Below are 70,453 nucleotides of genomic sequence, written 5' to 3'. Positions count from 1 at the left end.
TTTTTTAGAAGACTGAATATTATTGAGTAAATATTATTTTTCCTGTCCTAAGGACAAATGGTGAAACCAGAGATTCGACACAGAGAAAAGGAGCCTCTGTCACAGGTTCGTCTCTTGGCTTCTCTTCTACTTGTTCAGTGTCAGGAATGTGTTTGATTTATTTTGTTTGTTTAGAGTTCTTTGTAAAATTTGTTTGGGTTTTGGGCTTTTTCTTTTCTATTTTTCTTGATATTACACAGTTGATTTTCAACAAGAGCCAAGATAGCCCCAGACCTCTGTAAAAGGGCTCTGGGGTTTCTGGAAGCTACTGCAGACCACAGGGAGGACCATGATGAAGCTGTTATTTGCAGGGATGAGAAGGGGGATCTAAAACAGACCAAAAAGACATGAAGGGAAACCAAACAAGAAACATTTAATTCAGATACATCTTAGTAATGGGGAGAGAAGTAAAAAGTGTCAGCAAGAAAATGCCCACAGACCTTTGCTCCCTGCAACTGTGGAGCTCACCTTGGTCTGCTCAGAGGAGGGATGGTTCTACCACAGCTCTTTTTCATGAGAAATCCTGTGCTGTTTGGTCCATTCTGCTCCAAATATAATGATGCTTTTCCATGAGTCTGCTTTTTGTGCAAAACAAAGGGGTTTTTAGCAATTTTTGTTTTATTTGCTCCTTCTCAATTAGCTACAGCAACACAAAGCAGAACAACTGAGATTTAAGTTTCTCTGACTTGGTTTCTCTCTTTTATTATTTTTTTTCCTCCACCTAGGTGATGTGATATTACTTCAAGCCAAGAAATTTTAGGGACAGCATTGCGGAAAATTTATATTCAGTTTGAGATAATTAATAACCTTGTGAGGTGGAGAGTATAAACCATTTTAGGCAGAGAGTAACAATTTGACCTAGCTTTAGGGACATGAAAGACCAAAGAAATAAACATGTGTTTATTGCATTTTAGAAAGAAAAAAATATGATCTCCATTATAAAAACAACTCTGTCAAATATAACATTTCCCAAGTTCTTTAAAGTTATCCATTACAGTAAATACAGTATAATACCTTATGATAAGAGGATGAAACAGAATTATCTTTAAGGTAAATTAATATTGTTCAAGTCTATAATAAATAGGGTATTTTATTAATTAATTGATAGTCAGAGCAGGATTGTATTCTACTATTTTATATCCTGTTTGTCAGAGTAGGCAGACATAAAAACTGCCTACTACTATGTTCCGGAACGATTGAGCAGAATTCTACTCAAGGAGTCAGGAAAATAAACCAGCTTGTGAGTTTAAGGCCTCTCCCATGTGGGTCTCTTTCAGAGATATTAAATATAAAGATTAAAAAAAAACCCCAAACAAACAAAAAAAACACCTCAGCATTTCAGTGTGAGAACACTTTGGATTACATTTACAACCCCTTAGATTAAATTTCACAACCTCAGAGAAAGTGAATTGCAGTTAGAAAATAAATGCTGGCCTATTAAGTCAAGATTGACATTGGTGGGTTTTATTGTTGTTGTTGATAGTTTGTTTGTTTTTAATAAGTTGTAGAAAAGACTCCCAAGCAGATAATAAAATTACTTGGAGAAACTGACAGCTTTGAGCATACTGACTGTTACTGCCCCTGTTTAAAATCCTGACTCTGTACACAAAGAGAACCCCGTTTCTCTCCTCTGTGCTCTTTCCTCATCCAAAGGAAGGCAAAGGAAAATTTTGCCTGATAGAGGGTCATGGGCTTAGGTCTTTCCTGAAGCACCAAAGTGTGTCAGTATTTTGCTGGGTCTACCAGTCATTTCACAGTGATTCTCCAGAAAACATCTTGTGTGGACACGCTGGAGTCTTCCATGTGTAAGGACATATGGTTAGAAAAAGCAAGTTTGAGAAGGGCAAAACATTCTCCCTTGCGACAACAGAAATATGTTTAAGACTCTTTATTCCCCTCCTTCCAAAATCCAAAGCCTGGCAACAGCCAGAGCCACTTTTGCAGAGGAGAGACAGCCCAGCTCTGAGTGGTGAGGAGTGAACTGGCTGCCAGTGTCATTTTTGTTTGTGATGTTGAGAAATGGGCTTTGCTGAGAAAGCAGGTGGAGGGTGTTGTTTCAATACTTACCAGAACTGTTAATCCTCTTCCCCTGCTCACCACTGTGCTAGATCTGTGCTCACAGTTGATAAAGAACACGCAGTCTGTGGTCAGACTTAATTCCTCTCAGCTGGTTCTCCTCCACAGAAGAGCTTTCTGCAGTAAGAGAAGCCATCTCCATTTCCTATCTGAGCAAGTCTGACACATTATGCTTTTGGCAAAAGCAAAATCTCCCAGTGCAGAAGTTTCTGTTCTATCCCTCCCCTCATGATCACTGATTTTTTTTTTTTCTACCTGAAAACAGTTTTCTTATTCAAGTCTGACAGGATTTTGGAAACTATTTGGGGGGATTAGTTATTTGATTAAGTCACTTTTTTTCCCCATTCCAGTTTCTAGAGCTTTTTGCCACACATCCCCTTTTTGAGGGGATCTTCAGCATCCATTTCAGCTCCCAGACTGAAGCAGGAGGATAAGGCAAGCACAGCTTCCTCTCACCCGTGGCAGCTTTGAGTTCTGGTCAGCTTAGAGGAAGTTTCCTCAAATAAATTATGAAGTGAAGGTCTCTCTTTTATCAGTCTCTTTCTGTGAAAGTGCGGACTTGAGGATTATTTTTATTATCTCACAAACATGTAACTAAAAAATACAAGCAGTTTCTGTTCAAACTGTTGAATGCAGCATCTGACAGACATGAGGCTGCTGCAGCACCCTGTCTCCACGTCCAACTAGCAGTGAGGCTGAAGATGTACCCCCAAAAATTTATTTTAATTTGTATATATTCAAAATAATTTCTTGACTAATTCAAAACGTGATGATGGTATGTAATTACTTGAGTCCTCTGTGAATTACAAAAAGAAGAATAATACAAAGCCAGTGTAAATTGACAATGAGAGCAGGAGAAAGAATGAGGCACAATGAGGCTTGAGACAAAAGGTGAATGTGTAGAATGTGTAGTAACAAGCATTTCTGTGGTTTCTGGGGATGTTTGCTCTGATGAAGAATTTAAAAATATGTTCATTAACTAATGGGCTATTTCTACAGCCTGGCTGGCCCCAGTTTTCAGTCTGTTCCAACTCTCCTTTCCTGCACAAGGTGTTTCTGAAGGTTGCTTACAGCAGTGGGAAATGCAGTACCTGCAGGGTTATCCTCCATGCTTCTGCAGCATATTCATTTATGCATATCTAAGCCAGTTTTTTTAGCTACCTGATTAGGTTCTCATTAAGAACAAAGTCTGTGTTTTTATATCCAAAATGTTATGTGTTTCTATATTCAAAAGGTCATGTGTTTCTCGTATCAATTCTAGCCTATTACCCTGATGCCTTAAGTTTTAGCTTTCATGTTTTTCAGATTCTGTGCTGCCTAGGGGTGTAGTTCTGAGCCTCATCTTAAGTGCCAGTAAGCTCTCTTCACAGAGCAGGTAGACAAAACAAATCCTTTTCCTGCTGAGGATCAAGGACAGCTTTCAGCCCAACAGCATAAACAACAGTGGACTGAAGAGAGAAAATTAGAAGGATGAGACCTCACAATCTGAAGCTCTAGCTGGACAATTAAACCCCAATATGCAAATGGACCAAAATGTATAAAAATGTAAGATCTCGTGACCTGGGGGCCATTTGTGACTATTCTTAATTCACCTGGATGCAGCCTTGGTCAGGCTCCTGTCCTGCCCAAAGTGGATCCTGGAGGCCTTTCAATAAATACTTACTTTATTCTCTAGCTCTGTCCAGTCTCTGTTTCAGGTTAGCCTTCCAAGGCATCAAGCCAGGCAGCATTTCTTTCATGGGTATTTGCAGTCACTCAGCCCAGATCAGTATTTCTTTTTACTTCCTCAGAGAAGCTCCAACAATTTGGCACTTCAGATCAAGCCCTGTAATCCATGAAAATGCCAGGAGACAGATTGCAGTTTTCTCTTCCCAAGAGCAATCTGCTTTGACACAGATAAAAATTTTGTTAAGGAGCTACAGGAAATGTGTGGTTTTCAGAAGTCGGCATTAAAAATTGTGCTTGTCATTTCATGCTTGTCATACCTTGTTCACTGTACAGAGGCAGGGCTCATCAAAAGAAGAGTTTCTGAAATGGTAAATAGTGACCTTTGTTTTTTTCCCCCAAAGAACATAACGAAAAAACCAACCTTCAGTGTGTAAAGTTTCCCATGATCAGCTGTGGTTGTGCACCTGAGAAAGCAAAGCAGTAAATCAATCCTTGAGCCATTCACTTGCTAGAAATAGGCAAATTAAAAAAGAAAAAACATTGTGGTGAACTAAATTACTTGTTTATGGAGGAATAAAAGTCAAGTATTTCTTAAGAGACATTTGGTTATTTTTTTATTTACATAAGGTTTTCTGATGAGGTCACTCTGCGGTATTCACAGAATCAGAGCCGGACTCGCAATATACTTTTGAAGCAGAGGGCTGAAATGGCAATTTCAAAAGAGAGTCATATTTGTAAGAAATATGGCTAGGAGACCTTCTGCTCCAATTAAAGTGCCTTTACTGGATCAGCTCTTTCGAGGGATGGGGGCTCGAGGGGCTGCGCACACCGCCGTTGCTCCCATGGAGAGCACCGCCGAAGAGGAGGAGATGGTCAGTCCTACTGCTGATGCTGCAGAGCCAGGGCCTCCGTCCTCACAGGAGTTCTCCAGAACGCCTGGTGTGGCTCTTCGTGTCTAGGGGTGTCACCTCCCTAGAGTGCTGTCGCGGTGAGGGCGAGGAAGTCCGAGGCTCCGGCTGTTAGCTGGATGGTTGCTTAGTCTAACAGTGTCTCTTGTAGGCTCCAGTTTAGCACTGGTCAGCAGTTTAAAAGGGCTATTCGCCCTAGCTGGACTTCCGGGTTTTGAGGTGCATTCTGGGAGCCTTAGAGTCTTTTACATCGGAGGCGGAGTCTGCAACAACCAGACAGAGGCGGAGCCCGGTGAAGCAGCAGGGGCAGTGTTGAGGGCGGTGCTTGCTTGACTGGCAGGTGGGGAGCAGCGGAGGCAGTACACAGCAGGGGTGGAAGGGGCGGAGAAACTGGGAATACATGGAACAGGAGTTACAAAATAGAACTTATAACTCTGAGCAAAATAACTACAGTCGGGTAAGTATAACTGTTAACAGATTGTGACATTTCTTTTTTTAACATTAACTTCAAACCCATTTCTCTCAATATTTGTGTTGTGAGACACTCTGCCTTTTAATTTGCTCTGCTCACATGTAATATTAAAAAGTATTTTTAGTCTGCAAATAACTCCATAAGTTTAAAAAAATTAGGGCTTGTAAGGGAAGATTTCATTTTACACTTAGAGGACAACTACACCACATTATAGGGCAAATAAATGTATTAGACAACCTAAAAGATCAAGGAAATGGTGCCATGATGATTGGATCTTTATTTTTCCTTTATGCATTTCCAGATGCTGTATGAAAGGAAAATAACATACAGGGAGGAAAAAAAATGCACGCCTGTGTTTAAAATAAACGAGTTGGAAGAGAAAAATCCTAATTGAAATTGCATCTGTGTACCAAAAGGAAGATCTCTACATACTGTGACACCTGTGGGTAAAAATACCTTACGCTGAAAATGTATGAGCTTGATCCTGAGTGAGACAGCTGAAGTCAGCAAGACTAGAAAGAAATAAATGGGTGAGAACAAACACTATCCTCTGAAGTTGTGAAGTTCCTCTAAAAGTGATCAGGGGAATGTTGCGGTGTGGATTTTCTGCTTTAAGTTTTCAAGCTAGCTTTCTATTTCATTTGTGTGTTATGATTTAAATTATACATGCCGTTATGTGTCATTTCTCTGTGTCTCTGCCTCTGTTTCTAGAACCTTCCTTGCCAATCTTCCCTAACTCAATATATCATTTGCTGTTTTGTATCATTACACTGCTTCTGCTATTCCCATTGGATTTAGTTCTGTATTACCTGCCCTAGACTCCTCCCTGAGTGCATTCTCATTGGTTGTTTGCTTTGTATCGCCCTGTCTATAAAACCCACGGCGGGACATGTGCTCCCTGTCTTTGGAGTCCAGCTTTTAGTTGTTATGCTTCAGTTATACCTGTAATAAATCTCCTTAGTTTACCCCAAGACCCGTCTCGCCTCTGATACATCTCTGCACCCCAAAAGCAACCGCTGAGACCATCGAAGTCCAGAGCGGGGAGGAAAAGTCTCCCCGGGGGGGAATGTGTCGCACCCCAATGCTGCCTTGTGCGTCCTGGGAAACGCACACCGCAACAGGGGAACATCATCTTAAGTATAAGAAACAAACAATTTTAGTCTTGGCCAATGTAATTAATATGTGCTGCATGAAATGCTTTTTGTATTCATGAAGATCTCGTATTGTGTTTAGCTCATTTGAGTTTTAATTTTCACTCTTCTTGGGGTGAGGGTAGTAGCTGTGTCCAGAGGAGTACACTGAATAGGAGGTGAAATCTGTCCCTGTCAATTCTAGTTATTGATGAGAAAAAAATAAATTACAGTTTTCTGCTTCAGAAAATGAGATTGAAAAAACTGAGTGTCCCAAATCAGCACCTGAGAAAGGTGCTGTTGAAAAGAACAGGGCATATGCCTTTATTAATATTCAGCTCTTTATTAAAGTGATCAGCTCATTATTAAAATCATCAGCAGGATTGCAAAGTCTGATCGGAGTTTTCCACACTACTGCCGCCATCTGAAGGAGCAGGTGCTGTCCCAGTGGATGCTGAGTCCTTGGTCCCATAGAAACAGCTGGCAGTTCTCTCTGGTCAACCATCAGAAGGCAGAGCAGTGGCAGTCAGCTCTTTGCCCTCAGGGAAAAGTTTCAAGAGTTTCCCATTCTCTGCCTCAGTCAGCTCAGCTGGCCGATTCCCATTCCATTCAGGCTCCTCACAGGTCATGGCCAATCTTCAAACCAGGCCAGGAGGTGCACCCACTCCCCGCTCAGCCAGGGCACTATCCAATTCTCTTCTGACAAATCCAGCTTCCTGTCCTGGGGTGCAGTTTCCCCAAAAAAACCTCCCAGGATCCATGGGGGCGGCCCTGCCCTATCTGCATATCCAAATGCATATGCATTTGTCCTGGTCATAGCCGAAGTTACTCTTGCTAAATGAGGTAGTTACAAAGGACAATAGGGCTATCTAGGTGTGGGCAGCTTCTTTTCACATTTCAATTAGGTAGGGAAAAGTTGCCAGGCAACTTTCCTTCAGGGCAGCTCTCCCTACTCAGATTGTCTGGGGTGTGGGGGGTGTTACTCTAGCCAGGAGAGGGTCAGTTGTGGGGTGGTTGTTTTGTTGTTGGGTTTTTTTTTGTTTTGTTTTGTTTTTTGTTTTTTTTTCTTTCGTTCCTAACACTGTCAGTGGGAGGAGTTTCTTAATTAAATCATGATTATGAATCCCTCAAGAAAATACACAGAGCAAGATATATAAAGAGGAACCAAACAAATGCAATGCTTTGTTTCCACATGAAACAATATTCTTAGTGTAAGTCAATTCTCTGAAGTGTTCTTTGAGACTGTGGTAGCAATGAGGATCAAGTTATCAGACCAGGTCGATGCTCAGAGCTGTCTAAAAACAATTCAGAAGTCACCTGGCTATGGTGTCACCCTAAACCCTTGCCTGTTCCACTTCCTCAATGAGATACTTCAGTAACCCAGTTCTGCTGGCAAAAAGAGCTGGCAGAAGACAAAATCCAAAGTCATCAGTTCAGGCTGTTGTGGAAAATCATGCTTTAAATTTTTATGCACAATTATTGTTGAGGGAGGTTTATATGAATCCAGTCAGAGCAGAGGAAAAGTGTTATGTGGATGATCTGGCTGTCACAGGGTGTTGGTGGAGAAGGCTGAACATGTTCAGTGAATCCAGAGGGGAGAAACAACCACTCACTGTTCAGGAAAGGGTTGTGATGGCAGTGGGTGGACTGCCAGCTCTTCATGCAGACGACACTGTGACCAGCTCCAGTGTAACCTCATTCTTCTGCTGGTGTCACAGTGACCTTGTAGCACAACTGATGCCAACTTCAGAGCCTTCTCCACCTACACCTAAATTCACAAAACAAAACAAAAATTCTCTCTAACAAAGCTTTTTCTTCCTTTCCTTCCCTTCCCTGTAATTTCATTTTCAGCCATTCACAATCTGGTCTTAAAGGACTTTCTTTTACAGATTTATTTGATTTCAGTATAACTCAGTGGCAAATTAATGCCTGCAACACAGTATTAAATGCCAGACAACATTGATTTTGAGGAGAAGGATAAATCTCCCACATTTTCAGAGCTACGTAGTCACAACTTATCCTTCTGAAAGCTGCTGTAATCAAGGATTTAAACTGAGACTCTGCCTCTGATGAGACCGTAGGAGAGCATCCTCCTTGTCATCTCTATCTTCAGAGACAGTTCCCAGCACTCCTGGAATTACTTTTTATAACGTCTCCAGTCCCAGACTAACAGAACTGCCTGGTCCCATCACTATGGGACACTCCTGAGGTTTGGTGTCATTGTCAGGGAAGCCAAATTTCCGTGTCCAGAGACCACTTGGTGACACTAGTGGAGATGATCCAAAGATTTTGCACAGAAACATTTTTCCAACAGTAACAACATTATTGCAAAAACAACATATAGAATCTGGAAACAAAGGAGCCCATTTTAGGAAGTAAGAGGAGCAAAGATTAGGGAGGTGAGTCTGCAACAGGAGCTCATCCATCACAAATTCACCAGAGTGCCAGTGGCCTTTCAGTTTTTATGCATTTTGCACTCATTCCTTCCAAAAGTAGCTGCATTTTTCTCATCTACCAGACGTATCCCATTCTGTTCTGAGTGTTCTGATTTTGCTTTATTCTGCTCTCCTACATTTCTGGCCATACAGACACAGCATACACCGCTGCAGTGACCACGCACGCTTGGGGTCCCTGCATGCCTGCCAGAGGGTCACTGCTCTGCCTCATGACACATTTTCATCAATGATCTTGCTCCTCCCCATGAGGACTGTAATGCCATTGAGACAAACTGATCAAAAATATTCCCATTCTTCCCAAACAGACTTCTGAAACTAATCTTCTTCTAGAGCTGACTTTTCACATCTTACCCCAAAACTAAAGTCAGGACTTGAGAAGATTTTTTAGGAGACACCCGAGTCAATGTTTTCAACTTGACCAAGCATTTGGTATCCTCTTTGTGTGATGTCATTTGGAATAGCTAGCTTAAAATGATACATTTCCTTTAATTTTTAATCGTGTTTTCTCCTATAATCTCTTGTTTCTTTTTTTTTTTTCTATCATGTTGACTTACTTTGTCACATGGCACAGTGTTACCTTATTTGAAAAAAGTATTTTTTTGCACATTATGCTCTTGAGAAAATCTCAAAGGAGATGGCAGATATTTGTTAAATAGTACTCACTCCTAATGTTAACCTGTAGAAATAAGGTCTGCTCCTGAACACTCCCATTAGAGAATACTAAACTGAAAATTGAATTTTTTTTTACTTTGTGCTTCACCTGTATTGTTTTATTGTCTCTTTCCTTCTAAACATGGAATATATCTCACATATCTGGAGCTCCTGTGAGGATGGAAAACTCTGGTTTTCATCTCTCCATCTCTCTCTTGCACATCTTTAGCTACTATGACTAGATTCAATCTTTATGTGAGAGGTTTTTTTTCTTCTGAATTTTATGAAAAATGCTTCCCAAATTATTTAAAGAGCCTTGTTTGACAAGGTTTGACAATCTTTATTTGCTTCCTAAACTCTTTGCTAACACCTGCAGTACTACGTATGTATCTATATATATCCATGCATAGAGCACAGGTCTTCAATAAACACAGCTGTTTAAAATATTCCCATTGCAAAGCTTTCAGAAAATCTTTTTTAAAAAAGCTTTAAAATCTGATCACACAAGATTTGCCTCCTGGGACTTTAAAGGAAGGCAATCCTGATAGCGTAAAGTCTTTCCCCTGCACACACACAGACACACACATTGCCCTGCATATTTCATGGTATGAACTTCCATTTTCTCAGATACCTGGGTATGCTGGCTCCTGATTGTTTCTCTGGAAAGGGTTTGCTGTCAAATAACCTGGCAGTGCTCATTTGGACATTGATGGGCAGGATCTCCAGCATTCAGTCATGAACCAAATGTTGTGGGGAAAACAAAAAAAAGTGAGAGATTGCAATACTGTGAGATAGATGTAGAATTTCACTGAAACAGGCAGAAAAGTTTCCATAAAACTGGAAACTTTCCATATTCTGGATGTATGCAACTGTACCCTACAAATAAGCAGGAGCTTTTACACAGGGCTCAGTAAAATTTTTTCTTTCAGCCTTTTTTTCTCCCCTCCCGCCTCCCCTTTTTCATTTGTTTGTTTGTTTGGGGTTTGGGGGGGGTTGGTTGGTTAGTGTGGTTTTGTTGGTTTGTTTGGTGCAGGTTTGTTTGATTAGTCAAGGTTTTTTTCTTTTTCCCCTTCTTTCCTTGCAACATCTGTGGCAAATTAATTCAGTGATATATGCTATTAATTTCCGGCTTTTGACCTTGCACTTCTATTTTACAATTTTTATTGGTGTATATTCAGTCTAAATTTCCCTCTGAGCTTCTGGAATCTCAGGGATAAAGTTGTGCCCCTTGGTAGTGTATAGGCATATGATGGTTAAAAGAGGTACAAAGCAAAAGTTGACACTTCCCCATCCTGCATGTACACAAAGGACATGAATTGTATCTGCTAAGGGAGTCATTACAGGGGGGTTTCAGACATTTATAGGTTTCAGCTATGAATTACCACACACAATTTGCATAGGTTTCTCAGCTAAACATTTTCAGAAGTATTGATTTTTGGCCTGCTGACCTTTAAACACATTTTTTCAAAGGCAGGGGAAATGCTGATATGGTTATTTTTCCCCTCTGCATACACCAAATTTCTCAGTTGCTATGACTGCACATACTGATGGGGTCTTTGAGCTCCCGGTATGTTCATCCAGCCAAACAGACACTGGGAGTACATTAATTAGTGCACCCTTTCCCACAAAAATTGTGGGTGTTTGCTTGAAAGCTCAACACAAAATTTGAATATCATTTTTGCGGAAGCAAACCCAGCATGCCACGTCTCCTGTGTAAGTGTTGCCCAGCCTGGGTTGGTCTCTGTGGCACCCCGAGGTATCCCACACTTATCTCACACCTGTGAGGAGGAATCTGCTGCTTCCTCAGCCCGTGTCAGGGAGGGAGACTGGGACACCTCAGGTGTCCCAGTGCAGATCATGCTGCATGATGGAGATGTTTAGAGGCAAACCTGGATCTTTTGTAGGGCATCAACAAAAGTAAATCCCCATCTTTTGGGCTTGATTTCATGCATTTCACACATTGTCACCACTGCACAGTCAGCTAGTTACACATATTTGAGGACTTTCCCATAGCGAGAAAACTGCCCTAATGTAATTTCTGTCATGAAAGGCAAAGGATTTCTTTCATTCTGGAAAAGAGGCACAATAATTTAATGTTTTATTTTATGGCAGTAATTGCATGCCACTGTTTTTTACAGCTTCTCTCTTCTGGGGGGTTCTCTGTGCTTTTTACTTGAAGTGGTGAATTTGTTAGTAGCTTGTGTTTGCACACTTTGTTGGTTGTTAATAATCATCGTATCAGGAGAAAACAGAGTTCTCCTCTATCTGTTTGTTCAGAAAGCAAGAGAGATGACAGTGACACCAGCAATAACACAAGATAGAGCTGTTCAGAAGATATGGCATGCTTTTCACATGTCGGGCTGCCTACAAATATCCACTTGACCTGTGTTCTTGGAGAACTCATAGTTTATATTTTTGGAAGAGAAAATAACAAGACATTATCTAGTGTTGCTTAACATCCATTCAGGAGAAGGGGCTGCACCTGCAAGGACAGGTAAATTTGAGATAATACAGCATGGGAGACTTGCTCTGTCTTTAAATCCAATGGGTTCTTGCACACTACAGGCACCAGACACATTCTAAGCAAACTTTAAGAAAAAAGCTGGGATAACATCTGCTAGGAAAGTAAAGGCCATGTTCAGTTCCAAGTTTTGCATGAGATATTTCCCACATTTTGAATTAAATGTTATTCACCTGCTTGTGTTTTATGAAAATATTTGTATTTTGCTATAGGTGTTGGGGGTTATTTCCAGTAATTGAGTAGGAAAGGTTATCTATGTGCCCTGTGCTATTCCTGGCAGACCAAATGTGCTCAATTTAACACAACAAAATTAAACTTCAGAAGTACCTTCACTGTGCAATGTTTTTCCTCCCATCATAGAGATCTCCAATTTCTGCCTCCCCTGGTGCTTTCTCCTCCTGGCTCCCAGCAGAGCTTTCCCACCTGCCCTCAGACCCTAGACAAACCTAGCTCAGGTGTCTCCATGGTTGTGGATGATTGTCTTGCAGTTTTGAAATCCTGTGTTCTGAGTAGTGGATTTAGGTCAGGGTTTTTTTGTTTGGAAAGTGCTGGAAAGCAGCACTTCAATCAATAAAAAAAAAAAAAATCCCAAACTGAAGTTCACTGCAGTTTTAATTTCAAAGCAGTTAAATTCCTGGAAACTTTTACTGCAAGTTATTACTTGCAATGTATGCTTGATCAGTTAAAGACAGATTGCCCTGTTTTGCTCCCGAATTGGAAATTTTGCCTCTCTTGGAACTGTTGTGTAATAAATAAAGTATTACATGGGTCAATAATGGAAAAAAACTCCCATGTTTCTGCCTAAATATTTTCTTAGTAGATTTTTTTTTATTGAGACCACTTATTTTTACACATTTTTATGGAAAAAAATAAACAACAAACACTAAAAAAATATTATCTCCTATATGAGTAAAATCCACCACACATGGCTGGAAAGGCTCTAGGATCTGAATGGAAAACATTGCTTGTTCAGTAGCCCTTTTTGGTATTCTAAGAAGAGCATATGAAATCTGCTGTTTATTTATTATTCCAGATACAATGCAGAAAACAGCAGAGCAATACACTTATTAGATGGCTTTCAATAAATTATGTAATTATTTGGTCTCTTTAATTCTGAAAAGTATAAAGTGCCTGCTTTCCTAGAACACTCATTACACGTAGGAGGGGGTGCATCAGGCTTAAGAGTCAAGGACCTTAAGCTTACTAAATATAATAACGAATGACAAGTCTTGAAAATATAATTTTTATTCAGTTTCTCCAAGAGTTTCAACATCTCCATTCATAACAACTGTGTAGGCCAGTCCTTCTTCATACTAAATTTTGCAAACTTTTCAATGTTTCTTGTGAATGGATGCTTCAGATACCCGAGGAATAAAGAAAACATTGGGGACCTTGGCTGGTGGCAGATGCAGTTATACCAGGAAAAGGTGGGGACAGCTCAGTCTTGCTGAAGACTGATTTTGATTTCTGCAGTACAGGCAATATTTGCATAGCAAACTGTTTTAGCAGGGAGAAGGATTCAATACAGATAAAATTTTCAATATTTCTCTTCAATGATGAGGGATGAGAGCAATAAAAATATTGACACCAATTTTAGGAGAATTGCACAGCAAAATATGAAAAATGTCATGGCCAACTATATTCATGAGGTTCCTTATAAAAATTATTTGAAGTGGCTTTTCCACTGCGGAGCTAAGACACCTATTTCCAGATATTTTTCAACCATTTTCATCACTCTGATTTATATGTTCAAATTATTTATGTCCTGCATGAAAAGAAGGCTTCAATTGCATCCTCAGTGCTCATATCCTTTTCAGCCTCCTGACCTCCAGGGCTTGGGATAAAACTTGCCCCTCACAGGTTTTCTTGCCCCATGGCCAGTCTGTGAGATTTGCGTCTCTTTCACTGAGGCTGTTACATGAATTATTCCCCCAGATTGTCAGGGAAACAGTGAGCTTGTGGATGCAATGAAAGTCTGGTCTGTAACAAGTAGATATCAAGAAGACCTGGTGTGTGAAAGTACAGGCTGCATGACCTGAACCTTGGTGCACAAGCTACCCCAGATGCTCACAGGGCCACAGAGCTCAGCCTGCACTGCTTCCTGTTCTCACAGAAAATAACCCCATAAACCCAGCTCTAAAATGGGAAGTTTAGAGATCCCAGTTGCTTAATCTTATGCATAAAGTTCTTCTATATTTCTTTCCTTTTCCTTTATGCTCAATACAAATCACTGACATACAACCTGTATCACAAAGACTATACAGGATCACAGCTGCTCCTTTCAGCATAGGCCAGCTCTGAGTGAAAGATTAGCAGATTCTGTGCTCATGTTTTAGTTAAAGCAGTGCTGTCAGGCAGCTTTGAAAGGTTTGTTGCTGGATTTGCCCTGGCTCAGGATTTTACCAGCTGCCTGAGGGTGACGGTCTGGTGGTTCTCCAAGATTCTTGGTCCAAGTCACGACAAAAATTGCAGCTATTTCAGAGAAAGAGAAAAATAGTTGGCACACAGAGGAGAAAGACAATGGTTTGACTTTCGTGATGTATGTGTTGAAAAAAAAAAAAAGGTCATTTCCCTCTGCAGGGTCAAAAAAGCAGCTTCAAGAAATATGTGGTTTGCTTCTCTGGAGAGATTGGATATTCATCAGCCTGTCCAGACATGGCCACAGACTCAAACCCAGTCATTCTGAGCCATAGGAGCTGTGCCCATATCTCTAGCTTGGGGCAAATTGAGGTGATTTGGCTTAGGTTGCTCCTCTTTTGATCACTTCTCTATGACATGTGCCATCCTGTGCAAAATTCCAGACACTAATCCAGCCCACTTTCTCACCACACCTCAACAATTCCTAGCCCCTTTCCCCCTTCCATTTCTACTGTTAACAAGTCTACACCACCTGCAATAGGAGTGAGCCATTGGCATCTGCTCTGCATCACAGTGTCTGGGCTGGAGTTTGGTATCATTCCAACAGGTGTGTGCCATAAAAATCAGAGCCATTGAAGCACACATGGTATTTCAGAGTGCATGAATGTGTGAGAAAAATTTCTTTTGTCCTGCACCAGGGACACTGCTCTTCTGCTAATACCAGGCAGGTGTTCCTGGGCATGGAGTGAGAAGAGAGAGGCCAGAGCAGCCCTTTCATCTCTACCTAGCTTGTGCCTTGGTTTTCTCCCTGAAGCACCTGATTTAGCCCTCAGAAGGGGCTTAAGTTTTATATGTTGGAATGATTCTTTCATTGGAAAAACATTTGCGTATTCTAATGAGGTGTAGTGGACTCTTGCTTGAACTGCCCCATTGCCATGATTTTGTTTGTTGCTTAATTCTTCGTGTGTAAAGAATAAAACCTACATCAGCTGATGGCTGGTGTTGCATACATTTTCCTCTATCAGTGTGTGTTTGCTGCTGTGGTTTGTTGGACCACATGGCTTCACTGAGGAGTTCTGTGGCTTTTCTTTTGTTGGCTTGTCTTCTTTTCCCCATTGCCTGAAGCGGGACTCCTTGTTTCACTCCTCAAAAGAAAGGCAGTTTTTTCCTTAACAGAATTAATGCTGAATTATTTTTAGCAGGCCAGGAAGGCATTAAGCACTAAGCAGGCCCCTGAATCATTTCTGCAGGGACTTAAAGGACAGTGATTCATTTTCTGCATTTGCTGAGGCTGTCAGCAGCAGGGTCACCTGTGGTTTTGCATTGACTTGTCCTTTCATGGCACTTCTAATCTCATTAGGTGTGATAAAATATGAATATAATTTGCCATGTGGATTTGCCATGAATATCACTCTTTCTGGATTAAAAAAAAAAAAAAAAAAAGAGGGCAAGCATTTTCTTGACCCTTCTGAGAAGATTTTATGTTTATGTTTTCATCAGTTCTGTTCTTTCTGGGAGAATGAAGCGCTTTTTTTTTTTTTTTTTTTTTAATAAATTTCCCTCTGTCATACTAAGACCTTTCTTAAGAATTATCAGATATGAAGGAAGACTTATATGTTCACAAGCTCATTTATTTCCTTACACAGACATCAGAGTCATAATGTTACTGGGGCAGAGAAAATGGCTGAGAGACCATAACACAAAGTTTGTTACTTGAAAGCTTCTGCAGAAGTATTATGATTCATATGACATAATAATCTCTGTTGGTTTTAATTAAATCTACTGAGCAGGGTTGCTCTGCCAAAAGGGTACCTTTTAACTGTGTATATTCTTCTTTCAGAACAGCTGTGCAGGGCCGTGGTGTCTGTCATCAACCAATTCTTTAATTATACCCAGTTTTAATTATATTGGCTTTACAACTATATGGCTTTGTATTTCTGTTGTAACAGGTGTGTGAATCACACTCTGCGTCAGGCAGACAGAGAGATCCTTATTTCCTTGGTCTTGAAGAAGCAATAAAACATGTAGACTGGCATAGAACACAATTCCTCCTCCCACTTCCCTTTGATTCCTGACAAATGGGTGAAGCATAGTTCAGTGCTTGAGAAATACTTGTAAACAAGCAAATAAAAAATTATCTGTACACATTTATTTAGCTAAACTATGGGAGGAGAGAGAGACAGGTGAGGTTATTGCTGCAAGATCCTATTCCAACAATCCCAAATTGAAGGTTTATCTCCACACGTTTTGGATTTGGGACTGAATCAAGTCCTATATAAGTTGCTATGGATCCAGGACTACCAAAATTACTCCAAGGGTGGTTCAGAAATGATTAGTAGGAAAATAAGTTTGTATTGTTTTCTTCCATTGATGATTCATAACTCCTGCCCTCTGAGGAAAAAGGGGAAGTGCAGAAGAGACACTGCTGTGCCTGGCAAAGGAAGATATTTACAAATTATTGGTGATTATTACCTTTTTCCCCAGGCCCTTCCAGAGGGATACAGCCTGTGATATCTCTAAAAACCTGTTTGCTGCAGCCAAAACACAACAAAGCAAAGAAATTGGGCATTTAAACCAGCCCCAGCCCCTGTGGCCTTGGTGACAGCAGAGTCACAAGGTGCTGCTGTGCACAAAACACACCGAGGGGTTTCCATGACAGAACATCACAACGTTGATTTAGAAGATGCAGGGGACATCTTCCTTGCAGTGAAAGACAAGCTTAAAATGTGTGTCTTGTTCTTGTTTTGAAAGATATTACCACTTCTCTTGCCCCTCCTTTCCTCACTGCATTTAGGGCTGGAGAAGCTGAAGCTCATCTTCAGAGACCTGAGACAAGCTCTCCTGGTGCTTTCCTCTTATGTTCCAGCAGTTCTCCACGTTTTTCCACCTCTGTATTCTCTATCTCATTTCCATCCTCCTCCACACAATTCATCAGTGGAAAAGGATTCTTTTGGGCTTGTTTTGGTTCTTTTTAATGAAGAGGTGTATCTCCCTCCTTGCACAGCACATGAGCACACCAGCTCCACTCCTGCTTCAGCAGAGGCAGTCATTGAACTCTTTCTGCACTGACTGCATTGCCTGCAATTGGTGCTGGATTTGTAATTCCTCGCTCTGCTGTCTGAGGACATTATTGAACAACTTCAACAAAGAACCTGAAAGTGCTGCCCAAAACTGTGTGAGACTTTGTAAAACACAATAGGATTATAACTTCAGCCTTACTCACTGCCTTGGTGGCTCTCTGCCATGCCAGGGCTGGAGGCAGAGGCAGAAGAAGAAGGTTTGCTGGCAGAGAGCAGGGAGGATGCAGTTGTGGAAAGCAGGTGTTTGTGGCAAGTGATCTGTTTATTCACACAGAACACACTTGCATCACAGTTTCACTGGAGTAAAAACTTCTGTTTCTGGGTCAGCTAGCATAAAAGCCTGCTCTCACTTCTTGTAGTTATTTGCCATATTAGGACTGGGCAAGGCACCATTGTCAGAATATTATGTCAGCTCTGACAGAGCTGAGCCTTAGCAGTGCCAGTCATATATGGGCAGTACCATCATTTCCTCCTTTTTCCATGGCCTTGTATTTTTCCATCCAGCTCAGATACATTTTTACATCTGCTTATCTTTCCAAGAGCTGGATAAATATTATGAACAATGTCATGTAACCTTCTAAACTGCATCCACTTTCATAGATAGGAATTTTACAAAGACATATCTAAACATGTAGATTTATTTTGCAGTAAGAAAATGTCTTAGACATTTTTATTGTGGAATTTGTAGGCAGAAAATTACTCCAGAGGTCCTAGACCCAGTCTCTGAGACAGGAGTTAAGTTTACTCCTGGGCCCTTTAAATTCCAAAAGAGAAATCATCTGCTTAGTTTACATAAAAAGTTCTCCACTGAGGGGAAAAGAAATTCTCTGTGGTTGAGAAGTAACCTTCGTTGGTTTTGCTTGTGGAATTACTCTGAAAGAAGAGCACTTATCTTGTGCCGTGGCACAGGGGCACAAACTGGAAGTACCCTGCTTCTCCTGGGACTCTCCCCCAGCACAGGGAGAGTGTGTGGAACCATGAAATACAAAAGATCATTGAAAATCCTAGAGCAAAAGACAGGCCTGTGACTCATTGGGAGTCCAAAAATCAGGGTAGAATGTGTAGCTTCCCATCTTTGGAAGTGTCCAAGGCCAGGCTGGACAGGGCTTGGAGACCCGGGTAATGAAAAATGTCCCTGTCCATGGCAGGGGTGGGATTGGATGGGCTTTAAGGTCCCTTCCAGCCCAAACCATTTCATGACTCTGTGATTCTATGTGCCATCTCCTGCGTGCTCTCCTGGCTGTCATCACCAGTCCCTGGCTGATGGATCTATGGATAGATCTGCTGACAAATACAGAGAGAGAAGGTGATACTAATTTGCAGCAACTTATTACAATTTTTTTTTCTAAATTAAGTTTTTCTGACAAATAGGAGGACAAAAAGGTTGATGACATTATAGGTCCTCTGTGGAAAAAAAAGTGAGATTAACACCTTTTGCTTTATATTTCTGTGCTTTATTATCAAAGCTGTACTACTTTTCCACAAGATTTTCAGTGGAAGCTGAAGGTTACATTTTTAATTTACTCAACATTTGAATGATTGGGCTGCAACTAAGGAGTAAATTAAACTGTAGTCTTGTAGCCAAAGCTAGTGCATGATCTTAACTATAGGAATTAAAATGTCGGTTCTTGCAGGCAAGAGAAAAGAAAATAAAACCAACAAAACGAAGAGAGGTTGGTTTGTTTTAATTTAAGCCATTTCCTCAGACTGCTGATTGTGAGGCAGAAACTAACTGCATTTTGTCTTTGACGTAAAAAAAATCTGGCTGTGCTTGTGAGCTAGAGAGCTTTTTCTCCTGGAACACTACTGCAGGATATTTGGCTTCAACAGGTGACAAAACACCACATGGAGTGTGCATGGTCTGCCTGGTCTTATTTTAAGGGAAACTTCCCTTTTTTAAAACTTTAAATAAGGATTTTAGTTTATTCTCCTAGTGCTTTTAAAGCAACAGCTTTTATTCTCCACGAGACTTCGGCATCTTTTATGACTGTATTATAAAAATAATAATAAAAATAATTAATTATCAAATAAGGACGATTGAAGAGCTAATGTCAACCCCTGTGTGTCAGTGAAGTTTTTCTCCATTAAAACACAAATAAAAGTTAAATGCGTTTGTCTCCAAGGAAAAGACAAAATATTGATCAACCTTTGATTTATTGCAATTGATCTTTTACAACAGAACAACCTAAAAAGGCTTCTGAGACATCCTCCATAATCTAGGTGTTCCAGGGCTCAGAAACCACCATAAATAGGTGACTGAAAATCCTGTATAAGTTGAAAAAAAAAAACAAATGAAAGAAAAAGAAAAAGAAAAAGAAAAAGAAAAAGAAAAAGAAAAAGAAAAAGAAAAAGAAAAAGAAAAAGAAAAAGAAAAAGAAAAAGAAAAAGAAAAAGAAAAAGAAAAAGAAAAAGAAAAAGAAAAAGAAAAAGAAGAAGAAAAAAAAGAAAAATAAAGAAAAAACCACTAGCATGTTTCCAGAATAAAAATGCCTTTCACATGTGGAGATCATGGTGAAGGTGACAAGAATCCTCATTTCAAAATGGGACTATGTTCATTCTTTACTCAGAAGGCAATTAAAAACCCTTTTAAAGTTGTTATATCATACAAAAATCAAATAAAAAATACAACTGCAATAATAATGGTTGAATATTGAGTGAATGTGGGAATATTTGAGTAATATAATATTTGAAATGTGCCAGCTGAGTTTTGTCTCCCAGTGCTCCCAGGGCTTCCAGTGCCCAGCAGAGCTGCTGGCCCCTCACCTTAAACTTCTCCCCCATCTTAGGGGACCCCAAAACCCCTAGAAACATCTGAGGTACACCAACCCTCCATTCCCAAACCCCTCTCCCAGCCCTTCCCATCCCCAAGACTTTCCACCCTAGGTCACACCAAAAGAACTCAAACTCCTCCCACCACCTTGGGGCACCCCACTCCCCCAGACAAGCCCCAATCCCCCTACATCCTCTTTGAAAATTACCTGCACACCAACTTTTCCCACTTTTTTCCCAAAAAAATGCATCCACTATCCAAAAAATGCCAGATTTTGAAGGGAAAAAATGGGGAAAATGGTTAAAAACCTTTATGCTTATTTTTGGAGCTTTTATTTCAGAAGAATTCCAAGGGCTTTTTGATGGTCCCAAGTTGTTGCGAAAATACCTGGGAATTCTGCCAGGTCCTCCCATATTTCTGGGAATTTTGTATCCCACTGCCAAGATTTTGTTATTATTTTTGAGGCAAGAACTCAGAGATTTTGGGGACTTCCCGAGGCAAGGTGGGAGACACCATATGTCCTGCTCTCATGGAGGTAAATGAGAAGGAATTGAAAGTCCTGACACCACAGTCTCTGTGGTCGAGAATCGAAGTGGGAATGGGGTAGAAACAGGGAAAAAAGAGGTGGGAAGGGAGACAGACAACTCTGCATGGAGGGGGGAGACTGGGGAGGAAGGGTCTCAGTGTGGGGCACAGTGCCCCAAACACTGGGGGCACAATGCCATGAAGTTTGGAGTTACAACACCTCAACATTGGAGGTCATATTGTCCCACACTATTGGGTCTCATTGTCCCAAACACTGGGGCCACGTTGCCCCCCATTTTGGCAGCAAAATGTCCCAAAATTGGGGGCCAAAATGCACCACACTTAGGGGTCATGACATCCTACCCTTTGGGGTTAAAGTACCACCCACGTGGGGGTCACAGTGTCCCACATTTATGGGTAAGAACACCCCACATTTGCTGTTGCATCGTCCCACATTTTGGAGTAACAGTGCCTCACACTTTGGACTCAAAATGCCCTACACTTGGGGGTCACATTGCCACACTCTTTGCAGTTGCTATGTCCCTCACTTGGAGGTCACAATGCCACACTCTAAAAGGGTACAATGTCTCACACTTTAGGGGCAAAATACCATATATTTGGGGGTCAGAATGCCCTATACTTTAGGGTCACAGTGCCCTACGCTTGGGTTAGCAGTGGCCCACTCTTAGGGGTTGCAGTGCTGCACACTCTTGGGTCACATTGTCCCACACTCTGCTGTCAAGACACCTCACACTTGGGGGAGTCACAGTGTGCCACACTTTGGGGTCATAGTGACTCATGTATGGGGGTCTCAATATCTCAAACCTGAGGGTCACAGGGCCCCACATTTTGGGGCCACAATGCCCGCATTTTTGAGTAAAAACTCTTCCCACTTGGGGATCCCATTGCCCTACACTTCGGTGTCACAGTGTTTTACTCTTTGGGGTCACAATGATCCACGCATAGGCATCACTTTGCCCCGGACTTGTGGGTTACGGTACTCCCCATTTTGGACATACCACACTTCCCCACATAGTGCCCCACACTTTGGAGTAACAATGCACCACAATTTGGGGTCATACATACCACTCTTAGGGGTCACAGTGACTCTTAGGTCACATGGCACCACAACTTGCAGTCAAAAAGCCCCATGCTTGGGGTTGTGTTGGGGGCCATGGTGCTACAAATTTAGGAGTCACAGTGTCATGGACTTTGGGGTCAGAATGTCACCTCTGGGGCTGCAGTGTCCCACATAAGGGTCCCAGTCCCCCACACTTGGGGGTCACATTGATCCATATTTAGAGGTAAAATATAACTACCCATTCGAGTGATGACCCCTCAGTTATCCAGCTTAGCAAATAAACCTCAAATTCATACCCCCAAAAAGCCTTTAGAAGCATTTATTGACTGTTGTATCAAACCAGCCCTTGGCAATGTCATTTTTATATGGGAAAAAACACTGGGATTTGGATCTTTTCAACCTGATTTTGATATATTTCTGAGTTCCAGAGAGTGGATGAAACATCAGGGCATTAGGATCCACACAGAGTTAATCTATTTGAGAAAAATCCAGGAAAATTCCATGGATTTGAGGCAAAATCTGGAATTTTCCGAAATCTGGGGGATTTGAGGTGATCCACCTATGGAATGGGATAGATAGGAGCATCAACTTCCTGACGGGTCTGGTGGGAGACGAGGCTGGAAGAGAAAGAAATACATCATTTTGGGCAGAAATGGGTCTGTTTTGGCAAAAATGGGGAGGTATTATGCAAAATGGATTATTAATATCCAAATGATGGGTCTTTTTATGTGAAAGTGTATTAGCATTATGTGTAATGGCCTGATTTGGGGAAAAATGGCTAATTTTGGGGGAAAATAATATTTACTATGCAAAATGGCTCATTGGGGAAAATATCTCGTTATTGGGCAAAAAATGCCCCTTATAATGCAAGCTGTCTCTTTTCTTGGCAAAGCAGTTGCTTACCCGGATCGTTCCCACAGGATCCTTCCTCAGTCACTGCGGATGAAACCAAAGAAACTGGAAAATTCCTTCCAGGATCTGCCCAGCCCCTCTCCCACTAATATTATTGCCAAATTTCTGAGTGGGAAAACAATATTTTCTTGGATTTTGGGGTAAATAAATTAGGAATTACTCACCACCCAGCAAAATCCCGGGATTTCCACATGTCCACCACTTCTCCAACACTTCGGGCATTACGTCCATCTGGAAGCTTCAAGTCATCTCTGGGGTTTCCATTGAAATTCCCACAGGGGGCACAGAGACGGGAGGCCAGGCCTGAGGTCACGGTGATGGTCGCCTCCCCATCCTGGGTGATGGTGAGGGACATCCCAGAGCTGTGGGTGATGGTGACATTCTCAGGGGACGATGCCACAAAGATGGAGTCAGGGATGGTGGTGGGGGGCCGGGTGAAGAGGCCATTGACCTGGGAAAATATCAGACAGTTATGAAAAACATGATAGAAAAACAGTTTGTTCTTGGGCAAAGGGCTCTAGCTCAGCTAGAGCCAAAATCACTCCTCTTTTTGCAAAAATGGCTCATTATTGGGCAAAATCACTCCACATCAGATAAAGTAGTTCACTGCCAGGCAAAATCTAGAGAGATTTTTGCCCAAATCTCTCTAGATTGACCCAAACCACCCAAAACCCCCTCACCTGCTCCACTCACCCACACCTCCATGTTGCCATTGATGCTGACAACACCCTCACGGACAAAGACGATGGCAGCGGTGGCTGCGGGGACATTGATGTCACGACAGTCACTGACCTCCATCACCACCTTGAACCAATCTGGTGCCTCTTCATCACAAAGGGCGGATACCTTGTACGTGCCACTGGCCAACAGGGGCCCAGTGACACCATCAAAGGTGGTCAAGGTGGCTCCAGGCGTGACACGGCAGTGGCCTTCCCTCCTGGCACACACCTGTGCCCCGTCACGGGTGATGCACACCTGGTCCTGGGGACATTGTGTGTCCCGGCACACCAGTCCCCGTGATGGGTGACAGTGACATTCCTTGGAGCAGTTGTTGAAAGTGACAGTCTCACCTGCCTGGAACAGGAAATCTCACAGGTTAAGCACAAGTTCCCAAATTTGGGGGGAATTTCCTGTACTCCAAGAGGAGAAATTCTAAAGAATGAGAAATTCAACTGGATTTGGAGGACTTTGGACAGCTCAACCAGTTAATGGTAACTTTTTCCCTGCTAATCACAGGGGGTTTTTGTCCTTTTTTCACCATTAATTGATCCTTTTTTCTCATTAATTATTAATTCATTTTTCCTGCCTAGTCCCTCACAAATTGTCCTTTATTTTTCCCCACCCAATTGTCCTTTTGCTGTTAATTGTCCTTTTTTTTTCCCCCCAAACCGTCTAGAGCGTTCTAGATGGGGCAGCTTAACCCCCAACCTGATTGCCAGAAAACCAGCCCCACCACTCCCCAGCCTTGGGTGTCACCTGCCCTGTCCCCTGACCTTGAGGTAGCGTCCCCTGTGGAGGCAGCCACAGCGCTCAGGTGACACACAGGTGTCTCCATCGAAGACAAACCCCTCATCACACTGACACCCCTCAAAGCACTCCCAGGTGCAGAGAGCAGGGCCCACGAGGGCAGCACAGGTGAGGTCACAGGTGCGGGTGCAGAGCTCATAGTGACTGTTTGGGGGACACGACAGGGCTGGAGAAAAAAAGGAAAAAACACCAGTGTTGGGACAATTCCAAAATTGTGCAGGGTATTGGTCAAAATTTGAAGGTTTTCAGAAAAAAATGAGATGTTTTTTACTTTGACAGAGTCTTTTTCAAAATGGGAGGCGTTTTTTCCTATTTTGAGCATTTCCATCAAAACGGAGAGGTTTTTTCATCAATTTTTTTTTAAATTTGAGAGTATAATTCCAAATTGGAATTCTTCCTCAATACTGGAGTGTTTTCAGCAAAATGTTATTAATTTTACCTAAATGGGCACTTTCTTCAAAAACTCAGGAAATTTGAGCTTTTGTCCAAAACTGGAAGGATTTTAGCAAAATTGGCAGGTTTTCTGCAAAATATTTCTTGCTAAATCGAAAGGGTTTTTTTCCAAAATTAGAGGAAAGAAGTTCAAAACTGGAGGAAATTTTTCAAAATTTGATTATTTTTTTAAATGGTAAGCACTTTTTTCAGATTTTGAGAACTTTTTCAGTTTTAAAGGAATTTTTGCATAATGGGAAGATTTTTTTTCAAAAAAGAAGGGAACTTTTCTAAAATCTCAGTGAATTCTTTTACAAATAGAAGGCTTTCTTGAAATTTGAAATTTTTTTTTACTTTTTTAGGCTTTTAAAATACTGGAGGATATTTTCTAAAACCTGAAGGAATTTTTGCAAAATGTGAAGATGTTTTTGAAATGCAGGGGAACTTTTTCAAAATTTGAGGCAACCTCTTTTTTCCAAAAAGAAGAAAATCTTCCCCAGCTGGGAGAAACTCTTTCCATAACTATTTTTCCAAAACTTGAGGGATTTTTTTTCCTAAAATTATAGTTGGGGCTTTTTTTCAGGATAAAATGTAGCTTTTGAGGGCAAGAGGACCTGGAGTGGCAAAATTCTTCCTGACTTACGGCAGAACTCCTTTGTCCTCCATGATCTGATGGTAGCGCCAGCGGCTTGGCAAGCGGTGGCATATGCCTGCAGTGCGTGGCACAAGGCGGCACGGTCCCCATGGGCAGCACAGACGTCATGGACACAGTGGGTGAAATACTCCACAGGACTGATGCGTGCGTGGCACCCCCGGAATGGCCCTTCTGCATCACGGATGATCCCGCAGGATCCATTCCTGCCGTACATTACCTCACTGGCGACATCACACCTGCTGCACACACCGTCATTGCAGCCATCACTGCACCCTCTGTCTTTCTCCAGAACCTTCCAGGATGTGACAAATTCCTGAGTGGTTCCCGCCAGTGCCCCACTGGGCAGCCGGAAGTCATTACTGGGATCACCGTCATAGTCACCCCCCAAGCCACACAGCCGGCCGCGGTAGACATCAGGGACAGTGATGAGGAGGAAGGTGGCTGTGTTGTAGAGGATGCGGACTCCCGCAGCAGTGTGGAGGACGATGTTGCTCCCCTCTTGGCCAATGCGGAGGTTCTTGTCCTCTGTCACCAGTGGGAGGGTGTAGCGCTCTGAGTCGACCTGGAATGTGAATAGGGTGACATGTGAGACTTGGAACAGAGTCACTACATCCCACTCCACAGTGACAGTATAGCTGTAAGAGGGAAACACCCTTCTTATAATCATGCATCACCATGGGAATCAGTGGATCCTCTCCACATTTGACACTGTACCCACGGATGGACACCATCACCCTCTTCATCATCACCACATCATTATGGGGGTTTCCACACTTACCAACACTTCCCATCTCCGTCCCCGCTCCATGGTGACGGTGTACCCATGGATGGATACCACCACTCTCTTCATCAGCACCGGGTCACCGTGACTGCCTGCCTCATGCTCCACCAACACTGTGAAGTTGACCAACCGCTGTGCAGGCTCGCACACCCGTGCCAGCATGTAGGTGCAGGATCCCGGGATATTGAAGGTGCGTCCGTCAAAGGTGACATAGTGGGGGTCTCCTGACACAACCAACCGGCCGTAACCCGTGGGGTGACATCCCAACACTCCATCTTCCACCCGGCACTCCTCGTGGGCACCACAGAATGCCTCCTGGCAGGTCACTGTGCCATTGGTGCTGCAGCGACAGCGTTCCCGGCATGAGGGGTAAAACTCAGTGTCCTTCTGGTAGTAGTGACCAAGGTACTCACAGCCACACTCAGAGTGGGGGACACAGTCAGAGCCGCTGAGGACATAACCGGTGTCGCAGAAACAGCCCTCGGAGCAAGGAGTTACGGGACAGGAGTTGGGGACGGAGGGGGTGTGGCAGGTAGGCTGACAGGGGCTCCCACAGAGCTCATAGTGCGAGTGAGGGGGGCAGGAAAGAGCTGAGGGAAAAAAAGAAGGAAATAGGGAGTGAGGGGAATATCCAGAGGGAAGAGGAATCCCTCAAGGAAGATAGGAAGGAGGGGAGGGGAGGGGAGGGGAGGGGAGGGGAGGGGAGGGGAGGGGAGGGGAGGGGAGGGGAGGGGAGGGGAGGGGAGGGGAGGGGAGGGGAGGGGAGGGGAGGGGAGGGGAGGGGAGGGGAGGGGAGGGGAGGGGAGGGGAGGGGAGGGGAGGGGAGGGGAGGGGAGGGGAGGGGAGGGGAGGGGAGGGGAGGGGAGGGGAGGGGAGGGGAGGGGAGGGGAGGGGAGGGGAGGGGAGGGGAGGCTCCCATCCCACCCACACTCACCGCAGAACTCCGCCATCCTCCACATCTCCACAACCACCCCGTGACTCTGGCACGCGGTGACATAGGCAGAGACACCCTGACACACTGTGTCACGGTGTCCCTTGTAGTGACAGGCATCAAAAGCACAGTCCTGCAGGAATGGCTCCGGGTTGATGACATGGTGACACTCTTTGAAGGGTCCCCCTGCTCGGGCGATCACCCCACAGTAGCTGTCTCCACGGTACGGCTGCACCTTCACCGCATCACATACTGGGCACTCTGAGCCACAACTAGCTGAGCACCCCGGAACATCCCCCACTTTCCAGCTGTCACCCAGCTGGGTCTCATCGGAGGCTCGATGACCACCGGGGGTGACAAAGTCATCATCAGGGTCACCATTGGCATTGCCACAGAGGCCACAGACGGCACCAGAGTAGGTGGTGGGGAGGATGACACGGGCATAGCTGTACCAGTCAAAGGTGACAGTGACACCGAAGTCAGTGGTGACAAAGCCGTGGACACCACGGTAGAACACGGAAAAGTGGGGGTGGGTGAAGGGAAGCGACACAAAGGCACCGTCCACCTGTGGAAAGTAGAGGGAGACAAAAGGTGGAGACAGGAGGGAATAGGTTTGAAATCACAGTTTGGAAGTTTTATTTTGTTATTGTATTTTTATTTATATTATAATTTTATTTTTCTTTATGTTGTATTTTTAATTATTTTTTCTTTTCATATTTATTCTTAATGGCTTTTTATAGCTTTCATTTTTATCTCTTTTTCTTTTTTGTATTTTTCTTTGAATTATTTTTATATTTTAATTCAATTTTAATATAGTATGTACTTAATATAATTTGGGGAAAAATAGGAATTTGGCAGAGGAAGGGAATTTGCAACAAAAAGTTGAATTTAGGGGAAAAGAGAATTTGTTCAGAAAAAGGGAAAGCATGGGAGAGAAAACGGAATTTCAGGGATAATAGGTTATTCAGAGGAACTAGGAGGATGAGGAAAACAGTATTTTTAGGGGAAAGAAGTGATTTGTGGGACAAAAGTATTATTTGAGAGGTAAAAGGAGGGTTTGAGTGAAAAGAATGGTACTTGGGCAGAAAAAGAGGAGAGTTTGCAGACAAAGAAGCATTTTAGGGGTGAAAGTGAAACTTTTTGGTGAAAAGGGGATTTTGCAGGAAAAAAGAACAATTTTGAGGATAAATGGGGGATTTTTTGGGGAAAAGGGGAATGTAGGGGAAATGAAGAACAATTTGAGAGAAAAGGGGGGAGTCCAGAGGTAGAAAGGGATACTTAGCAAAAAAAAAAAAAAACAGTATTTGGGGAGATAAAGGGGATTTGAGGGATAAAATGGGGGATTTGCTGAAAAAAGGGGGGAATCTGGGGGAAAATTGAGAATTTGGCATTAAAAAGGGTGCTTTGGGGAAAAAAGGAAGACTTTGGGGGGACAATGTTAATTAGAATGGAAAAAAGGGGAATATGAGGGAATTTGGTAATGTAAAGAATTTTTTGAGGTAATTAGGGAGTGAAAGGGATTCCTTGAGGGGTTGCCCACCTTGACCTTGCGTGGGTGCTCCTGGCTCATGCTGATGACACTCCCATAAACCTCCAGGTTGACAGTCTTGGTGAAGGACACAGCACGGCTGCCACGGTGGTTGTTTTCCACGGTGACATTGAAGGGGACTAGAGTGGGCTTAGGGGTACAGAGGGCAGCAAACTGGTAGATGCAGGAACCTTGGAAATCAAACCTCACTCCATCAAAGGTGGTGTAGTGCGGGTCACCAGTCCCGATGCAGGTGTAGTGCTTGTTGGGTGTACACTTGGCGATGCCATTAACCATGACACACTTCTCGTGGGATCTACATCCACCTGGCTTACAAGTCACTGCCCCTGAACCCTCACACCGGCACCGCTTCCGGCAGCTCCCATCTTCCCAAAATTCCTCATTAAGCTTATAGGAGCTATTGTTGTGGAAACAAGCAGAGGCGGTGGTTCTGGGATTGTTGGTCGCCTTGATGCCTGCAAGGGATTTAAGAGTCTGTGAGACATCATACAGGGATGGTCCTCAGGAAAGCCCCAGTGGAATTCCATGTGTTGTAGACATCTGAAGTCAAATCAGAAGGGCTTAGGAGTATTTTAAGGAGAACCAACCAGTGTAAACTTGCCCTGTAATGGAGGTGTTGGTTACATTGACACCTAAGCCAAGCCTGTGTACAAGATACACCCCACAGGAACAACCCTCAGGAAAAATCTCAGCACAGTTCCTTGGGGTTTGGGCAGCTGCAGTGAGATCAGGTAGATTTTGGGGTCATTCCTTCCCCACTGGTTTTGTTTATGCCTACAAGGGTTGTGGAGTCCATGGGACATCAAGTAAGGTTGGCCTTCAGGAAAATGCTGGTGTAATTCCATGTGTTATGGACACCTGGGATCAGATTAGGTGGATAGGTGGATTTTGGGATGTTTTGGAGTGAAAAGACACATTGATTGTGTTGATGCCTACAACCATTGCTCTAGGCTAATACTCACAGCTAAGTTCTCACATGCATCCTCTTCTCCCTTCCCCAAGATCTTCACAGACCCCACATGAACTCACCACACCCCTCTGTGCCCTGTGCAATCTCCTGGTCTCCACAATCTTCCTGGCATGAGGGATCTTTCCAGCTTTCTGCCCAGTCCTCACCACCTTCACCAGGAATACCATTGGGAACCATGGCTTCATCATCTGTATCCTCATTGAAGTTGCCACAGAGGCCACAGCTGGCCCCAAAATAGCTGCTGGGAACTGCCACCATGATAACCTGGTCTTCATCATAGGTCACCTGCAGCCCAAAATCCGTCTGGAGGATAGTCCGACCCTCATTTTGGAAAATCTGGACTTTTCCCTCTTCTAGGGTGGCTGGAAAGTTGGTGGGTCTGTTGTTAACCTTGTGGGGCGGGAAGATGAGGAGGAGGGTTAAACCTCAGCAGGTAGTCTCCAGTCCCACAGAAAGCACGTAAGTACAAACAGAGGGAGAAATGATTTTATGAATAATCAATTTTCATTATAAATCAGAATTTTTGCCCTACTTCCTGGAGATTCACACCAAGAAAAGCTCAAAGCCAAAATCTGAACCATTTTCTACATCTTCTGAGCTAATTTTTTTTTGGTATGGAGACCAGGATGGGAAAAAACCACATTCCACCTGGAAAATTAGGATTAGGAATGGAAAAAATTCCCCAAGTTCTACAGATGTGGTGGTTCTACTTATTATTTAAGGTCAACATCAATATTGCAATGATTTATTCTCTCACAATTTTTTTGATGTTTTCCCTTGTTTTCTGAAGGTCAAACTCACCCAGAAATTTTAATCCACTTGGAACAAATGGTTTTATTGGGAAGGATGGATCTGACACCTGGAGAAACTAACCTGGATGGTCTTGTCCTCACCGGCACGGATGGAGATATTGTAGGTGTAGACGTAGACATTGGCCAATGGCTTCTCAGAGCTGCTCCGCTGCTCTTCCACCGTGAAGGGCTCCAGGGTGGGATCAGCCCCACAGTACCTGGCCAGGGTGTACCTGCAGCCGCCACGGAAGGACACGGAGGCCCCATCAAAGGTGTGGTACTGCAGGGATGGGGAGCCTGTGCAGGTGCCCAGGTAGTCGTGGCGGCAGGTGGGCATGCCCTTGTCCAGGTGACAGCTCTCCTTAGGACGGCACTGCAGCTGCCGGCAGGGGTCTGTGGGTTTATCAGTGACAGAGGATTAAATTCTATAATTCATTATATCATTGATATGTCTAAGTATATATTTATTTATATATTTTGCATGGTTTTATATCCGATTTGTAATTACATGTAGGTTTTTCTATATTATTTATAAATATCTATATATTATCTCTATGTTTGTTTAGATATTATTTATCCACATATTGCTTGTGTATTTCCATCATACAGAATTACTAGAAATATAATAAATGTATATGATTCTAAATAATATATAAATATAAATTTATCACAGACACATTATTTCATAGATATATTATATTTGTCTCTAATATTTAGATATTTACCATTTATTATATGTTTATATTTATAGATAGTGATTTTTATGTATTATTTATGTATTTCTTCATTGATTCTTATTCATTTATTTAGTATATTACATTTAGGGTTTTTTTATATTATTCCTATATGTTTGTATATAAGTATTTTTTAAAATGTTTCTATTATAATAATATATTATTGTGTAATGTTATATATTATAATACAGTAATATTATTATGTAATGATATTAGTTTTATCTAATTTATTTTTTCATTTGCATGATTACATATAATTAAATATAATTAGTATAAATATCTGTAATTGGTATCTATATAATTCTAGATCATTTATTGATGTCAAGTCCACCTCCACTCACCACTGTTGCAAGCTCCTTCTGCTCCATAGCGCTTCCCCTGTCCCATCCCGACGTTCCACACCCCAAATGCTGCAGTCTCATGCTCCACATTGTGAATTCCAAATCTGTTTCCCAAATTTATCCCAACCCATGAATATTCTGTCCCAGGGATTGGCTCCCACACTACACTCCCTAATGGCCTCTGGTTCAGCAGTATTCCAGAAGTTTCTGCCGTCTTGGCCACCAGCAGGATGCGGTTGTCATATCCCTCGAGCGCAACAACATTGTAGGAGTTGCAGTAATCAGTTATGTCCGAGATGCTGACAAAAAATGGCTCAAAGGTCACTGCACCGCTGTTCTCACCACTGCCCAATAGAAAAACCTGGACACCAGCTTCAGAAGTGAGGAACAAGCCCTGTAGGGATTGGGTGCCATAGAGCAGTGAGTGATTGGGTTGTATCTCTCGCGTGGTCTTAGTGACTTCACCATGACCCGTGACACGCGTTGGTTGGGCAGCGGTGATGTAGATGAGGTTGGATTGTCCCTGGAAGGGCACTGGTGGCACAAGGAAGGATTTTCCCCACTGGGCAATAGGGTGGAGCTGTTCCACCACATGATCGCAGCGGCTCAACCTGCCCACACAGGTGTGACCGCTGAAGACGGCCACCGGTCTCTGTGCCACCACTTGTGTTCCAGAAAGATCAGCCATGCTCTGGATCTGTGCTGCTTGGAACGGCTCCAGTGGGATGGTAAGGGTGGAACCACGTCGGTACAGCCGTCCGCGGAAGGTGACATCAGCATTGAGGTGAATGTTGACTGTGGTGGGTTGATCCCAAGCAGCCACCACAAATTGGGCATTGTGGGTGGGGCCAGGATTGGGGGTGACTACATGGTATTCCTTCCCCCACCTGTGGACTGGAATAATGACAGCAGAGTCAGCTGCTGTGGGTTTCTCGTTGACCATCACTGCGGTGACGGCGGCAGTGGTCTTCACCACCACAGTGTTTTCAAAAATTTGGCTTCCCACCATCTCAGCTTGGGGTGGGATCTTCACCAGGACTGGTTGGTTGGCAGCTGCCTGCACTGTCATCCTTAATCCAGGTCTCTTCATGGAGATGGTGGCAGTAGTGGATGGGGAGGGACCAGTGAGGAGGAGGAGGCGGAAGTCGCTGCGAAGAGTGCGCTGGTCACCATTCTGCAGAAAGGCCACCAGGAACTCGTCACCCAGGTGAGGTGGTGACACCTCAGAGGTGATGCTGGGGGCATGGAGGAGACCTGGGGGAGGAAGAAGAGGTATGGGTAATTTGATAGATTATTGATTTGATGGATTATTAATTTGATGGATTATTGGTTTAATTGGTTTGATGGATAATTGGTTTTATGAATAGTTGATTTCATAGAACACTGCTGGATTATCGATTTGGTGGACTACTGATTTGATAACTTGATCTATTTGATGCATTCTTGATTAATTGATTATTAGTTTAATGGGTTAATGATTAGATAAATTATTGGCTTGATGGACTTTCGATGTGACAGACCTTTGATTTAATTTGCTAGACCATTCCTCTGATGCAATGTTGATTTAATGGGTTATTGATTCAATAGATTATTGAGCCAATGGACTTTTGAGTCAATGGAATTATAAATTGATGGACTTTTTATTGGGCAGACTGTTGACTTGATGAAGTGTTAATTTCATGAGTTATTGATTTTGATTTGACAGTTTAATGAGTTTATGGACTATGGATTTGATGGGATATTATTTTTAAATTAACACTGATGTCATAGATTATTGCTTGAATGGATTACAGATTTGATGGACTCAATTGATTTTTTAAACTATTAATTTGTTAGATCACTGATTTGATGGAGTATTAATTTGATCATTTATTTGATTAATTTTTTCATACACTCATTCTCCAGCTGGGAGAGTAAACTCTGAACAAATATTTAATGAATTAGATTAAGCTGTTGGATCATCATTCACAAGAACAAACCATTTGAACAATCGTGAATTTGATGAAATCTCAATTAATTCCCCAGGCAAAAGATGGAGTTTTTGGACTGGGAAATCCTTCTTCTGGGCTGGAAAACCCTTACTTTGAGGAAATTCATGATTTCAGGGGAATTTTACAGCTTCTGGGGCATTTCTCCACCCTGTTTCAACTTACCCCAGAACATAACAATCCAGAACCATCTCAGCACATCTGCTTTTCCCAAGCTGCCATCCATGATGTTCTGGTTACAAAATTTTAAAAAACAGTCAAATTTTCATATTTTTTGAAATCTCACTAGAATTTTCCCAAAATTCACCCTTTCTTGATATAAAACTCACACAAATCCCCAAAATCTGTGTGTTTCAGCCTTGTACTCATCCCAAAAATCAGTGTTGTATGGAATTTCCCAAAATCTGTTTTTCTCATTCAAGCTATCCTCAAATTCCCTATTTTAATTGCATTTACTCAAAAATTTTATTACACCTGGTACCAAAATTAGCTTTAGGAATGGCATTTCCACATGCCTTCCCCCACCATCCCAGGTAACTTTGAATGTCCTTTCTCTTTTCCCTCTTTTCCTCTTTTTTTCTTTTCTCTTTTCTTCCCTTTTCCTTTCTCCTGTTGTTTTTTTTTTTTTTTTTGTTGTTGTTGTTGTTTGTTTGTTTGTTTGTTTTTTGTGATTTCCTCTTTTTCCCTTATTTTCCCCATACTTTCTTTTGCTTCATTTTTCTCTTTTCTCCTCTTTTCTCCAAATCCCATTTTTCCATCCACATCCCCTTTTGGCTTTTCCATTTCTTCAACTTTTTTCCCTTTTCTATCCTTTTTCCTCCTTTCCTCAATTTTTTTCATTTCCTTACCCTTTTATTCTTTCTTTACCCTTTTATCCTTTCGTTCCCCTTTCCCCTCTTTTCCCTCAATTTCCTTCATTTTTCTTTCCTTCTTCCTCCCTGGTTTCTTTTTTCTACTCCTTTACCTCATTTTTTTCTCTTTTTTCCTGCTTTTTTCCCCTTTCCCACATTTTCTCCTACTTTTCACCCTTCTTTCCCTAGTTTTCCTTTCCTTTCCCTTTTTCTTTTTTATCCCTTTTTCTCTTCTCCCCATATCCCACTCTTTCCCTTTTTTTTCTTTTCTTCTCTTCTTTCCCAATTTCCCTTTCCTTCCCCTTTTTCCTTTCCTCTTTTTTCCTCTTTTTTCCTGTTTTTGCTCTCTCTTCCTTTTTTTCTTTTTCCCCCTCTCTTGTTTCCTTCCATCCCCCTATCCTACCCTTTTCCCCCCCAAATCACAATGTTCCAATCCCACTGCTCCCAGGATCAGACCCAGGGTTGGGGTGGCAAGGGGAGGGCAGGGGAAGGGGGGAGCTTGAGGAATTTTCAGGTGGATTTCCCACTTTAGGGTCTTTCCTGCAAAAAAAATCAGTTATTAGATCTGTATTTGCCCTTACCTGCCTTTGGCTCCGTTTGATCCCCAGCTTAACTCCGTATCCCCAAAGAGCTCATTTTTATCCCCAAACCTGTGAAGAAAACACTATCCCAGAACAGCAAATCTGGCTCCTCCCTCAATTATTTTTAATTTTGGCAGAAAAAGGGGAAAGAAAATGACTAATCCAGGCAACCCCAGGAGACCACCCCACCCAATGACGTGAGATAATTTTTGGCCAGAAAAGGTGAAAACAATGAGAAAAACAAGGGTTTTTTTCTTAAAACTGATGTCAAAAATTGGCATTGATACCAGATATCAAGGGGGTTTTGCCCAATGTGGTTTAAATTATTCCATAATGACAAGGAAGTGAGGGAGCAAAAATAGTGTATTTTTTTTTTTTTTTTTTGAGAAATTGAGTGTGTGATTGGGGTAAAAAAGGAGGAAAAAGGGAAAAACAGGAAGGGGAGGGAGGGAATTTTTTTTAAAAAATGCATTTCGTGGGAATTGATGAATTGATGGGATCAATAGTCCCAGGCCAATGCCATGAGGTGCACCAAGGGGAAGTTCCAGATCCTGCCCTTGGGTCACAACAACCTCTGCAGCTCCCAGCTGGGCACAGTGGTTGGAAAGCTGCTCATTATAAAAGGCCCTGGGGGTGCTCATGACAGCAGCAAAACCTGAGCCAGGTGCTCCAGATGGCCAAGAAGGCCAATGGCCCCTTGGCTGTCACAGCCATGGTGTGACAGCGGGAGCAGGGCAATGACCATCCCTGTGTTGGCATTGCTGAGGCCACACTGCAAATCCTGGGGGTAGTTTTGGGTCCCTCATGGCAAGAAAGACATTGAGAGGCTGGAATGTGTCCAGAGAAGGGAACAGAGCTGGCCAAGGGTCTGGAGAACCAGGACCAGCTGAGGGAGCTTGGTGGGGGAGGGGTCAGCCTGTGGAAAAGGAGGATCAGAGGTGACTTTATCCCTTTCTACAATTACCTGGAGAAGAAGTTGTTGTCAGCTAGGAGTGAGTCTAGGTTCAGGCTGGACATCAGGAAGAATTTCTTCACAGAAAGGGTAATTTGGCATTGAAATGGTCTGCTCAGGGAGGTGGTGAAATCACCCTCCCTGGAGTGTTCAAGGAACACCTGGACATGGCACTCAGTGCTGTGGTCTGCTTGACATGGGGTGTTCAGTCAAAGGTTGGATTTGAGGACCTTGGAGTTCTCTTCCAGCCTTAATGATCCTGTGATTCTGTGAGTAGGAGTCAAGCGGAGGGAGGGGTAGAGTTGTGTCTTATATGTTTTGTGTGTCTTGTGATGTCCAAGTGTGCTGTAGGTGCAGCCTTTTTGGAGGTATGTGCCAAGATGTCTGTTGTGGGTTGTGTCTCTCCTGCATACAGCTGCCATGTGACTTCAAATTGTGCAAGACCCCAGAAATTAACACAGAAATTAACACCCAAAAAAGCAAAATTGGATGAATTCTGTCACATTTCACACCCAAACCCCTCAGATCCCCTGCAGCTGTGGAGACAGTGAGGACGATGGTGACGTAAGTGTGATAACATCACCATTGGCGCAATGACAATGACAAGGACATGGACAATGCAACGTCTTGGCTGCAATTTTATTACTCTGACAGAGGTTGGCATGATCTTCACCTGCATAGTGACTTCATCTGTGATCACAGTGGCAGTGGTGATGTCCCTCCAGCCCACTCCCCTCAGTTCACCTAGAAGAGATATCAAAGGCCCAAGAGCAAGAGCCACTTTCTAACAAAATCCCCAACATCCCCCAAAAATCTGAATATTTCCCTCAGAAATCCAAGTTCTTGCAAATTATCGCACAAAATCCCCAACTTCTTCCAAAAGCCCATTTTTCTCCAGTTCCTACTTTGCCCCTAAATTTTCAATATTCCAACCAAGATTCCCGCCGTACCCCCCAGATTCCAAATTTCCCCCAACAAATCCTGTCTTCCCCTAAATTCACAGTGGTCTTCCCACAGTCATGAATTATTGCCCCAAATTCCCACTTTTCCTCAAAATTCCCAATTTTCTTTTCCAACTTACAACCAGCAGTCATTGTTCAGCTGGGGAGGATCCACACCTGTCACCTGGAAGTCATCCACCCGAAAGACCCAGCGTCCCGGGACCTTGACATTGGAGGTGGTGGTGATGTTGATGATGGCATCAGTTTGGGATCCGGGAATGTTGTAGAAGTTGGTGTCATCACCGCTATTGAATCCTGCCTGGAAAATTGGGGCAAGGGGAATCTAGAAGAGCTGACCCCACCCAAAGGGGTAGTGGGCCTCCAAAAGATTTTAAGATGCAAACATATTTGGTATCATCCAGAAATTATATGGACCAATCCATGACCATCACTGTCATGATCAGAAGAAGAGTGGACAACCTCCTGTCTTCATCATCATCATCTCCAATAGTTGGGATGGGCCAACCTGTGAACTTCATCATTATCATCTCCAGAAGCTGGGACAACTTGACCTCCCCAAAAGTGTTATGTCTCAATCCCGAACCTTCATCATGACCATGATGATCATCATTCCCAGGAAATGGGATGGGCCAAACCCTGACCATCATCATCATCCTCAGAACATGGAGTAGGACAACCTCCCCCTCCTCCTCCACCCTCCCCACCTACATGTGCTGGGATCCCCCCGAGTCCTGTTTCAGCGTCCCCGTCACTCGCTGCCCCTGTGGTCCACTGGATGTCCCAATAGTTGAAGGTGACGTAGAACATCTTGGAGTCAGTGGTCAGCACAGCCTGGAAAGTGTTGCCCTATGGAAAAAGGTCACAGAGGTCAAGAATGAGTCATGAAGGTCATGGATGGGTTCTGGAGGTCAAAGATAGGTTGGTCAACAAGGTGACCAAATGGTTCAACAAGAGCCAGTGAATGACCTTCATGCCCCATGGACCATGGACCTCACCTTTTCAGAGATGGAGCCATAGTAGGCCACATGGTCCCAGGTGACCACCAAAGCCCAGGTGGCCGTGAAGGGGTTTTTGGGGAAGTACTGGGTGATGTCCTGGCTGATGACCTCCAGTAGTGCCGGGTTGGTGGTCTGGCGGTAGAAGATGTCCCCACCCAGCACGTTGTCCACATCCGCCCAGTACGGAGCCACAAAAGGGTGCCCGTCCACCAAAGGGAAGGGGTCAGGGGTGTATTGTCTGACAGGCTCGTTGAAGGAGATCACCCCATTATTGTTCACCTGGACGTGACACCAGGAGCAGGTGTGTGCAACACCATGACTTGGGTTGTGGGTCCTCAAAATGGACCCTACAAGCATGCTAAGAACCACCCATAGGGACCCCCCAAACACCTATCAACACCCAAAGATCCACTGCCCACAGGACTCCCCCAAAAACAACCAACCACAAGAACCCTCACCCACAGGACCCCCCAACACCCAAAGAAGCCCTCAAGATCCATCAGCCTCCCAAAACACACCATCCACAGGACTCCCCAAACATCAGATCCATAGAACTCCCTAACAGCAATCACCTCCAGGACCCTCCTGAGACCCACCACCCATAGGACCCCACAACACCCACCAATCCCCCTTAGACCCATCGCTCAAGGACCCTTAGAAAATCTACCACCCATATGATTCCACAATGCCCACCAATACACCACAAGATCCACCCCACATGGGACCACCAAAAATTAACCAACTGCCCCAAGACCCACCAGCCATACAACCACAAAAGACCACACCACCACCCACCATCCTCAGAACACCCCAAGCCTCTCTAACCCTCCCAATGCCACTAGCCCCCTCAAGATCCCCCACCCATCTGAAGATGTTTCAGTGTCCAAGGATAAAACCCACTATGAACTCAAGAAGAGTTGATTTTGGGGACACACAGACACACACAGAGACATACACAGACACACACACAGACACTCGCCCACACACACCAGTGAAAAATTAGGTAGAAATGGAGGGAAGATTTGGAAAAATGGATGAAATTCTCAAAAATATGGAGTTTGGGGTGACCTACGAACACCGTTTGGTAGGTTTTGCTGTAGAAGGTGAAGGGAACGGAGAGGGTGATTGCCTCGGATGTCCCATCATCGTGTTTGGGGTTGGTTTCATCCCCCTGTTGTGGTCCATAGGGATAGAGCAGGGATCCTGAGGGAAAATCAGGATTTGGGAACTGCCTCCAAATTCCCACCCAACTACACAGATTTGGGGGTGTAAACCACCAGATTTGGGGTTCCCGTGGTGTTGGTTACCTAAAAACAGATGTGTCTTCTCCTGGGTTTTCATGGAGAAACTGGGGTTAACAGGAATGACCCCAGTGGAATTACATGGCCATTACACATGGATTTGGGGAGGATAGTGGTACAATAGTATGATGTGGGTAGGAGAAAGTTTTATTTAAGTGGAAATAAGGGGTTTTTAGGGTAAAGCCTCCAAAATTCACCTTTTTCAGATGAGGTTTTGGTGTCAACCATGGAGCCTGGAGAAGAAATAGGAGGGAAAATGAGTTGATCAGTCATTTTTCCAACAGGGGTGAAAATGACACTTTTTCAGAAACATACATTTACCTAAAATCAGGAGGAAGAAAAAGGGTGACATCCCTCTCCCTAAAATAACTGTAAGAAAAAGGAAAATTTGAAAAAAAACCTATGAATACATCCAAACAAGCAAACCAAAAATGCTCCCCAAAAGAAATGATGCAGTAAAATGAAGTTCCAGAGGCAAATAAAATTCACATTAAAACACCAAGCACACATTTTTTCCAGGATTTTTTTTGTGGAGGACTGTGTGTATGTGTGGTGTTTAAACCATTTTTTTAAAGACCTGAAGTATTTGAAAAGTTGGCTGTTTAATTTAATTATGGCACATTTTAAAGTATTAATATAATTTAATTCAGGAGATTTTAAAATTTAATTTTTTAATTTTTAATTTGATTGGATTTTAATCAAAAAATTTATTAAAGGGAACATTATTTAATTTCATTTCCATTTTTAATTCTAAATGCATTGCCTTTTTATTTAATGGAGTTTTTAGATTAATGCTATTTTTATTTCTTTTCCAAACCTATTTTGATTTTTATTTATTTTTTATTTAATTAAATCTTCAGATTTTGCCACTTGTGTGAATGTATTGAAGAAATTTTTCCCCTTCTGTGCCCAAATTCAGGATTTTTTTGAATAAAATTAGGATTATTTACATTTTTCATGCATTTTAAAGGCATAAATATTCTTTAAATGCATGAAAAAACAGGATTTTAAAGTGACAGTATTCCAAGGAATGACCAAAATCCCACCAGAATAAAAATTCTCTCACCTGGATTTTCATGAAGTTAAGAGCTGCAGCCTGAAAATGAGCTCAAACACCCTCAAATGCTGGCTTTTGCCTAGTGCTGCTCTTTTTTATCAAAACAAAAAATACGGAAACATATAATTTGCCAATTTTCCACCCATCCAATCTCTCTGAGCTATCTCAGGATTCTTTAGAAAGGGAAATTTAGTCATGTGTTGGGGATTTTGGGCTCCTCCAAATGTATTTTTTTAAGCAGAGTGAAGACTTTTTTTGAACAATTTTGGGGTTCTGGAGACACCTCTGGATCCCTCCTCACCCTATGTGGGGTTTTTTCCCCTTTCCAGACTTTCAACTTTCATAGCCTGATTTAATTTTTTTAAAGAAAAAGTCCTTTTAAAAATATTTTTAATTCTAGATCCCCTTTTTCGGTTTTTTGTTTTTTTTGTTTTTTTGTTTTTTTTTTAATCAGGAAGAAAATAGATTATCCATGTTTATTGGGGATTTTGAGGACATGTTTTTGATATTCTGAGGCTAAGAAAATTCTTTATCATATACTTTGGCCTTTTTTTCAGGCAGAAAAATAAGTACACTGGAATTCTACTTTTTGGAGAAAAAAAATAACCCTTTAAACCACCATCATTTTAATGTGGTTTCTTTTTTTCTTCTAAAAAGAAGTTAATTTCTATGGTTTTAGGAATTTTTTTAAAGGGAAAAATGCTTTTATTATGTTTATTTTAAGGAAAAATTCTTGTTCTTTATTTACCTGGCATTTTAAAAGTATTTTTTTGCGGCAAAATACTTTATTATGTCTCTCTTTTTTTTCTTCTTCTTATTTTTTTAAAGGAAAACCACTTCATTTGCTTGCATTTTGAGAAACCTCATTTTTCCCAGTTTCCGATGGGTTTTTAAAGCTCTTTAAAGTTGTTGTTGGTTTTTTGGTTTTTTTTCTTTTGTCCAGGAGCTGGGCTTGGACTTTTTCAGTATCCTCAGCTGGGACTTCACTCATTAATTCTGGGAAAAGAAGCCAGACAGATTTGGCTCTGTCTCCCTGGAGACAGTGGATGGGCGTTGAGGGGGGACAAGGATTCTGAGGAATTCACTGGATTTTTAGAGGGGATCCCTGGAAGACAGTCAGCTGGGATGTATCCCTGTGCATTCCCCTCACCCATGTGTGTCTTACATCTCTTTTGGGACCCCATCAGTGGCAATATCCACCCGTCCACCCTAAAATTCTCCAGAATTCTGGGGTCAGTTTTTCCATCCACCCCCTCCAGCCAAGTGTGATGAATGGCCAGAGTTTAATGCTTGCCCAAAGTCCCCAGCCTCACTTAGTGCTTGCCCTGTAAATGCCTCCAGGACACTCCTACAAGGAATAAAATTCTATGTGATTTTGTTGGAGAGAGCCAACATTGGTAAAACTCTGCCAGGGTCTTGCAGAGAGACAGAATTTCCAGAAAAGGTTAATGCTGGCAGTCACTTGGTGTCACTGCTTTCAGTCTCTGTCACTACTTTCAGACAGCATGAAATTTCTTGCTCTTTGAAACTTAATGCATCATGGAGAGGTTTGTTTTGTTTGGAGCTGGTTTGTTCAGTTTTCCTCTCTGAAATTTAAGACTTTATCACAATGCATGGCTTTTATCAGCGCTGCTAATGCTGGGATGACTGATAAATTGTGCTTGCTAGAAATCTTGCTAAATGATGGTTTTAAAGCTTATTTGCATTAGTATCTTCTCTGGGGATACGAATACTGAATGGATAACACCCATTCTGATTAGTGTTAAATACTGGTTTTCCTTTTCTCTAGATTGGACCGACCTTTCAGTTCAGGTAAGGGATTTACATGTGTAGTTTGAATTAAAATAACTGTTTTCTTCTTCAATTCATTTGCTTCTTTCTATCCACTGTGAGAAACCACCTTGCTGGCCTCCTAGCCACAGGTGCCTGGGAAAGGCACAATCTGAAGAGTCATCTTTCAAAGCTACCCAAAATTCTGGATGGATCCCTTTCTGAGTATCCAACTTTTATCTCCTGAAGAAGGCTCAGTCAAATGGCACAAATTCTGTCTTCTTGGAAAATTGACTGTTTAAACATCAGAAAGCAGGAGTTTGGATTCCCATTAGTTTTAAGCCTCGGCCTTAGAACATGGTGCTGTAAATATTTGTTGCTGTGTTTGGCCTCATGAGAATGTTGTTATTGTTGTAATTTCATACAGCTGGAACCAGCAAGAGTTACAGAGAAATAAAACACCCTTCCCTCTGTACAAATCACAGAACAGATTTAAGCCTCACTCCTTTCTGCCTCAGCAGCTGTGACCCTAATTACAATTAATTCTTTATTTTTCCGGCTGGAGTGGAGGAGTTGACACGCAGCCACTTTTTCCGTCTGGAGCCTTCACTCCACTGCATTCCAACAGTCTGGCCGCTATCACCTCCCCTCAAAGCCTCTGGACAGGGCTTGGGGGGAAGATGCACAGGGCTGTAGTGAAGCACTGGTTTCCCTGGTCCAATGCAGGACGTAGTGGAACACTGATGTGATTTGAACTGATGAGGCAACTCCTGTGCTTCCTTTCCTGTCGTGCTAATGATCTCTGCACACAGCTGGGAAAAGTGCTGCCTGAAGAATTGTCTGTCCTGCCCAAGGGCAGCCTCGGTCTGGAGAGGAAAGCAGGCATGGCATGCTTTAATCAGGGTCCCAGAGTGTGGCAAGGACAGCCTGACCCCGTTATGGGTGAGGACACCATCAGTCACTGCAGCAGACACCTGTCTGCTGCCGAGGCTCCTGGCTGGTGCGCTGAGCCACACCACTTGGCTGGTCGCTGGACGCTGCTTCTCTCTGTTTGACTCCTTCAAGAAACATGCTGGGGATGCCAGCAGGCTTCCTAAAAAGACTCTGCAAGCCCCAGTGCTGCAGCACAGCTCCCACTTGCTGCTCTGCAGCAACAGAAGGTCAGTGATGGTTTAGTGTTCACAGAGCTTATTGCATTACTATCTATCAGTGCAGGTTTGCAGTGAAGGTTCCTGTATCTGCTCTCTACTAGTCTCACTGTTTGCTTTTAAATCCCTGTCCTTAAATTTCCTGTGCTCCTTAGTAATATAGAAAGAGACACTGGGAACACCTCACTGGTTGACACTTGAGTTTTATTTATCATTAGTTGCATTAAATCTTTTTGCAGTGAGCCTTTGGAAAGAGAAGGAAATTCAAGGACACACACAGAGATGCTCATTTACAGCTTTGCAATAAAAATCTGAGCACACGTTATTAAATTTGTATTTCAACTTCCATGTCATACTTTAGAAAATGAGAAAGAAAAACAAGAATAATCTTTTTTAAATGGGCTTGTGTGTGGCTACTTTATCAAAATTAGCATTCATTTTTTTTACCAGACTCATATTTTAAAAATTCTACTTATAAAATGAGAGCGAGTACATCTTTACTGTTAAAAATTTGCTACAGCTATAACTCAGATTTAAAAAAGAACATAAAATTTCAAAAACTGTACTTTCATTCCCTTACTTATTTTAAGAAATAACAATTTCTAATGCCTAAAACAATTTTTAAAAATAAGTGATATATTTTTCTTTTTTTATTTTAATATTTATTTGATTTCCAAGCTTTAGGATCTTAAATGACAGCTTTCTTGGCAAAATGTCCAACTCTGAATTATCAAAGGGTTTTAAAAGGAGCAAAATCATCTTTGTCAGAACTCAGTTCTACATCACCTGTAACAGATGAAAGGCTTTGTGCACATTCTGATAGTAACAGTAGTTCCACTTTCCCCATGCGTGTGTGGCTTTACATGCAACCATTTCAGTGCTGGATCTGAATCACATGTGCAAACCAGTCATGAAACAAAGGTGGTCTATCAACAGAATATAACACTTTAGGATAAATTTTCAAGCATTTACCAGACATTTATCTGTGACTGAATTATATTTGTATTAGGAATCGCCTGTGCATCCTGGTGTGAATTAACAATCTGCCAAGATGACAGCTGTCTTATGCTCTGGAAAGTTGACCAACACTGCATTAGAAAGGAATTCTATTTGTTGACAGCAGTTTCTAGCTACAGTTAAGACTAAGAAGCTTAAATTATACACGTAACTTATTCTGAGAAGCTATTTATTTTGATCAGAGTATAGCTTCCTTTTGTAATGACATTAAACACAATGCACTCAGGCTTTCTACAACCCAGGAAAGCCTAAGAACAGCCAGGTAAAGAAGATTTTATCAAAAATTCATATTGACCATTGACCATTTAAAATTCACAGTGGGTTAGAAATTCCATTTTCAGAAGAACTAACTATTCTTTCTTTCTAAATATTGGTGAGACCTTGTTGAAAAAAGCTTTGCATTGGAAAACTTTCTGGGAGAGAACTTCAGTGCACATCACAAAACAGATGGGGAAGGTAATGGATATCCTCCTTCCTCTTTTTTCTTTTTTCTTCTAGCCAGGTAATCAGATCTGCTTAACTGTGACCACACAACGCTCTGGTTGCTGCTTTATGCATTATTTTGCTACTGGTTTACTTCTCACAGCCAGCCAGCAGGCTTTGAACTGGGACTGGTTTAATTTGACCTGTGTACAATCAAGAGGGAAAAGCAAATTCACCCTTTCTTTCATGATGGAAGGGCTCCATATAGCTGCCATGGTGCCTGCCCACTAAGATTTCCAAATTACAGGATTTAGAAGAGTAGATCTTGTGTGAGTGTGTGGTTTTAGCTTGAACTTCTTTTCTGACTGATTAGCCCTAACACAAATGCTCTAATTCTCTTGTAGGAAAATGTCCCTGTTCTCTGCATGCAGCTCATGCAAATGAAGAGAAGAGAAGGGAAAAAAGACTTAAAACTTTGTATTGTCTCAAGTGACAAGAACACCTATTACAACGATTAAGTGCCATCTTAAAGGGATGCTCCCTTTCAGAACCAGATTCTGCCTATTCTGCAATGGCAGGAATTTGGTTACAAAAGCATGCATGTTTTAGTCCTCCATGAAATGTTAAAGACCAGCTCTAATTTTAACATCAACACGACAGATAATATCATGTATCTTTTATAATAAGTCCTTTTATTTTTGGTGTCTTCCTTTACTCTTACTGACAGATTTCTGTGTTCAACACACTCTTCAGCTTTGACTCGTGACATGATAAAATGCTTCCAGAAGGGTGCTGCTGTCTTCTACCCTCAAAATAACCTCTGTCTTCCCGTGGTGATTACTGTCACCTTGTTTTGAATTTCCTTGAAAGTTCAGGTGCCCGGAAACTCTTGAAGTCTAGCTAACTCTCAGACTGACTTCCCATACTGACGGAATCAGTCTGTGTATGGCTGAGCCACAGAGCACAAAGGTGAGCCAAAGGTGCAGAGGGAGATCTCTCTGGGGCATTACAATTCTGGGAAAAAATTTAAAAACCACTGGTTCAGAGCATCTGTGCCATCCATGACTGTTAAATAAAACAAAAAGTATTGTTTCTGGACTGCATTAGGCTGAGGTGGAGACTTCTTTCTGACAACACATATGGGGCTGTGTTTCAGATCTGGGACCAAAAGAGCATGGACAACACATAGGTGATTTGTTATTGCTGAACAGTGTTTGCACAGCATCTACACCTCCTTTGCTTCTCTGTGCTCTCTCAGGGAGCAGGAAGGGTTTGGAGAAGTGATGGAATTTGGCACAGCTGGGACTCAAAGTGACCCAATGCAATATTCTGTATCATCCAGGACCATGCTCACAGTAAAACTGCAGGAGACAGAGAGGAACTCTTCCCAAAGTAGCCAGTTTTTGGAGAATGTCTGGGCCCCAGTTTACTGGTGGGAGATGGATGGGTGACTGACACCGCATAATTTTTCTTTTTTTTTTTTTTTTATTCCCTTCTCATTTATTAGATGGTCCTTTTATCGGAACCCAAGAGATTCTCATGCTTTTGCCCTACTGATTCTCTTCCCCACCCCTCTGCCAGAGACAGAGCAAGGAGCAAGCAAATGACTGTTTACCCTACAAGGGACTTACCCAAATGAAATGGAATGAAAGAAAGACCTTCTTCCATTAAAAATGCTGAGAGAAGTAAAAGGCCAGCAGAGGAACACTGGTGTGAGTACAAAACATTTCTCAGTTGAGCTTGATGTTGGTAGCTCTGTCAAAAGCTTTTTTTTTTAATCAGCCTGTAGTTTTGGGCAATAGAACTTTGGCCTGATTGTAACACCACTATTCCAGTCTTAACAAGCAATATAACCAGGCATTTATCTTAATTGTTGATTTTCTACAGGCAGTGTAGTACTCTTCAATTATCTGTGTTTTGGAAAATCGGGGATATGGCTTAAGTCAAGCCAAAATTATGCTTACCAGACGTAACACGAGGGTGTATGTACATTAGCACACACTGTAGAGCAAAAGGAGCAGATCTGCACAACAAAACATTAAGGGATGACATTCACATCACACAGATTAAGGGTGTTCTCTTTAGATTAAACCTAGTCTGATCCTGTGGACTGAAAGGTTGCAGGAGGTGAACCATTTTAGGAGTCCCTCTGTATGTCAGGGTTTGGTTAAGTCTTTTCCAGAAAAAAGCCCATCATCCTGTCTGAAAGAGCTCCATAAAATGAATGAGTGTGTCATATATGGATATGACTGAGAAATTCACTCTTGAGCCCAGCTGAAGGGGTAACACACCTGTGTTAACCATAAGGAGATAGGCGGTTCCAAAAAATTACATTACTTTCTTCTGAAGCCACAAGTAATACTGATTCCTTTCACTAAAATTTTAATTAAAACTCACAAAATGTAAGCCATAATGTATTGCAATTGATTTTAAGAATTCATAAGTATCTACAGTAATGGGCAGCAGCTTTTTTGTTTGGGGACGTCTTTGTACAGGTCCCGTCTTCATGCCATCTGACATCTTTCAAGTCGTTTAAAAAGGCTGGCCAGGTTTACCAAACTCATTTGTGTTTCTCTGCTGTTATGTTTTTGTTGTGTTCCTGTTGAGGGAAGGGCTGTTGGAAAGCAATGAAGTGATCCTGCATCCAGGCGAGGGTGCTGCAGGGCAGAACATAACGGCTCTAACCACGGTTTCCAGGGTGACTGCTGAAAGTGATTTCTAAGTGATCCAGCTGGACAGTGTTCTCATAAGCAAACAGTAAGATTCAGCTGGGAACATCCAGCCACAAGTCACTCAGCCATACTTCAGTGAGATGAAATGTTTGTGGTCACTGAGAACTGCTGGCAGAACACATCTGAGATTAGTAGCTTGAAAAAACAGAAAGTACACAGAACTTTTTATTTGCCTCTTTTTTTTTTTTTTTTTTTTTTTTTTTTTTTTTTAACTTGTTTAGAATGTCTGAGAAAGAATTTAAATAAATAACTTGTGCTAATGCCTCCTTGGCTTTTTCTCTGTCACATTTATCAGTTTCCAGCTGCTGTGGGATGTGAGGCAATGCCAGAGAGCAGGGCCTTGTCCCAGAGCTCTTTATTTGTCACAGGTAAGGGAATTGAGTCATCAAGTTCCTCTTACACTGCCATCAGTACAATGATGAAAACAGCCCTTTTTGTCAGTAAAATAACTTTTTTGATAGATTATAGGCAATTTTTTTTTTCTTTTTTCAGATCTCTGCAAGAGGAAGGCAGGTTTTGACCATCAGTTTACAACACGGCAGAGCAACCAAAAGTAACCTCAGAGTCTCTTGAAGTGGCACCAGATGGTAAATGTGAGTGACCAGCTAGGGCTGGCAGATACCCCTACGTACCCTACACAGATCCCAGTCCTAAAACATGCAACTTCTTCAGGGTGAGATATCCGACCCTCCTGTGAAGGCAGCAAGGTCTTGCACAGCCAGAGTCAGCCTCAGCACCTACTGATGTCCACCTATTTTCAGTGTCACTCCTCTAATAGATATTAATTATTTCTATGTACAGCTCTTTCAGTAGTTACTATAGAGTTATTCCATTTTACACATGGCAGGGGGGGTTAATGACTTGGAATCTCACAAGAACTGAATCATAAATATGTCAGTCAATAAACCTCTAATGATATGTTTGAAATATGGGAGAGGAAAAAGTTCATCTTGCTGTTCTGTCATGCTTCAAGCTGCCTTGTACATTTTCATATTTGCTAAACTCAGGAGAGGCCAAGGATAAACTCCATATAGAAATGAGGCCGACAGATCAGTGGTGTGTTTCATTTAATCTCTCGCCTCTGAAATTAGCTACATTTGTAGGGAGAATTATTGTGATAATTGTCTAAAGAGTAGCCTGGCTGACGAGCAAGGACGTGCTGGCTCCATTCTCCCTGATCAGTGGTTGGTTTCACAACTGTGGATGTGCCGCTTTAGTCTTTTACGTCTTTATTTCTTCTGCCTTAATGACTGCAATTGAATGAATTTCAGCACAGCACTGTAGCATCAGGCCAATGAGCCCCTGGTTTGCTGCTCTTATACCAAAGTTCCTTGCAAAGTCAGAGGGGCCACGAGTTAGTGACCACTTGGAGTGTTTCTGGTAGTGCAAAAGTGTTGTGGTGTAAGCACCTAAATATATCCTTCATTTCAGTTTCATTTTAACACTACTAAATACAGTATGTTTTCCCTGAATTTTATGTCCAGTGGGAGTTCAAATTACTTCCTCATCCACAGAAATTGAAATCTGCTGAGGAATCCATGGGTTTCACACTTCTGTCAGCCGGCTAAAGGTTTTGGGCTTGTCATAGATTTTAATTTTGAAATATTGATTTAAGAAAACCAGAGCATAGATAACATACATTTTCACTGGAACATTTCCTTTCAGTTCTTAAATTTCAGAAGCAAAAAGAGGAAATTCTTGAGAACACATCTTGTTTGTCAACATATGTAATGATTTTTAAGTGGAAAAGTATTGTGATCTGTTATTTAAAGTAAACCAGACTTGTTTATTTATTTTTAACATTCTGTGGTTTATTTCTTTTTAATCAAGTTTTGACTAAAAATTCTGTTCCACAAAAATATTTGCATTAGAATAGAAGTCTCTTCAAAGTCTCTGGTGTTCCCCATGAGACGGGGAACGTCTCATGCCTCAAATTCTCCTTTGATGCTCAAAAGCCTCCTAAAACCAGTTGCTTCTGTTTGCTTGAAGCTATCTGTTCAGCAGGCCCACTTTCTTAACTCTCAAGGCTAAGAGATCCACTTGCACACATCAGTACCTGGTATGAGGGAATAATGAGGACTAAGAAGTGTCTGTTAAAGCTGAAGGAATTCACAGTTTGTTACAGTCAAACATTTTCCCACCATTTCCCTCTGCACTCTATTGCCAGCAGACATCACCACCTTGTTCCATTCCCCTTGCAGAACCCTGTACCCTGTATCCACAGGCACCTGGCAAGAGGGGCAGTCGCAGAGGAGACGCAGCCGCCACGCTGGGCAGGAATCAAAACCCTCTCCAGTCACAGCTGCAGGCCTGCATCTGCACAGGAGGCTCCAGCTGCCCCACTCCTTGTGGGCTTTTGGCTGGAAATGCACTTTCTGCCTCATGTAGAAGTACCACGGCTGTGTAAACAACAGCCAGTGGGCCACATTCCAAAGGCACTGCAGTGTGGAGGAAGTGATGCCCTAATGATTGAGCAATAAAAGAACATATTTTGGAGACAAGATAGAAGATAATATCAAATCTGATCTTTAACTGGAGGCCTCCAGGGGCAGTTATGGAAAAATGCCCACCCCACATAGGTCAAATGTGGTTTAATAAATTTGGAAAATCAGCATAATTGACAAGAATTCCCAATTAGAAGCACAAGTAATGAGGAAATTTGCCCTCTTTGCTTCTACCGCTTCTGGAGCCCCTCCTTCTTGCTACTAGCTCTATTAGCTGTACTGGCTGTAGTGAGCTTATGAGAAAGTGCCTTGAGAAGGTGTTTTAGCCTTGGCTTCCAGAGGAGGTAAGATAGGATAAGAACCTTTGGAAGGTGTTTTGTCTTTCAGCCTATCAGAGGAGGAAAAGTACTGAAGTTACCTAGGAACCATGTAAGTATACAACAATAGTCTACAGAGCTATGAATATATATAAAGGAAATACAAAAGCAGAAATCATTTTGGCATCAGAAAGAGACCCTTCCCCAATTCTGAACCGTGCCAAACCCACCATAAACAGGACTTTCCACCTTAAAAAAACAATGGACAATTCAGAAAGTTAATGTAGAGCTTATTCGCAAGGTGACAAGCAAGGGAACCTTCCAATGGAGTTGAGGTTTGATAGTGTTTCTATTCTGAGTCCCACTCAGGGCTTGAACTGCAGAGAGTCATCCTGAAATGGTTGTCACCATCTCCTAAACTCTCTCCATTGCTTCATTGCAATGATCAGAGATGCCCATCTGGAGAGAGGCTCGACTGGCATCAAAAAGGGATGCAGCTCAAAGGGAAAACAACAACAACAATAGCAGCAGCAAAAACAACAGCAATAATGGAACCTTCAATACTTTGAAACTCAGTGCCTCACAGCATCAAGGGAAATTCCCTGCTTTCCAGAAATATGCAGAAATAGGATTAGCAGGACCGTCTGCATCTCTGCCTTCATGTCCAGGCCCTTGCTATCACAGGCCAATATGGCCCACAATCCCACTAATCCATTCATCAAGGTGTCTTCAGCAGCAGCAGCAGCACAGCTCAAAAAACATCAGGCAGCTGTTCCCATTCCCTGTGTGCATGGAAGTGCATGGAAGCAGGGTCAGCACTGCCAGGACTAGGGTGGAGAGCAAGGGCAGCACCAATCCTGAGGAGCCACCACTCTGACAGGGCTAGTGGGACTCCCACTGAGACAAGGGATCAGGTGCCATGAGCACTGAGATGGTTTTTGCAGTGCAGCAAGGAAGCTCAGGTGCCTACCTGAGTCTTGAGCAGGCAGCAGCTGACTCTGCCAGCATCACCATATGGCCAAAGAGCTGCTGTGTTTCACACTCACAGCAAAGCCCACTCAGAACGACAATTTCAATGTCCAAGCTGCAGACCTGCTTTCCTGTTGTTACCTTGGTGGAACCCAGGGCAAAATTTTGGACTCCGTGACAGAGGATCTGCTCATCCAAGAGACTGATGATTCCACCCACAAGGAGCTCAGCACAACCACAGCTTTGGCAATTCCTGTGGGACCAGCTGAAGATGCCATTGCAGCCAAGGGCACAGGATCACTGCCTGTAAAAGGACAATTCTAGTGAAGTGCTAAGGCCTGAACAACAGGCCCTAAGCCAAAGCTAACTTCCAGATGAACCTTCCAACCAAACATTGTATTTATATTCGTTCATAAACAAAATATGCATGATCATTACCAGTATAATATATGAATCCGCTCCTTAGTGAAGCAGGTGTTTATCATTCCACACTTGGAAGCCAGACAAGGCCACAGAATCAGATCTCTCTCTTTCTGCTCTTGTTTGAAGATATATGGTCAAAGCAAACTGCCTTGGTTCCTCCCTCAGCACTGGCCAAGAGGAGGATAAACCCAGATGTTCCTGCTCTAGAAGTTATGGTAGCTGGTTTATTCAACAGTATAAAATCTGGGCCCTCTCACAGCAAAGTTTGCAGGCTCACCTGTGAGTGGGTGAGCCCAGAGGAATTCCCGGTTACTGGGAGTGCCTCTCCAATCCTGAGGTGTGACAGGGGCTCCCCAGCTGATGTGTGTGTTAGGACGATGGTCAAGTATTAGGGCAACTGCTGATGTACCTTTGTTAATCCCTACAGGCAAGCTTCTGTAGTAATAATCAGGTGCACTGCTTAGCTTATCCTTCTGTACTTCTTTGCTGCTTTGCACTACAGTAAATGACGCTTATTCCTTCAACTGGTGTTGGTGTCTTTGGTGCTGACCCCGACTGCCGACAAAGCAGGGACACATTCGCTTCGGAGTTGGACTAGGTCAATGCACAAGACGGCGGCCAGGGCTGAGGCAGCCACACACGAGATGGCAGCCAGAGCTAGACCAGCCAAACACAAAAAGGGCGACAGAGCTAGAGAGCAGCCCCACAAAAGATGGTGGCCAGAGCTAAGGAACCCATGCAGAAGATGTAGCTCAGATTGAGGCAGTGCCTCCCAGCATGATCTGTGGCCCAAGCCAGCCCAGCCCAGGAGAATTTCATTGCCCGGGAGAAGCCAGGAGCAGGAAAGCAACAAGGCTCTGGGGCTCTGCTCTCAGCTCTTGCTGGATCTTTGTAGCCACTTCAATACCTTCTTGCAGCCATCTTGCAGCAAAGGCGACAAAATGTAGCCTGGAACTGGCCATGAGCTGCTGTATCAAAGCAGCCTTTGGGATTTTCCCATTGCCTTTCAGTACGGGACATCCAAAACCCCCAAGCTGAGGAGTCCTGGCCGTGGCAGACAGCGTCTTCCTAAGGCCTGGCTTTTGCCATGTGCTCTCCGGGGCCTCTGTGGCAGCCAGCCTTCTGACGGGCAATCCTTCCTTGTCGCAGCTGGACACCCCCTCTGCCATTCAAGGTGCCGCCTCAGCAGCACGGCCTGAAGCAGCCGGCACTCCCCCAGCTGCCGGCGCTCCGTCCAGCAGCCCAGCCCAGCAGCCCGAGATGAGAGAGGAGCAGAGGCTGATGAGACTGAGTACGTCTGGTGTATTTCTGGTCTGCTCACGCCGTGTGTTGTCTGCGTGTCTCGGTGTAGGTGGCACCAGAAGCTCCTCGTGGGGTTTAGTGCCTCAGAGGCACTTAGGCCTCTCTGCAGAAGCTGATGTGGTTCTTTCAGGCAGTGAGAGAGCGCTCGGGGTGTTCCTGCTGCCTCTGAGGGCAGCTGGCACTGGCTCGGCTCTGCCTGGGCTGCCTTCTGTGCCAAAGACAAAAGCAGAGATTTTCTTGGATGAGCAGAAGGCCGGCACTTAGCAAGTGACTGGGCCCCAGCGAGCTCTCAAGCTCCCGACAGTGGGGCTGCATTTTGGGTGGTGTGGGGAGCAGCGTCTCTGTTTGAAGATGAGCGCCATGCACCGCTTCTGTCTTTCAGGGAGCATTGTGAGTCTGGGCGAGCCAAGGAGCAAATACACGCTGCTTGAAGAACTCGGACGAGGGTAAGTTTGACACCTGCCCCTTGTACAACACCGTGGGCCTTTCACTGGTACAATATCAAGCAGGAAGTCAGGCAACTTCCAAACATGGTCAGGCTCTGCCTTTACCTCCTGCCAACTCTCAGGACTGCTCAGTCAAGAGCAGTCAGAAGGCATCCTCAAAGGCAACATGATACTGGCTATGTCTTGCTTGCAGCAGGGAGCAGCACCTGCAAGATTTCCTGCCCCTGCAGCTTTATGGCCTAGAAGAGCAACTTGCCTTCCAAGAGCTGTCAGAAAACAGCTCTCAAAGACAGTGTTTTCAAAGGTAGCCTTCTCCAGTTTTTACACCTGCGTGCGCGTACAGACACACAGACACACAGACACACAGAGATTTGTAGATTTGGTAAGGAACTAACTGAGCATGTGCCTTGGAGATTTGCAACAGCCCTTGGTCTTGGTGTTGCACCTCGGCGTTCTCTTGGACACCCTGCGTGGCAGAGGGCTGGCAGGCTGACGTGCTATTGGCTGCAGAGACGCTGCAGCCAGGCATTTTCTAAAGACTGCAGGAAGCCTGGGGAGATCTCACGTGCCTAGGCTTGCTTGCACTGCCAGGTACTAAAGGGCTTTTTTTGCTGCTGTTTCTTTCTAGGGGCTTTGGAGCTGTTTACAAAGCCCTTGACACCAGCACAGGACAACAAGTAAAGTGCCAACACTACCGGCAGGTTTTGCCGCTCTGGAGCGCTTTCTCCACTGCTGTGAGCTGTGGCTGGAGCTTTGGGAGGCCTCTCCATCTCTGCAGCAGAGGCTGTTCCTCTGCAGCCCGGACTAGGCTCAGTGTGCAGAATGCATTTGGGACGGGCTTCGGTGCTTCTGCTAAGCTCTGCTGCCCAGTGACGGGGCAGTTTGGCACAGCTAGGCTGCGTCATTGCACAAGCGCCCGCTCCATCTTCCTTGTGATCTCGTGCAAGGAGCGACTTGTCAAGTGAACAGTCTTCAATGTCCTTTCAGGTGGCCATCAAGAAAATGGCCCTTCAAGAGGAGATGTCCGAGGAGCTGGCTGTCAATGAAATCCAGGTCATGAGGGACAACAGGAATCCCAACATTGTTACCTACTTAGACAGGTTGGGGTATTCTCGTGCCAATGTTCCTTTTAGATAGTGCAAGCCAGAAATGACAAACCCATTTGATCAGTGGCAGAAAACGGAGCTGTTTCTGATTTCTTTGTGCATGCCCAGTGCATGGGAGGAGGTTGCATTTGGCATGCAATAATCTCTTCTGGCATATGTCGCTTGGAGAGCAGTTGCAAAAACCTGAGTCAGACCCTCAGGTGACTGACCTGTGCCCATTCCTTCCTCTCCATGCCGTGGTCTTCCTCTTTCAGCTACCTGGTGGATGCGGAAGTGTGGCTGGCAATGGAGTTCATGGAGGGCGGCACCTTGTTTGATGTACTCAGGGCAGTGTATGTGGAGGAAGGACAGATAGGCACTGTCTGTCGGGAGGTGAGGGATCCTGCTTGTGCTTGCCCTGGTCTGCACAGGATGGTCCTTGTCAACTGCTGGGTAAAGAAGAGCAGAGATTTCTTGCTCCCGGCTTTGGTTTGGTGCTGCTGTCACGACACCAGAAGAAGAGTGAGCATCAGAAGTGAACTGCATGCCGTTGTCCCCGCACTTCTTAGACTCTGCTCTTGTACTCTTACATACCCTCTGTTCTCTGACGCTCGCGCTCGCTCACCCCCTTGGTTTCACTTGTTTCCAGCAGGCTCTTGCTCTCGACAGCACCATGGTGCCGCACTCAGAACTCCCGCAGAACGCTGTCGGTCTCATCAAGCCCTTTCTTTTCTTGTGGGATGAAACCAGGTCCTGGACTTTTACTCTTCTCTCCCTCCTTTCTCGCTCAGTGCCTGCAAGGACTGCATTTCCTTCATTCCCGCCAAGTCATCCACAGAGACGTCAAAAGCGGCAACGTTCTCATGGGCATGGATGGCTCTGTCAAACTGGGTGGGTATCCCCAGTCAGGCACGGTGTTCCCAGCATGTGCTGTAGGAATGTCTTGGGTGAGTGCCAGTTGCCCAGAAGTGCTGCTTGGCCAGTGCGTGAATGGTGAGGGCGTTTTTGAAGTGGTCAGTGCCTTCTTTCCCTGGCTACAGCCACTGGAAGCAGAGCACTGCTGCTTTTGCAGGCAGATTCACAATGGCCTTGTCAGGCTTGGAGTGGGCAATGCTTTTGCCTGGTTTGCCGGTGGTAGGTGGCTTTGACAGGGTCTGTTTTTCTCCTCAGCTGACTTTGGTCTCTGTGCTCAGCTCAGCCCTGAGCGCAGCAAGTGCAGCTCCAGGGTCGGCACTCCCAGCTGGATGGCACCGGAAGTGGTGAGAGGAGAAGCCTACGGCCCCAAAGTGGACATCTGGTCCCTGGGGATCATGGGGCTGGAAATGGTGGAAGGGGAAGCTCCTTACCAGAGGGAACCCCGTCTCAGGGTAAGGTGCAGCTTCAGAAGAGAGGGTGTGCACAGAGAGAGCTGTTGTGGCTAGGAAAGCAGCAGGTCGAGTGTTCTCACATTTTTTGTAGGTTTTTGACCTGATAGAAAGGAACGGGCCCCCAAAACTGCAAAACCCCAGGCACCACTCGGCTCTCCTGCGTGACTTTCTCCGCTGCTGTCTGCAGGCAGACAAGGACAGGCGCTGGTCTGCCCAGGAACTCCTGCAGGTAAGAAAAAGCAAAGCGGCCAAAAGCCCTGTGAGCTGAGGACACCTGGAGGAAGGGATGAAGAGGACTGTGGGCCACATGGGCCTGGGTGAGACAGATGAGGGCCAGGAAGGTGGAGGGGCAGATGGTGCTCTCGGTCCTCTTTGTGCATCTTTCTGGTAGCCAAGGAATCCTGCTTGAGGCCTGTGAGGATGTGATCTTGGAAAGTAATGGCTCCTTTCTTTTTCCTTTTTCCTCTGGGCAGCATTCATTTGTGACCTCAGGCAAGCCTGCCTCCAGCCTGGCTGCTCTGATCATCTCAGCCAAGCAAGTGCAGGAAGACTGCAGAGGAGACACTTGCGCCTGAGGAGGACTTTGTGCCCCACAGCTCTGGAGAGTGAAACGGGGGATGCATCGTCTTTAGGCAGAGAGTCAGCCATCCCCTGCACTTGATGAGGAGCTATGCCATAGATAGGGAATTTAGTGTTTTGTGATTTTCGTAGCTTAGCTGTTTTAATTAGGACTGTAGACAGTAGGAAGTTTCCTTGTTGGATTGTTGTTTAGCTAAGAGTAGAGTATAGTTGACGTAGGGAAGGTCAGAACTATCCTTCAAGGAGAAATGAATGAGATATTAGAATACTAAGAATTAGGCTCTTCAAGAAGAAGCTGTGACTCAGAAGAACTGGACCAAGTATGCTCTCTGAGCTGTCAGCCTGAACAGACCACCTGGCAGACAGGACACGAAAGATGGAGAAGTAGCTGGAGGATATCTTGTTTCAGCATGACTGGCAATAAACCTCTAAAATATCCATAGTGTTGGAAGACTCCCTTCCTTGCCGTGCTGTATGTTAGCTGGAGGCTCTCAGTTGGAGTCCCAAAGAACATGCTGAGGTGACCATCTTTGCTCACCTGAGCTGGGGAATGGCCATGGGCAGTGGAAAGAGACTCCCAGGCAATGTAAACCAGGTAATGGTCTCACAGTCAGGGTAACACCAGGAGGCAGATGTGCCGTCCTTTCTGTGCCTCTTGTCCTGAAGGTGTCAGGGTGATAATCAGTAATCACCATTTTGTTCCTGCCCTCTTCTCACTATGTCACCTCTGGGATGTAATGGCATTCTCATAGTGACATGTGGCCCTTCCTCCCTGCTCCTTATTTCTCCTTTTTTCACTCCAGACCCACCCCAGGGACTCTCTGGGCCAGCCTCATCCTCCACGGGTGTGTGCAGCTACCAGGTCCTCCTGCATAGTCCCAGTCTCACTCTGCTGCATCCTTGGCCTCTTCCCACACCTGGGCCAGGCCACTGTTGCTGGGTGTTGGACACACACACAGCATGTCACTCCTGTCAGCAACCAGTTTGACAGAGGATCCCCTACTACCCACAGCTCACTGCCCCACCAGGCTCTGGCTCCATTTTGACTCCATGTGCTGGGACATCCACAGTGAGGAGCTGCTCATGGACTGGATGCTCCTTCAGTGGTGTTCACAGGCTTGATTTCCACACTTCCCCACTCCTCCTACCCCTAAGGCTGCCTCAGCCGTCTAAGCACAATTTTTCCAAGTCTAATGGCTTCTTGTGCTTTACTTAACGTAAGCAGGAGTATACGCTTTTGATTGTCTTTATTCTAGAATTAATGGAAATAAGTTCAAGTACTCCTACATTTTGCCATTTAAAACTTGAAGTAACTGAATAAATTAGAGAAGCTTTCTCTGCAACTTTTAGGTTAATTTGCAAGTCACCTTCCTTTTCACTCAGTTTCAACATACCTGTTTGTTGTCCATGGCTGTCATCTTTTAAACTTCATCACTTGTCTGTAGAGCTGTAAAAAACCCCTATAAACCAAAGGCAAATTCACTGTACTTTGTGTTTTTCCTCTTCCGGAAAAGCTGAGGGCCGCCTGACCTTCTTCTGTCACCTAGATTTTGATTCTCATCCTGGCTCTGGCTAAGAACAGGACAAATGTAATTTATTAACTGCTAGTAAGACCTGCTAGCAAAGGTCACTGTCAGAGATAAGAATGATGCTTCTCTCCCTCACCTAAATACACATCCTTGTGTCTAGGCCTGGTGATTTCCAGAAGCACCTAAGCCACTGTCAAGGAGAAAAGTCTCACTGCTGCTGGTTTCGACCTTGATTTTTTGTAGGATTTTGATCTATATTTACAGTGATCTGCAGGAACCAGATCTTTGACATGAAGTGCCTTCAAGCAACATTTCTAAGCACAGTGGGCAATGAAATCCAGATAGTAATGAGTGGTGGTTTTTCAACTCTGTGTAACATATGGTACAATATCACAAAACATTTGAGTGTTTCAGGCATTTAAAACTTAGGCTTATCATTGTCAACCGTTCTCTTTCTTCCCTTCAGAAATCTTCATGTCCAAGTACTAATTTCTTTCTCAGTTTTTTGAAGCTTTACTAATATACATGTTTTGTACTTTACAGTCAGCCACTGAAATAAAAAAGGAACACATATGATGAAATTTCAGGTTCTGAAGAATACTGTATGTTGGGGTGGGGAGAAGGGGAAGAAGGGAAATTATTTCAAAATAAATTAAATTTAAAAATTGAGCCCTCATTCAATATTCCAGAATTTGGATATAAGACTAACTCTCCTCCTCTCTTTGATCACAGCCAAAAAAATAATTTGTTTTTTTCGTGTTATGAGCTACACAGAGGAGTACTGGAACTTTTCAATGAATTTGCCAAGGCTTGCTTCTTCCTTGAAGTCCCTTGTCTTCCTGAAATGTGATACCTTTGCTCATGTAAACCTAGCAGCCGGAAAAATACTCTTCTTCCTTGTTTTCCCTCTAGGAATTCTTTGGATGTTCTATAAGACAACCTCTGAGAATGTACCTCATTGGTTTTGGATTGAACGGGCCCACCCTTAGATCCTAAGATGCCTGTTGTTAATACCTTGATGCTTAGGGAGTAGTGTTTGCTTTGTATCATTCTGATATAAAAAGGAAGCCTTGAAGTGAAAAAGAATTTAAAAGTCTCAGTGCAAAGTCAGTGACTTGAAAGTTAGTGACTCTAAGTGGGTTAGGCACTCCAAATACCCCCTTTGCAGACACTCAGGATCAGAAGTGTTTCTTTTTATTACCTGGTCACATTTTATCTAGAATTTATAGTACTGTTAAATTTTTACAATACATATATGAGTAAACCCGCTAGAGATCCATACTGAATTTTCATTTGGTGTGGTTTGTTTTACCTGTGCCCCTATTGTTCAGTGCTGGCTGGAAAAACTGCACCTTTTGCTCTTATCTGTCAGTGCAAAAAAGCCTTCATCCTCTGTGTCCCAAAACATGGAGAACTGAACCCTAGCTGAAACTTAGCAAATTGAAAAGTACACAAATTATGTCTTTATTCAAATCCCAATTCTATTTTATATGTCTCCTGATTGGTTTTTTTTTCTCTTTATTTTTTCTTTTTTTTTTTCCCAAGTAATTGCTCTTACAAATGTTGTAATTTGCTGGTAGAAATCACAAACGTGAACAACGTACTTTTGTGTTTATATATGATGAATGGGTAAAGGTAAACCCAAGGAAAGTACCAAAAATTAGAAAAAAAGAAAATAAAGGTTGTTTCACTCCCTTTTTACCCTTGTTACCCCCAACTTAAGCTTGATACATTCTTAAGTATGCCCCATTCTGCTTCCTTTTGATTGGCATATGACATGACAGGAAAAGTTACTTCCTAGCCTATTAAGAATGAAAACTTTTCCCATAAACATTTTGGAGTTTTCTCTTTTTTTTTTTTTTTTAATTAAATTTTCCTATGACTTAATAGAAAACAAAAGAGAAGACTCAATTTCATCACTGTTGGAAGCCAGCTTGATGAATTTAGGAGCTCCCTCTGCTGATTCTGAAGAGCAAACAGGACTCGTGTGCATCTGTATAATTTTTCAGAGCAGTTCCTTCATTTTTTTTTTTTAACTGACATGTAAACATAGGTTATGTTCCTCAGATGGTGGGCTGCCCCACCTTCTCCCACTGCTTCCTCTGCAGCGTGGCGTGGTGGAGCCTCTGGAAACCTCTGTGCCAAGGAACAGCCCAACTGCCCAACGGCCACAAACTGCCCAACTGCCCAACGGCTGCCGTGCTCTGCCCTCACCCTGTGGCCCCTCTGCTCCAACAGCAAAGGCTGTGCTTGCCTTCACATTTGTTTTGCTGTTGACAAAGTCCATGTCTTCGGTGGAAAGGTCTCAGCATGGACTGTAGGAAGGTATCTTCTTAGGGTTGCTGTTCTCTGAGATCCTCCTTGGGGCTGCTGTTCCCCAAGGTGATAAGGTTTTTGGGACTCTCTCTCCCTCTCAGGGTTGCTGTTCCCTGAGACTTTCCTCAGGGTTGCTGTTCCCCAAGGTATATAGGTAGGGCTTTCGAGCTTCTCTTGCCCAAAAGGCCGGAGCCAGAGAAGACAAGCTGTCTTCTCAAGACTGAGTCCACCAGTGCATGTTTCCAAGGTTGTTTATTCTTCATTATCTCTCAGTTTTTTCTCAGCTCTGCCAGGCGTTCCTGGCAGGGTACATTATCTTAGTTCTTTCTCAGCTCTGCAAGGGGTCCCCAGCAGAGCAGGACATGTGGTGGACTGGGCGGATCAGAGGGTCTCGGACCCTTTGTACCATTTCCCTGATCCAACCACCTTCCACAACATACTTTTTATTTACAGAATCTTACCAATACTTACTACCTATGTTAACATGTCATTTCTACTCTAAACCAATCCTTGTGATACAACTCAGCAGAAAATGGGGGAAAAGAACAAGAACAAGGAGGACAGGACCACTCCCCAATTCCTCCATCTTGCCTCTTCAAGCCCATATACTAAAAATCCTAGATTCTACATTTACACTCTGTGATAAACTAACTACTACTTATTTCAAACTCTCTTGGCTTGTAATTCTTCATACAATGTGGGCATTCACTCCCATGGCCAGGGATCAGAGGCAGTGTCCTCCTGGGCTCTGTGTGAGGCTGGCTGACCCCCTTGTACAGATCCCAGACCCCCTGTCCGGTCTCCAAACCCTCCAGGGTGGCCAGAGGGATTTCCTGGACTCCGACAGTATCTGTCATCTTTTAAGTGAAGAGGAGAGCTTTCCTCTATGCATCAAATGTTTAACCTAATTGCAAGCGCTGTGTAATTTTAAGATTACAATCTTGTAATTGCTCAAATGAGAAGGGGTTTTCATCTGTTCTTTCACCTAGAATAAAACTGAAAGAGAGAAGGAAGAAGAGTTTTTGATGCAAAATACTCCTCCAATTCCTGAGTCACCTTCCACTGTAGCTGTAGCAGACTACAATAGCCATCAACCCACTGTCACTGTCTCTGGGAGTCTGCCACCAAATCAAGAAGAGATACAGAGTGATACAAGTGAAACGAATGGCACAGCAGAGGCACAGAATACTGCAGGGCAGATGCAAAATCTCCAGTCTGAGCGAAATATTTCTTCAAAAGGTTTTGATGCCTGTGTCAGCTTCGGTAGTGGTAATCAATCAGAGCCAGAGCATGCTGGAAATGGTAAAGAAAAGGGTAAAAAGAGCTGTCTTCAACTTAAGCAACTCTCATTTTACCATCGTGGATGTATCCTCATTCTGTTATAGTTTTGCTGCTGGGAAGTGAATTTTTGTAGGAAACAGCAGCCTACTGTCTACTTCAAATGTGTGGAAACACTGTAATAATCTAGTGAATAAAATACAACTGCCAGGAATTTTCTTGGCCTTTTGTTAGGAATAGTGATGGTTTCAATGAGGAGAAAAGTATATAAGAATGATGTTTATACTGTACCTGACAAGAAAGGCCCAGAAAAAGCTGTAATGCATTGTGTAAGGAATATTTACTGTAGAAAGATGAAAGCATTTTGAGTGCTCTGCTTACAAGTAGATAATGCTGTTTCTTGTATAAAGCTTCATTCTCTGTAAGCTATTTAATGTGGGGGATAAACTGCCAGTTATTGACTATTTGGGCAACCACTGCCCCTTGTGAAGTTAATATTCTGAAAAATGGAAGTCAAGCAGATAATCAAACATTGACCTTCTTATCTGGGTTTCACATTCAGATGTGAGTTTGAGATTCTGAGACCACCAGAGAATAGAGGATTATAAACACAGCTGACACCTGTGCACACAGCGTCAATGTATTGCTGCCTGCTTTTTAACTGTTGGCAAGGCTGGATCCAAAAGCTTTTTCTTGAAAGTGACTGGGTCTTTTGCAGTTTGTCAAACATACAGCCACTTTCACTGTGCCGTAGTGCCTAAAATATTTTAACACTGAGGAAGAAAATATGTGTCTATATTCCTGATATGACAGAATTGGTTTTTTCATTGCAACAGATTTCAGTTAACAATTAACTGAATTTCCTCAAAATGCCCTTAAGGTGTGTTACTATCATCATTTATTTGGAAGTGCTGTTTAAAAAGAATGCAACAAAATGTGTTTCCTTCAACAAAGGTAAGAGTTTGGAAGAGGTCAATAGGCAGGCCTCAATAAATATATCTTTGTTGCTTTCTTAATCACAGATGTACACGCTTTGAGAAAAACACACAGAACTGCACTTTTTTTGTTTGTTTGTTTTTGTTGTTAGTTCTGCTTCTTTCTACTTTTGGGGGTCTTTTTCCTCCTTTGTAGTGTTTAGAGGCCAAAAAAACCTTCAAGATGCTCAGGGAAGAGACGGCTCCTCCAAAAAGCAGAAAACAAACCTCCAAACATCTGTGAACATCAAAAAGAATAAAAGTAGTAAGTACAGCAGCTCAATATGAAACACAACATGTGTGAAATTACTGTGTCATTTGTTGGAAATGAATATTGAAAAGAGTGAACAGGAGCTAGGATGTAATAATCGTCTTGCAAAGTCTTTAAAAGACTATATAGCTCCATAACTAGAAAGATGTGGATAATTTTGGCACCTACATGAACACATTACAGTGCATCTTTGCCTTATTTTCTGATGCAGGCAATTTATTTATGGCTGTGGTTCTAAAGCAATAAGTGCACTGCTGTCGTGATCCAGCTGGAGAGTAGAGTGGACTGTGGCTATACGAACCTTGAGCAGCTGGATCGTATTCAGGAATCTCCTTCCAGGAAGTGTGTTCTTACCCTGTCTCCTTATGTTCATGCACACATGCTTTCAGTTAAATACTTGCCAGTTTTTGGAATGGACTGTGGAGCCACAGCCTGCTACTTTTATCGGCCTTCTAGGTCTGTAGGACTTTGGTTCCCATAAATCCACAGAAAAGATCTGAGCCTACGTGCACAACAACTAACTGCCCAGTGTTTCCAGTGCAAGGTTTCCCTTCCCCAGCATGCCAGAATTAGAAGGGCCCCATTACAGACCTGGGTTGTGATCCTGTACCTGTGCACCCATGGTGCAGAGAGCTGTCTGCCAAGCTGCTACACCAAGATGGATTCTGTCATGTTAGAGTGAGACAGCTCCTGGTAAGCTTTGGGTTGGGTGGGAAAGTTGCTTTGTTTTGTAACAATCTACCTTCCCACAGGAAAATGTGGGCAAAGTGGAGAGAGGGAGTCTGATCTAAAAGAACACAATAATCGTTTGCCCAAAGGTTGCAAATGGAATTTTCAAATGTGTAAGTAGCTTCTTTGAAACATGCCTCATGGTCTTGCTATATACTATAAGAGGGCTTTTGGAATTTTCTGGTTTTGAGGGTTTTTTCCCTCTGAAATCACTCCATCCTCAATTTGCTTTATTTTTTCATATATCCTGATAGCTCTTCTTTCTTGCTGTTTTATTCCTTGCTCTCTGTTTCTTGTTCAGCCTCTTAGATTATTAATTTTTAAGTTCTTCCCATTCCATTTTGCCTTAATGAACCAGGATGTTTAGTATTTCCCATAAGAAATTTCAGTGTGTTTGCGTCAGTCAAGACAGCGATAATAAACAGCAGCTACTGTTTCTCAGCTTTTCTGCCTGCTAACTCAAAGTACATCACTAAGATTTGAGTCCCTCCCCCTTCATCAAAATTCAGAAGGCTTGGGAAATGCTGCAATGCAATAATTAACAGAAATTGTTTAAATTGCAGCTGACTTGCAAAATTTGAGTAGCACAGAGCGCATAACAGTTCTCCAAGCAAAAATGCAGGAAATTCGGAAATGTTACCTGTTGTTGAAAGCTGAGTTGGCTGCCATTGACCGGACAAAGCGTTTAAAGAAAAAAAAAGAGCAGGAAAGTAAGTGCTGGGAACTAAAATCTACTTTGAGAGGGCTAAATTTCATGTCATGTTACTTTTAAGGTTTTAACAAGATTTGGATAATCTTTAGGGATATTAGTGCTGTTAATAGTGTGTTTATGCTTGCTTTTTTCCTGAAAACACTGGATACAGTTATTTTATGACCTTTAGAAGGTCCCGATTAGATATCCAATGATGATATAAGGGGGAAAACATTAACAAGGCTGTCAATCTAGTTAATTCTGTTAAGGCAGAACTATTTTATACTGGAAACAATATACAGAAAATTAACTTTTATAAGCAGCAAAGAAGTATGGTTATTAATAACTTCTAACTTTTTGCCAAGTTATAGATACATTTCCTGTAGCATTGCCTGTGTGCCTACTTATGATTTCCGCTTAGGATCAAGGATTTATTTCAGGAGCGTAAGAGAGACAACCAATGAAATATCTCATTTTTCTGAAGCTGCCACACATACTGCTGCTGGAAATGTTCCAGTGTGCCTGCTGGTAGGAGTGTTAAAAAGATCATTTTCTCTATGTCTTGTTCATGCATGCATTTAAGAATTCACTGCATACAGGAAGAAAGACTGAAATCACAGTAAGATTTTATGGCTGCAGCCATTGCAATGGGAACTGCAGTTGCTATTTAGTTGCCAGAGGAGGTACAGATTCAGTGGTGGGACAAGGTCCTACCTGTGCCAACTCCCAGAGGAGAGAAAGAACAGTTCTTCACAAACTGCTGCAACAGGAATATTACACTGTGTGCTTCAAGAACAGACTGCTCCAGCTGGGTCCCCTAATGGCTCACAAGTCCTACCAGGAAACCTGCTCCAGCATGGGCTCCTCTATCCATAGGTCCACAGGTACCTGCCAGGAGCCTGCTTCAGCACTCACCTCCCATGAATTCACAGCCTCTTCTCAGCATTCACCCGAGAGAGGCTCTCCTCCACAGACTGCAGCTGGATCTCAACTCTCCCCTCCTTCCCCACTAATCTTGGTGTCTGCAGAGTTGTTCCTCTCAAATATTCTCCTGCTCTTCTCTGGCCACAGTTACATCTGTGCAATAACTTTTTTTTTTCCTTCTTCTTAAATATGTTGTCACAGAGGCATTAGCATCATTTTTGATTGGTCCAGCCTTGGCCAGTGACACACCTGTCCTGGATCTAGCTGGGGTTGGCTCTGCCAGACAGTGAGCAAGGTTCCAGCAGCCTCTCACAGAAGCCATACCTGTAGCTCCTCAGTACCAATATCTGACTGATAGAAACTCCATACAACCTGACACCCTGTTAGTTGGGGTGGTGGTGGCAGTCCAGATGAAGCAGTCTTGTTGAAGCAGTGATCCTGTAGAAAGGTCTGGAAACTCTTGTCCTCTGGGAATCCAGTGGGTAAGGCCTGCTGTGCTGTCCCAAATCCCAGATCATATCCAGGTGGGAATGCTTGGCTCCTCCCCCTGAGTGGAGTACCTCACAATGGGCTGATATCATTCCGTGAGTCATGCAGTGGGTCCTTGATTGCCCATTGAACAGAGAGAGCTCCCAGAGGGAGTTACCTGTGAGTCATGGGGTGAGGCCTTGATGGTCCATTAACAGAAGATAGTCCAGAGGGAGGGGGCAAGGGAAACACTGCCCCACCTGGTTTCAACAGCTCCTGAAGATGGTGATAGAATACATACTTTGGGCACATCTTACATTGTAACCTAGGACAATGTTCTTGTTGCTAGGTCTGTACACCATATTTAGAGCCAAGACAGTCTTCTAGGGAGATTATTCAGAGATCTGTCTTGAAGTGGGATAGTAACGAGTTGCATAGAACATAGGAGGACACGGGTCAGTGTTTTGAGGACTTCTCCAATGGTTTAGAGGTTCACCTGTGAACAACTACAGAAAACTGTTAAAGTGATGAAATATGTCAAAGAAAAACACTGTAGTAGCTCCAGAGAGGTATGAACTTCTGCAATGTGTTCTGTCCTGGCTACTGTTTACTGGACACTGCTCAAGAGTAGACATCACCCCCAGGGGGAGGAGAAAGAAAGCAGACCAACAGGGACCATGGTCACTCAAACTGCTGCTGAGCCAGAGGAACAATCCCTGCCAGTAGCAGTCACCCCTATAAAGAAAAAGAAATCCAACATGTAATCAGTTCACTTCATGAGGGATGAAGAGGAAGCACAGCCCTCAAAACAGGAGGAAGAGGCAGGGCCAGAGAAAATGACCCAATCTCGATCCCCTGATGAGCTGTGAAATATACAAATAGATTCCAACCACCAGTCAGGAGAGCCGCTGGTGACCTGGCTGCTCTAATTCTGGGATCTCATGGCCCCTAATATGAAACTGGATGGCAGTGAAGCCAAGCAGCTGGATCCCCTGGAATGTGGGCATTGATGAGAGGATTGGGAAGAGCACAGAAACTCACAGCCTCTGGAGGCAGCTCATGTCAAGTGTGAAGGAAAGGTATTCTCCCTACGATGATCTTGCCTGGCCTCTCAGAGGACCCCTCTGCTGTGGAACTGCTGAGAATTGAAGAAAAACGGGTACTGATGGCTACCACAACAATGCAAGGTCAGCAATATCACACCAACCAGGACTCTGTGACCCCCATACAGGAGATGATTTGAGAGCTGGAGAGATGGGGAGTGGTCAGCAAGATTTGCTGACCCTTTAGTAGTCCTATATGGTCAATGTGTAAGTCCAATGGAGAGTGGAGACTGACAGTAGACTGTCAGTGGCCTGAATGAGGTCATACCACCTCTGACCGCTGCTGTGCTGCACATGCTGGAACAGGAGTCCTGGGAAGAAAAGTGGTATCACCACTGACATTGCTAATGCATTTTCTTTCCATTCCTTTAGCAGCAGAGTGCAGGCCAGTTTGTTTTCACCTGAAGGAGCACCCAGTACACCTGGAACTGGCCACCCCAGGGTGGAAACACAGCCTCACTATTTGCCATGGGCTGATTCAGGCTGCACTAGAAAAGGGCATGGCTCCAGAACACTTGCAGTACCTTGATGATATTGGGCAACATCATGGGGCAACACAGCAAAGGAAGTTTTCGAGAAAGGGGAGAAGATAACCCAGATCCTCCTTGAGGCCAATTTTGCCATAAAGCAAAGCAAACTCAAGGGATCTACCCAGGCAATTCAGCTTTTAGAAGTAAAATGGCAAGAGAGTTGGCATCAGATTCCAATGGATGTGGTCAACAAATAATGGATGTGACCCACCAACCAGCAAGAAGCAAGCACAGGTTTCCCTAGCCACTGCAGGTTTCTGGAGGATGCATGTTAGAAATTACATTCAGATTGTAAACCCTCTCTATATCATGTGACATGAAAGAAGCATAATTTCAAGTGGCGTCCTGAACAATAACAGGCTTTTGAATGAACTAAACAGGAGACTCTTCATGAAGTAACCTTTGGGCCAGTCAGGATAGGAGCACATGTGAAAAATTTGCTCTGCACTGCAGATGGGGAGAGCAATCCTTTCTGGAGTCTCTGACAAAAAGTACTCAGGGAGACTTCAGGATGACCAGTGGGGTTCCAGACTGAGAGATACAAGAGATCTCTGTACAAGGCCTGTTACACCCCACCTGAAAAACAGGTTCTGGCAGCTTATGAAAGGTTTTGAGCTGCTTTGGGCACCAAAGCACAGCTCCTCTTGGCACCTCAACCACCAGTGCTGGGCTGGATGTTCAAAGGGAAAGTCCCACACATCATGCCACTGGTGCTACATGGAGTAAGTGAGTTGTGCTGATCACACAGCAAGCTCAAATAGGAAATACCAAACACACACAGATCTTAGAAATCAAGGAAGACAAACATTTTGGACTATCATCACAGGAAGAGGACAAAAAGGTGACATGTGCTGAGCAGACCCGACCACATAATCAGCTACCAGAAAAGTAAAGCAACATGCCCTCATCACTGACAGCTCCAGGGACATCATGGGAATAAATCAAAAATGGGAAGCTGCTACAGGGAGTACTACATGGTGAGTTGCAGAAGCTGCTGCAGGACAAGGTGGATCAAGTCAATTTGCAGAGCTGAAAGCCATCCAGATGGCTTTAGATGTCACTGTATGAGAAAAATGGCCAGTGCCCTGTCTCTACAATGACCACTGAACAATAGCAAATGCTCAGTAGGGGGAAGCTGGATCAATGGAAAAAGATAAATTAGCAGCACTGAGGTAAACCCGTCTGGGCTGCTGAAGTTTGACAAGACATCACTGCCTATGTATAGAAGCTGGCTGTAAAAGCATGTCATGTAGATGCACACACATTTATCAGCTGGGCTACTGAAGAACATCACAATGGACAAGTGGATTGGACTGCCGAGATTAAAGTGTCTCAGGCAGATCTGGACTGGCAAAAAAAGGGTGAATTATTTCTGGCTCATTGGGACCATGATGCTTCAGGTCATCAGGGAAGAGATGCAACAATACAGATGGGTTCATGACTGAGGGGTGCACTTAACCATGGACACTATTTCCCAGATTATCCTTAACTGTGAAACATGCACTGAACTCAAGCACCCTGAGTAAAGCCTACACAGTATGGGGAACAGTGGTCAAAATATAAATATGAGGAGGCCTGGCTGGTTAGACTGCACTCCCACAAACCTGCCAAGGCAAGCACTATGTGCTGATATGGTGGAATCAGCCACTGGATGGCTGGAGAGGTACCCTGTGCCTGAACACCATCTTGGGCCTTGAAAAACAATCCCTATGGTGACATGGAACCCTGGGAAAAGCTGGTTCAGGCAATAGGATTAATTTCAAAACTAGTCTCATAGACCCTTGGGCAAGAGAGCACAGTATTGAGTATGTATCATATTCCTTACCATGCATCAGCCTCTGGCAAATTTGAACAGTACACTGGACTGTCAAAACCTGTACAGCTGGGGAGCGCCTTGGTGGAGGCACTGAACTGGGGAGTAACATTCCTAAATCATGAGAATATACTGGTGCTTACTGAATAGAAAAACATTTTAACTGCTTATTTATAAATCCTTATGACCTGTGTTTTCCTCTCCTTTTGCAGGGGCTGCTGCCATGTCAAGTTCTTCACCAAATGGAATGCCAGGGGAATGCAGGTGACAGCAGGACTTCACAAATCACTTTGCACTTAATGGCTGCTGAGGGCCACTCTTTTTAATCAGTACTGAAAACAAAATACGAGGATCCATTAAAAGAAGCCCACAAAATCAACCAACTACCCAACCAAAGACTAACTAATGTTTACAGATTTGAATTAGATTTAGAAAGGTTACTCTGGGTTTTGAGAACCCATGAATTGGAATAAAACTACAGTACTTTGTCTTTTTTATATTAAGAATCGATTTTTAAATTTTGATTAAATGTATCACAAAAAACCCAAAGAAAACAGCCAAGTATTAAGTAATTTAATACTTAAATTGTATTAAGTATTGATGTACAAAAACCATATTCAATCTGCTTGAAGTATTTCTTCATAATGGATTAAACAGGTATATTTTTGTGTTTTCTTGTAACTGTTTTCCTGTTAAAGCAACAAATACTTCATCCGTAATACTTATTTTCAGCTTCTAGAAGAAGGCTTTAAGAGAATGTGAGCTTATAAAAGATTATACAAAAAAGACATGAAATATATATTAGGTTTTGCAGAAAATGGAGAGTTACACAATATAATGTAAGCAAAGACCTCTGAAACAAAATGGCAGTTTTTGAATCCCTGATTTTGTTACTGACAGTATAATTAACCCACCATAGTGTCCTCATGAAAATGACATGAAGCTGCAGAATCTGTTGATAAATGATTAATTTAAATCCATTCTCTCTTTCAGCAGAAAGCAAAAGTGTGGCCCAGCATTAATGCAGCAACAGTCAAAACAAAGCTAAATTTTGATTTCCTGTTCATTATAGTAGTTCAAATATGTCAAAGCAAGCTCCTGAAAATATTTGCTGACTCCTTGTATCAACTGCCTCAAGGTCAGATTCACTGGAATTGAAAGTGGAATAAATCTTCTAGTATTCTCTGCTTACATTGTGTCTAACTGTAGTTCAATTGACCAAAATATTGTTACACCTGCAAAACAACATGTTACTGATGAGACTGCTAAATTACAATGATATGCTTTGGAAGCACTGACTGTGCTAAGAATTACCAATGACCTGGGAGTCATTTTAATACTTGCAGTGAGGTTACTCAGAGGGTACTTTCACCCAAACCAAAATGAGCAACCATACTGAAATAGTAAGCAGACAGGAACTTTCTCTGGACTAAGACAGATAGCCAGGTAGTAGAACTAAACCAGTGCTATTCTGAAGAAAAACAGAAAGCAAAACAAACACAAATCTGAATAGAATCACCACTGTGCATGTCATAACTACAAAGTTATTTTAACTTGACAACTATCTTGCTCTAAACTTAAAGCCTCATTCAGTTTTCTATCTTTTTTAAGCCTAAGGTTATTATTTAAATGACCTACATATGGCGGTACCCTGCATAGTATCCTGGAGAAGATCAGTGTCCACAACAACTGTGCAGTATAATTAAGCACTTGGATTTCTAGAGGATGAAGAACAAAAACCACCACTTACTGGACAA

General features: G+C 43.2%; 3 protein-coding genes across 6 annotated transcripts; 1 reads left to right on the top strand and 2 right to left on the bottom strand.

Moving 5' to 3' along the window:
- Positions 1–22,038: 22,038 nt before the first annotated feature.
- Positions 22,039–34,918, bottom strand: LOC134563712 (IgGFc-binding protein-like). Of its 4 annotated transcripts, XM_063421919.1 has the most exons (14): positions 34,779–34,918; positions 33,512–33,578; positions 31,359–32,612; positions 30,366–30,676; positions 29,552–29,882; positions 28,514–28,977; positions 26,977–27,538; positions 26,040–26,632; positions 25,250–25,823; positions 24,141–24,340; positions 23,341–23,721; positions 22,812–23,098; positions 22,639–22,671; positions 22,039–22,352 (listed from the first exon to the last, which is right to left on the bottom strand). In XM_063421919.1, exons 2-13 carry the CDS (start codon positions 33,570–33,572, stop codon positions 22,665–22,667), a joined length of 5,025 nt encoding a protein of 1,674 aa, XP_063277989.1. In that variant the 5' UTR covers positions 33,573–33,578; positions 34,779–34,918; the 3' UTR covers positions 22,039–22,352; positions 22,639–22,664. The 4 variants fall into 4 exon arrangements, with proteins under 4 accessions (XP_063277989.1, XP_063277988.1, XP_063277990.1 ...); XM_063421918.1 differs by lacking the exon at positions 22,639–22,671; XM_063421920.1 differs by lacking the exon at positions 22,639–22,671 and having other exon boundaries at positions 23,494–23,721.
- A 168-nt stretch (positions 34,919–35,086) lies between these two features.
- LOC134563713 (sushi, nidogen and EGF-like domain-containing protein 1) lies at positions 35,087–40,800 on the bottom strand. The gene is made up of 8 exons (XM_063421922.1): positions 40,058–40,800; positions 39,313–39,360; positions 39,189–39,224; positions 38,763–38,893; positions 37,688–37,969; positions 37,401–37,538; positions 36,812–36,990; positions 35,087–36,474 (listed from the first exon to the last, which is right to left on the bottom strand). Exons 2-8 carry the CDS (start codon positions 39,341–39,343, stop codon positions 36,471–36,473), a joined length of 801 nt encoding a protein of 266 aa, XP_063277992.1. The 5' UTR covers positions 39,344–39,360; positions 40,058–40,800; the 3' UTR covers positions 35,087–36,470.
- Positions 40,801–42,144: 1,344 nt separating this feature from the next.
- On the top strand, positions 42,145–56,593 carry LOC134564420 (serine/threonine-protein kinase PAK 3-like). The gene is made up of 11 exons (XM_063423274.1): positions 42,145–42,978; positions 45,914–47,731; positions 52,441–52,582; positions 52,976–53,039; positions 53,668–53,716; positions 54,027–54,139; positions 54,400–54,517; positions 54,916–55,015; positions 55,295–55,491; positions 55,583–55,720; positions 55,965–56,593. The coding sequence occupies exons 2-11, from the start codon at positions 47,723–47,725 to the stop codon at positions 56,064–56,066; spliced, it is 1,032 nt and encodes a 343-aa protein (XP_063279344.1). The 5' UTR covers positions 42,145–42,978; positions 45,914–47,722; the 3' UTR covers positions 56,067–56,593.
- Positions 56,594–70,453: the final 13,860 nt, after the last annotated feature.

Source organism: Prinia subflava, chromosome Z, assembly GCF_021018805.1.
Source record: "Prinia subflava isolate CZ2003 ecotype Zambia chromosome Z, Cam_Psub_1.2, whole genome shotgun sequence".
Lineage (NCBI taxonomy): Eukaryota > Metazoa > Chordata > Aves > Passeriformes > Cisticolidae > Prinia > Prinia subflava.
This window is presented reverse-complemented; position numbering and strand designations above follow the sequence as displayed.

What these genes read in the sequence shown, in the direction of transcription:
- LOC134563712 (XM_063421918.1), bottom strand. Translation starts at nt 33,572, where the DNA reads ATGGATGGCAGCTTGGGAAAAGCAGATGTGCTGAGATGGTTCTGGATT. An exon ending in CTGGATTGTTATGTTCTGGG is followed by an intron (nt 32,613 to 33,511) that starts GTAAGTTGAAAC and finishes TTCCTCCCCCAG; the next exon opens with GTCTCCTCCATGCCCCCAGC. An exon ending in GAGGACAAAGGAGTTCTGCC is followed by an intron (nt 24,341 to 25,249) that starts GTAAGTCAGGAA and finishes TTTTTTCTCCAG; the next exon opens with CCCTGTCGTGTCCCCCAAAC.
- LOC134563713 (XM_063421922.1), bottom strand. Translation starts at nt 39,343, where the DNA reads ATGTCACCCTTTTTCTTCCTCCTGATTTTAG. An exon ending in AAACCTACCAAACGGTGTTC is followed by an intron (nt 37,970 to 38,762) that starts GTAGGTCACCCC and finishes TGTCACGTCCAG; the next exon opens with GTGAACAATAATGGGGTGAT. An exon ending in TCGGGGGGATCCCAGCACAT is followed by an intron (nt 36,991 to 37,400) that starts GTAGGTGGGGAG and finishes CCAATTTTCCAG; the next exon opens with GCAGGATTCAATAGCGGTGA.
- LOC134564420 (XM_063423274.1), top strand. An exon ending in AGAGGGAACCCCGTCTCAGG is followed by an intron (nt 55,492 to 55,582) that starts GTAAGGTGCAGC and finishes CATTTTTTGTAG; the next exon opens with GTTTTTGACCTGATAGAAAG. An exon ending in CTGCCCAGGAACTCCTGCAG is followed by an intron (nt 55,721 to 55,964) that starts GTAAGAAAAAGC and finishes TCCTCTGGGCAG; the next exon opens with CATTCATTTGTGACCTCAGG.